General features: G+C 52.0%; 4 protein-coding genes across 9 annotated transcripts; 1 reads left to right on the plus strand and 3 right to left on the minus strand.

Moving 5' to 3' along the window:
* Positions 1–12048: 12048 nt before the first annotated feature.
* On the minus strand, positions 12049–21956 carry nab1b (NGFI-A binding protein 1b (EGR1 binding protein 1)). 3 transcript variants are annotated; one of them, XM_039757891.1, is made up of 8 exons: positions 21883–21956; positions 14189–14941; positions 13962–14095; positions 13823–13874; positions 13465–13584; positions 12688–12856; positions 12437–12574; positions 12049–12356 (listed from the first exon to the last, which is right to left on the minus strand). In XM_039757891.1, exons 2-8 carry the CDS (start codon positions 14921–14923, stop codon positions 12289–12291), a joined length of 1416 nt encoding a protein of 471 aa, XP_039613825.1. In that variant the 5' UTR covers positions 14924–14941; positions 21883–21956; the 3' UTR covers positions 12049–12288. The 3 variants fall into 3 exon arrangements, with proteins under 3 accessions (XP_039613825.1, XP_039613824.1, XP_039613826.1); XM_039757890.1 differs by lacking the exon at positions 21883–21956 and adding an exon at positions 15685–16126; XM_039757892.1 differs by lacking the exon at positions 21883–21956 and adding an exon at positions 15145–15221.
* Positions 21957–22020: 64 nt separating this feature from the next.
* Positions 22021–48546, plus strand: nemp2 (nuclear envelope integral membrane protein 2). Its single transcript, XM_039757893.1, has 9 exons — positions 22021–22157; positions 25983–26089; positions 28052–28292; positions 29822–29894; positions 29978–30071; positions 47318–47432; positions 47508–47712; positions 47920–48105; positions 48195–48546. Exons 1-9 carry the CDS (start codon positions 22070–22072, stop codon positions 48439–48441), a joined length of 1356 nt encoding a protein of 451 aa, XP_039613827.1. The 5' UTR covers positions 22021–22069; the 3' UTR covers positions 48442–48546.
* A 1747-nt stretch (positions 48547–50293) lies between these two features.
* Positions 50294–54085, minus strand: mfsd6b (major facilitator superfamily domain containing 6b). Of its 3 annotated transcripts, XM_039757889.1 has the most exons (8): positions 53689–54085; positions 51858–53248; positions 51677–51774; positions 51423–51584; positions 51238–51336; positions 50864–51144; positions 50767–50785; positions 50593–50685 (listed from the first exon to the last, which is right to left on the minus strand). In XM_039757889.1, the coding sequence occupies exons 2-8, from the start codon at positions 53228–53230 to the stop codon at positions 50675–50677; spliced, it is 2043 nt and encodes a 680-aa protein (XP_039613823.1). In that variant the 5' UTR covers positions 53231–53248; positions 53689–54085; the 3' UTR covers positions 50593–50674. The 3 variants fall into 3 exon arrangements, with proteins under 3 accessions (XP_039613821.1, XP_039613822.1, XP_039613823.1); XM_039757887.1 differs by lacking the exon at positions 50767–50785 and having other exon boundaries at positions 50294–50685; positions 53689–54074; XM_039757888.1 differs by lacking the exon at positions 50767–50785 and having other exon boundaries at positions 50294–50685; positions 53468–54074.
* A 7364-nt stretch (positions 54086–61449) lies between these two features.
* Positions 61450–65036, minus strand: inpp1 (inositol polyphosphate-1-phosphatase). Of its 2 annotated transcripts, none has more exons than XM_039757895.1 (6): positions 64951–65036; positions 63047–63267; positions 62633–62693; positions 62326–62520; positions 62071–62245; positions 61450–61971 (listed from the first exon to the last, which is right to left on the minus strand). In XM_039757895.1, exons 2-6 carry the CDS (start codon positions 63248–63250, stop codon positions 61470–61472), a joined length of 1137 nt encoding a protein of 378 aa, XP_039613829.1. In that variant the 5' UTR covers positions 63251–63267; positions 64951–65036; the 3' UTR covers positions 61450–61469. The 2 variants fall into 2 exon arrangements, with proteins under 2 accessions (XP_039613829.1, XP_039613828.1); XM_039757894.1 differs by lacking the exon at positions 64951–65036 and adding an exon at positions 64741–64927.
* Between the last annotated feature and the right edge of the window lie 3921 nt (positions 65037–68957).

Consider the following 68957-nt stretch of genomic DNA (forward strand, 5'->3'; position numbering starts at 1 on the left):
CCAAGGTTATCCCAGTTAATATTCAGATAATTAAAGCCCCCCATGACTATAATGTCCCCCTGTAAATTGATATCACTAAAGAGATGTGTGTTGAAGGCACTGTCTGCATTGGGTGGTCCTAACTTAAGACCTCTTTCCCTAATGTTTCCCAGGTCAAGCCAGACGTCCTCACTAAGATGGGCTCATCGTCCAACTGAAGAGGTCTGACATTTAAATTCTGTGTGACGTAAACACCAAGCCCCCCTCCTTTTGTGTTGTCTCTCCTTCCTAATTGTGTCCCCCTCTCTGTCACCCTCATGCCCATCTCTGTTATTTAGCCAGGTTTCTGTTATTGCTCTAATCTCAGAATTGTGCTCCTCTACATGCGACTCCCACTCACTTCCCTTATTTTTGATCCTTCTGGCATTACGTCAAATTATTTGGAATGTGTTACCCCTTCTACGTTTAAATGTTGGGTTTGAATCGACATTAGCGCTCATTTGGATTTCTACCCCGTTGTTTGCTCCTCCCTGTTCAGATCTAAACCTGGCCTGTCCTAAACTCCCTGACCCCCAGTCCTTAACTAGCCTATTCATACGCGCCCCAATACATTGGTGCCCCTCCAGTTCAGATGTAACCCGTCACGGTGGCAGATCAGGTCCCATCTGCTCCAAAAGGAGTCCCAATGCCCCCTAAGCCTGTGCCCTTCTACCCTGCACCAAGATTTGAGCCACGCATTAAGCCTTCTAATCTCCTCAGTCTCACCTGGACTGGCATGCGTGGCAAAGACAGAACTTCAAAGAAGACCACCTTGTCAGTTCCGCTCCTCAGCCTGCCACCTAACTCTTTGAATTTGGATCACAGAACTGACAGACCACCCTTATGTGTGTCATTTGTTCCAATATGGACAAAGACCACCTGATCCACCCCCACTCTAGGCCAAGAACATATCCACCCTTCCAGGGAGGTCCCCCACCTCTGCAGCCAGAAGGCAACACTCCATGTGAGACTCTCTGTCTCTGGACACACCTGTGCTTCAGTGCCCCTAATGATCGAGACCCCCACTATCATTACCTCTCTCTTTCTGGTTTTGAGGTGGTGCCCCTCATCCCTGCCTACCACCTCAGAATCATCAGAGACTCCATCAGGACATGATAACGGTCTGACTCGTCTAACTCTGGGGGTGATGCCCCTGGACAGTGGGCACGCTTCACTTTACACCATGTGACTGGGATGTGGGGGTGCACACTATCTCTCTAAAGGACACCTGGGCATTGTCTGCCAATTCTTTATGACAGCTCTGTGCCACCTGCAGTAGCTGACATGACAGGAGCTCCCTGAGCAGCAGTGGCAGTGCCAAGGGCGGGGGGTGAAGGCGTGGACTGCCAATGCCACACGCGCTGTGCATTGGTGACCCTGATGTGCAGACAGGAGAGAGTGGCACGTGGGGGCCTGTCACCCTGCTGTTGCCATACGGAGGAGGCCACTGACATAATGACACTGGCGTCCACACAGTGGAGTAACATAAGCAGCGTATTGTCACCTCGTTGTCAGCAGAACACAAGCAGCACATTCAGTGACGGGCGACGCGCTGGGTGACGTCTTGGTGAGGGGAATCCCCGCCTCGACCCTGAATATGGAGGAAGACGAGCGGCAGACGGGCGGTGAGCTCCTTTTCTCACCACACTGCTTTTCTTTTTGCTGTTTTACGGACTCGCCGATTTGTTTGATGTGTGCGGGTCGGTGCCTGGTAACGGTTTGGCCGTTTCGAGACTCTCATCTACCTGTGGAGCCGCGTATCCATTAGGCGTATCACAGCGACACACACATGGGATATTTCTGACATTTCTAGAAAACGCTTCACTTTAGAAGACAGTTTTATGCGGCAAACGAATCAATACCCTGAATGTGAAAGACGCCAGATGTACCCTTTGTGGGCATTAGAGGGCCAGCCCAGCCCAACAGACACCGGGCACAAGTTAAAAGGGTCTTCTTTATTTTCAGGAAACACAAAGCGTTTCCCACCCGCACAGCCACATGTAAATACTCGGCACGACGCTCACTTGGTGGTCTCTCTCTGCCCAGCAAGCTTCGCCCCCCTTCCTCCTGACTGGCGCTCTTCTGTGTGGTCAGACTTTTATGTTTGCCAACCCAGAACTGCTTCTGCTCTTCTGCCAACACTAGAGATGGAAACATCATGCCACACTTCTCTTCCACAGCACCCCCAGCAGCACCCACGGTACCCGACAGGGCTGAGATATCAAAGTCCAAGTCCCGTGGTGCCCTGTGGTAATCCGGGGCACCGCTGTAAACCAGGGAAGCTGCCCTCTAGCGTTTTGGGGGAGGCAGTGCCCTAAAACAGCCGCCATCCCCCATCCTTTCATCTTTTGGGGGTCCTGGCCGTCCCTCACACCTTTAAGAAACATCACAAAAGGCAGACCCCTTGTAACACTGTGAGGTGCCACCAGAAAATGTCTTAAGTGCCACTGCACTGGCTGCCCGTGTGCCTTTGAGCTGACGTTACAATCCCACCATAAAGTGGAATATCGACTGTAATATTGTGGCGTGCCCCCCTCATGTGACCTTACATCTAACTGCGGTGGTCTGCTTATTAATAGAAAGAAGTGCTGAGGTGGCCTTCTGCTGTTAGGCACTACAATCAGGACTGATTAAGACACCAGGCTGGCACCGTGGCACATCTTCAATACTAGAAGCCCACCTTTTTTTGTAATTTGGATTTTTTCGTAGCCCCCTTTTCGTTGTTCTCCTATACAAGCCTAGAATTATCATGTCCTTCATGGATTTGCCATCTTTATTAATCTGTGCTTCCTAGAAACTACTTGTAAGCATTTATGGGCGGCCGAATGCCCAGTGGGCACTGCCCGGTCTCTCAGCCCCCTTGAAGCCCAGCAGATTTTTTTTTTTTTTCTTTTTATTTCTTGTCCTCCCGGCCCCCTGAGCTTCTCGTCCTACCCCTCTGTAGAATGTGATGTTGTACGGGGGGACGCCATGTCTGTCTGTGTGTCTGTCTGCCTCTGTCTGTGTGTGTGTGTGATGTTCGTTCTTCTTCTTCTTTAATTTTAATTTTGTTTTCCTCTGACGTCTCATATCTGAATGGGCTCCAGAAGTACGACTGACGCTCTGCTTCTTGTTAAAAGTCGCGGGTTCAACTCCGCACACATTCAGCTTGCCTTTCACTCGGTGGTCTTGCAGTGTTCGGCCTCACAGGAGTGCCTGGTGGTCTCAACGCCCACTCTGCTTCTATCAGTAAGAGCTGAACGCGCAGCTCCACACGTGCAGGTCGAGTGACAAGGACGGCGTAATTCAGAAGGTCCAATCATCTCACTTGAGCACCTCAGAGTCACAAAGCCAGGGAATGGGGGACAGGGAGTTTAGGACAGGCCAGGTTTAGATCTGAACAGGGAGGAGCAAACAACGGGGTAGAAATCCAAATGAGCGCTAATGTCGATTCAAACCCAACATTTAAACGTAGAAGGAAGGAGTAACACATTCCAAATAATTTGACGTAAAAATAAGGGAAGTGAGTGGGAGTCGCATGTAGAGGAGCACAATTCTGAGATTAGAGCAATAAGAGAAACCTGGCTAAATAACAGAGATGGGCATGAGGGTGACAGAGAGGGGGGCACAATTAGGAAGGAGAGACAACACAAAAGGAGGTGGGCTTGGTGTTTACGTCACACAGAATTTAAATGTCAGACCTCTTCAGTTGGACGATGAGCCCATCTTAGTGAGGACGTCTGGCTTGACCTGGGAAACATTAGGGAAAGAGGTCTTAAGTTAGGACCACCCAATGCAGACAGTGCCTTCAACACACATCTCTTTAGTGATATCAATTTACAGGGGGACATTATAGTCATGGGGGGCTTTAATTATCTGAATATTAACTGGGATAACCTCACAGATGGAGGAGCACAAGAGCAGGAGTTCTTAGAAGTAATCAGCGACTGTTTATTAACACAGCATGTTAAAGAGCCAACACGGGGTGACGCCTGTCTGGATTTAGGATTCTGTAATAATCAGGATAGAATTGAGGGTGTAGAGGTGATTGGACCACTAGGGTCACGTGACCAGAATGTCATACAATTCTCAGTATTCTGTAAGAGTGCAGATACAAAGACTAAAATTGTGAAGTTGAACTTTGGTGGGCTAATTTTGAGCAGATGTGACAAAGTCTGAGGAGGAGAGACTGGGATAAGACAGTCGAGGAGCAGTGGAGCAGGTTTAGAAATGGAATGCAGGACAGACACAGACCTACATGTGGAATTAATAGGAAACTGAAAAAAAAAACTCTACGGTGGATTAATAAAGAGTTAAAAAAGAAGTTGAAAAGGAAAAAACAGAATAAGGCATACAAGACTAATGACTGCAAAGTGAATCATAGAGCGTATGAGAACATGAGGGCAACCATTAAGAAGGAGATCAGGGAGGCTAAAAGACAGTTGGAGAGGAATAGAGCAGATAAGGAGAGAGACGACCTTAAGAGATTCTTAATAGTAAGAGAAGAGTCAGGGAGGAAGTGAAGTTCATCAGGAATAGTAAAGGGAATTAAAAGATACAGACAGGGAGATAGCAGATGAGCTAAACTTACATCATTCTGAGGTGTTCACAAGTGAGCCAGTGGATAACCTCAGAGCAGTAACGGACTACTAAGGAGGTGCTGAGGGATTTGGAAATTAAAGAGAGAGAAGTGCTGCTCAGATTAAATAAGATGAAATCAAACAAATCACCAGGACCAGATCAGATTTATCCTCGTGTTCTTAAGGAGGCCAGTGAGTTCAGATATAAACCCTTGACGTATATTTTTAGGAAGTCACTGAGCACTGGAGAGATTCTGAAGGACAGGAAAATGGCAAATATCATCACGTTATATAAAAAGGGTGACAGGGAAGATCAGAGCAACTACAGGCCAGTAAGCTTAACGGGCATCACAGGAAAATGAATGGTAAGGATTATTAAGGAGAAGATGGAGCAACACATGACAAGGACAGGAGTTATTGGGACAGTCAGCGTGGGCTCAGATGAGGGAGGTCGTGTTTTACTAACAGGCTGGAATTCTGTGAGGAGGAAACAAAAGGAGACGAGGAGAGAGGAGGAGATGAGATTAGTGATGTGGACTTTCAGAAAGCATTTGATGAGGTGCCACATGAGAGGGTGGGCATCAAACTAAAAGAAGTGGCAGGTCAGGGTGATGTTTTTAGACACAGGAGGCAGAGGGTGACGGTGTGAGGAACCTCATCAGAACTGGCCGATGTTAAGAGTGGTGACCAGCAGGGGGCAGTGAGGGGGCCGCTGCTATTTTTAATATCTATAAATGATTTAGATAGGAATATAAGTAACAAGCTGGTGAAGTTGGCAGATGACACCAAGATAGGCGGATTAGCAGATAATTTGGAATCCGTTATATCATCACAGAAGGACTTGGACAGCAGACAGGCTTGTGCAGATTTGTGGACAATGAAGTTTAATGTCAGTAAATGTAAAGAATTACACATAGGAAGTCAAAATGTGAGGTTTGAATACACAATGGGGGTCTGAACATCGAGAGTCCACCTTAGGAGAAGGACTTAGGAGTCGTAGTGGACTCTGAGCTATCGACTGGCACGCAGTGTTCAGAAGCCATTAAGTAGGCTCACAGACTGTCAGGTTATATAGCGCCTTGACGTGTCCACTGAGGTTCTGCTCATCTTTATAACCCACTGGTGAGGCCTCATCTGGAGTCCCGTTTCCATTTTCAGTCTCCAGACTACCAAAAGGACACAGCAGCACAAGAGAAGGTCCAGAGAAGAGCGACGAGGCTGATTGAGGACTACAGGGGTTGAGTTCAGAGGGAAGATTAAAAGAGCTGAGCCTTTAGGAGATGAAGAGGTGACCTGACTGAAGTGTTTAAAATGATGAAGGCTATCAGTCCAGTGGATCGAGACGGTGACTTTAAAATGAGGTCATCAAGAACACGGGGACACAGTTGGAAACGTCACACAAACATTAGGAAGTGTTTCTTTACACAAAGAATGACAGCCACTTGGAATAAGCGACCAAGTAGTGTGGTGGACAGTAAGACGTGAGGGACTTTCAGAACTCGACTTGATGTTAATAAGTGGACAGGACTGGCGAGCTTTGTGGGCTGAATGGCGTGTCCTCGTCCAGAGTGTTCTGATGTCTTCTTATTTAATCAGCTGGTCAAAGTAGCCAGGCCAGCGGGTCACAAGTGCAGTGTCACCTGTGAGGACCGTCCCATCAGCCCCCCTGACTGCAACTCTCTGAGGGACGAAGCTGCCGTGTTCTTCTTCACTCGTCATGTGAGTCCACGACACTAAATGGGCAAAATCTAAGCAGAGGAGGAGGTGAACTCGGGGTACACGTGCCAGCCTGAGTGCCCGCTGCTGAGGTGGCTTTGACACCCAGAGTGTGCAGTGAGGCCACGTTGCTGCCATCCATGGCTTTTGTGAAGGTCCTCCTTAGTACTGTAAGTTGACATCGATGGAGTGCGGTGACCGCAGCGAGGACAGGACAGGACAGGAGAAGACCAATCGAGTAACTGAACACAAAGGCCAGGCCAGTCACGGACAACGGGGACGTTCAGGCAGCCCACCGGCCATCCCACCGCTTGACCCCAAAGCGCTCCTGAGAAGATGAAGCGCCGCCACGTTATCACAAGGGCACTAAACGGTTGAACCCCTGGCCAACTTCCCAAACATTTTTGCTTTTCCATAAATTGTGTAAATTCACAGCTGGCCAATGGGCTTCAGCGGTGGACCCCCAAGTGCTGTTAACCCCTTCCTGGGATTCCAGTCAAATTCCAGTTTTCCAGATGCCCAAAAGCACCTCCAAAAGTGTGGTGGGGGGGAGAGGGAGAAATCCCATGAAAACCCCTGACTAGACACAGAAGGGCCTCATTGAACCTTTGTGAAGTAAAAGATGGATTCTTCAATAAATAAATAAAAATGTTCTCCAATCAGAGTGAAGCGCCGTCGAGCTCAAAGGCCAACTGGCCGGATAGAAGAAGCCCACCCAAAACAAAGACGTCCTGAAACAAACCCCAATGACGAGGACAAACTCTGAGCAGACGGTCGAGAAAATCACAGAGCACAAGAACTTGGACCACCAGGGACTACGGGAGGCCCCGCCTCTTGGGAGACCACCCACAAAACACATGGGACATCACGCAGGCTTAGATACGTAAAACGTGAAGAATACTGGCAATAAATACCAACAAATCGAAAATGGAGGACAAAAACCCAAAACGAGCATCCAGACCCCGGCCAGGGGACGAACCTCAGTGAGCTAAGACAACAGACAGCCACCTCCACGGACGAGCAGTCGATGTACACAGTGGCACAGAGCTGGCACGTCACGAGCTGCGCTGCCCGTCTGAGACAGAAGGAAAGCCGGTAACGTCTACTAGAGTATGCAATGTAATGCATTTCATTCCAACAGTTGGCGCATCACACACATCATTATCTTAAAGGGGCGAGGGGGACATACGGGGGTCTTAGCATCTGGTCAAACAGGAGGAAGAATCGGGGAGGGGAAATGTGAGTCATCTGAAAAATGACAACGAGGACAAAGTGACCATGAAGTGGCCCAGTGATGGCCCATCTAAACCCCTCATCTCAGCCTCATGGACCACCTGTGGAGTTCTAGTGCCACCTGACTAACCTGAACAACGGGGGCCGTAATCACTGTGATATAGCGCCTTTCACATCCAGTCTGCTTGTCAGTTGTTTAGTGCCTGTGTATCATTTAGCACCTTTCACACTCTTTAATATAGCGCCTTTCATGTCTGCCATCTTGAATATAGCGCCTTTCATCTGTCTCTGTATCTCCTTTTACATCCCAGGATCCTGTTCATCTCTTACTTAATGGCTCTCTGTCTAATGATATAGCGCCTTTCTCACTCTGTACCTGCCTATTATATAGCGCCTTTCGCCTGTCCATCAACTGTACTCACATGCACGTCATGTAGAATGACAAGTGTGGTGATAAACGGGTTTGTTTTGCCTTCATTTTGAAACTTGTTTGTTTGTTTGTTTGTTTGTTTGTTTCTGTTTTTGCTCAAGTTAACGACATTATTATTATTTTATTTTATTTAATTTATTTATTTTTTTCCCTTATTGGTGTGTTTTCTTTTAGATTTGCTTTCTTTAATGAGTGTCTCATTTATTCCAACAGGTGGCGCTCCTTTCACACGCTCACCCGGGCTGTGACCACAAGTGACCCAGGCTGGCACAGACTTGCATGTCGCAGAAGTGCCAGCAGGGGGCGATCAAGAGAATAAGGTGGTCTCCTCTCCACGACACGCTGGCTTATGAGCACCCCGAGCCACTTGAACAGTCCACCGTGGTGTGCTAGAGGGCGCTGCGGAGCCCATGGCCACATACCGTGTAAGACCACTGCCATCGGGGTCTTTGTCACAGAGTGGCATTTTCAGCCATCAGTACAAGGGTCCGGGCAGGAAAGGAGCAGCAGGGGCGTTGGGTGAAGTTCAGTGGGGGAACCCAAGGGTCTCGTCTGTGTTCTGTTGCACAAATGGAGCAAGCGAAGCCCCTCTCGAGCACCCATGAACCTCTGCTATCGCGCCTTCCATATCAACTACGGGACCTTCCCAAAGTATTTGGCATCTTTGCCAGTCCCTTTCACTTCTATCTGTTCATTCTATTGTGTTGTATTGTAACTATCCATCTGTCGATCATATACTGTATATAGTGCCTTTCATTTCTATGGCTAATGATGGCATGCGAATGGTGACATGTCACTGGGCTCTGCACATGTCACAGTAAGGACCCAATTATGGAATAATGGCAGCATATCTTTCATATCTGTCTCTTGGTCATTTATTATATAGCGCCTTTCTGACCTTTGCACATATCATGTTCATATAACCTTCCTGCAGCAGTTGACTATCCGCCTGTTTATTTATCATATAGTGCCTTTCATATGCAGTGCCCTCCATAAATATTTCTTTTATTGAACCTTCTGATCTCTGTCATTAATGATGGCACTGCTGGGTGGCGACATGCTCGGTTTATAAACCTCTTATATGGCATCTTTTATTATATAGCGCCTTTCAAACCCATCTGCCCACCCTACTGGGTTCCTGCCCTTTGACTTCATTTTGCAGGGTGAATCACAAGTGAGGGTCGAGGCTGGCGGTGCAGGTGAACGAGCGGACGAGGTGGGAGTTGGGGGTCTCACACAGGGGTTTAGAGATCGGAGGGGAGGAAGACCCGCTACGGTGATGGAGTGGCAATGACAAGCGACCCCGTCGTCCTCCCAGGTCGCCCACCCGCAGAGTGCAGTCACTCAAGTCTGCCGGAGGACCTAAATGAGGAGGGCGCTATATGACCGCCAGCCTTGTGCTGTGAAGCTGTGCCAGGAAATCGACGAAAGTCCTGAGGGGCATCCGGAGGTGCGGTGGGCAGTGCGTCCCTAAGCTGGATTGCGCCGGGGAGCCCCCCTTTCATGTCTGTGTCTCCTCTGACACCCGCTCGCACGTTCTGCCGACATTTGCTGGCGCTGTCTTGACACCGCATGACCGCTAGAGGGAGACGCAGCCCCAGGGAGATTTTAATGAGAGGAAGCAAACCATCCAGCGATCCTGAAACACAAACGGCGCCCACGACGTCCATACCGACTGGCACAACTGCAGGGTCGTGGAGGATGGCTGGCATCCTTAGAAATGAAGGGCAGGGTTCAAGAATGCCATCAGATGGAAAAGAAATGGAGCCAGAGGGGCACCTTATCGAGCCGGACTGTGCTGGCATATTGTGCCAGTCTCATGTCAAAGCCTTCACCCTGCAGCCTTAATGGGCTCGGCTGATGTGTGTCAAGCTGTGTGGCTTGGCGCTTTGCCCATTGTCTGACCCCTTCACCCCTCAGCAGTCTGAGGCTTTGGCTTCTACCAGTCGAGTTTAATGGCTGCCAGTAGAGACGTTCTAGGAGCCTGATACCCTGTCCCAATTCTGGCCACGTGTCACTTTCCAGGGTCCTGAGCAGATGCTGTTCATTGTCACACTTTGATTTCCTTCCTTCTTTATCATTCTGCCAGGCTCAGGCTGTGCCCAAGTGAAGGTGTGGGAGCCCGAGCCTGGCAGTGGTATGCAGTCCTGCCAGAGCTCACCAGCCAACTTTGTCAGATCTCAGTGACAACACCCCATGTCCCCTTGCCTCACATCACTTGGATCGGTGCCATGCCCATCAGTCTTCATTTTGCCTGAGATGCCTGCCAGCTGAGCCCCCTGCCACACCTCAGGACTCTGAGCCAAGCTGTCGGGCACCTGATCAAGTTGAGTTGCTCTGCCAGTTGGCCTTTTGGGCGCCTGAGCCTGTCAGACTGTGGCCTTTCGTGACTTTCTTTCATGGCTCTTGGTTGTCCCCTTCATTGTCTCACAAGTGAAGGTCTGGCAGGCCTCAGCCTGGTGCCGCTTTGCCCACTGGCACTCATTCCCATCTGAGAGGTCCTGTCACGTCTCCTTGTCACATACTGCAGTACCATAGGACTGTTTGTTGGGAGCCTGATCCTGGCATGTCCCCTGATGTCACATATCAGCTCTGTACTCCAAATATGACTTGGCTGACCCTGACAGATCGATGCCCTCACCGCCCACTTGCTGTGCCAACCCACTGGAGTAGCAAGTTTGAAAAATGTGGCAAATGATAGCATGCTCCTGGTGAATGACTTGGGCTAAAAGCGTCGGCTGATACACACCGAGCTGTGAAAAGGTATTTGCCCCCATGGTGGCGTCATCTGTTTGTTTGACACTGCATGTGCCCAAGGTGCCAGCCAACTGTAATGATAAAATTAAAGGGCACCTGACCGGATGAATGACCCTTACTGTGGCTGCTTTAACTAAGCCGACCCCACTCAGTCCCCACAGTGCAGACCCCCAGCATGCAAGAAATTCCTAAAGAGACCACAAAACGAAGTCGTCAAAGACAAACACAGGCAGACCCTCAGCCCCCCGCTTTACTATGGCATCTCCCTGATCCTTCATAAAGGTCAGCTTGGTGCCCGGCTCCCAGGGCACTGCCTCTTAATTGCTAACACATACTCATAAGAGACCCCAGCAGACCCCAAATGACACACCTGAAGCAGAAGGGGGTCGTGCCAACATGGCCAGCCTGCCAAAGTCATCCAAGGGTGCAGCCCGAAATCACCCAGGAAGTCACAAAGGATCCTGAAAAGGCAGAGGGGCACACCGGGCAGAGAGAAGGACCTGCTGGTGCCCGGGCCTTACTGAACAGGGCGGTCACTGCATTCAGGTTGGCACATGGTGGTGCGAGTGGGATGGCGTGGGATGTTACGACGACGTGACATTGCTGAGACACCAGGCAGACGGTCCAGTCCTCCGTCCACAAGTCCACCTCAGGACGGCCAAAGAGAAGCGAAGTGAAAGAAGTGGACGAGGCCAGTGGAGGGCAGACAGGAGCAGCTGACCGCTAGGATGGGGGGCACTTACTTTTTCACAGTCTGATTCTGCTTGGTCACAGCATATCGGCGTCACTGGTAGCCGACCCTGGCTGTTCAGATGTCCCCCTAAGGTCACACTCGCTCACTTGATATTGGGTGCCCGCACCCCCTCCTGTCCTGTGGCTCAGCCTTTCCACCTCCCGCTACAGCCCGGAGTTTCTCCGCCCACCTGAGAGCCCCCCTTATATTTCTGTACTTTTCAACTTTGTCCCCGTCTCCGATCGAGGGTCTCTCAAGTCCCACATGCCTCGCCAGTTTCATTTTCGGTGCCCGTTTCTGATGCCCAGCCTGGCCGTATCCTGCACACTGGCCTTACCTTGTCCATGCCATGGTCCTGCAGCATCGGGTGGCACACACGAGTGCCCTGTGGACCTTCCGAGGTTTGCCGTGGGCAGCTGCTGGTTCTTTCCATTGACGTCACTGTGCCACTTTCAGAATGTGTAACCAGGCAAGCGTGTTGGCGAGACATAACACAGTGCCACCATTTCCACCGGCCCTTTGCTAAGCAGATGACTAAAGTCACAAGCAGGACTGGTGAGGCTGGAGGGCACGACCCGAAATCAGACGGCGGGAGTGCCAGCTTTGTACTCAAAAATAGAGTTTAATCCGCGAAGAGCGCATGAGCTGAATAAGAAATTAAATATATTAGTGTTTACAAAAGGGGCGCAGCGCGGGCAGGGGGCCGAGCCACGGGACCACACACTGTCACCACACCGGACACACCATCCCGGGCACACACGGCCGGCACTGTGGCGGGCGACTCTGAGGCAACGCTGGTTAAGGCTCGGCTTGTGAGGGCAGCCTGGGCACGGTGGGCGCCGTTACCGCGGCTCTTCGGGCTCCGACTTGATGCTTCTCCCCTCGGCCAGGTTCAGCACCCCTCCATTTTCTGAAACAAGACAAAGCGGGCACGGGTCAGATTCTGGCCATGGTACCAGGGGTCTTGTGGACAAGGTGTCTGCCACCCACCTGAGGCCTGCAACTTGCCATCTAAGGAGGTGCCAAACCTCGTGGCACCGCAGGAGAGCGGCTCTGCTGGCATCCTTCCCCCCAAGAGGGGGCGCTGTCGCTGGCGGCTGCTCACCCTCAGATTCAGCGGCTTTTCAGCTGTGGGCCAGAGAGCAGAGCACATACATGTGACACAGGGGGCAAAGGCGCCACCTAGGGCTAGACTGCAAGTTACTCGATTGGCAGAAGTCCACAGCTTGGACATGACCAACCTTTAAGCTCAGCTGGCAGGTCTGGGGACAGGCCGTCATCGGCAGGCTCCTCGATGCCCACCCTCGGGGGGCTCTGTGGCGGGTACCACTCATGCAAGTGCAGCCGGTCCTGGGCAGCTGTCTCCTGGAGGAGTTCCCTCTGGCGGGCCACCAGTCGGTCCAGCTGGATCTGCAGCAGAGAACAGAAGACGTCAAGGGCACGCAATGCCAGGTCAGCGCCTGAACCACTGAGGTGGGTGACAGAGGGTTGGGCTGGGGAGGGGGCGGGCGGCACAGCCCCCTAGTGGCTAAGGTGTGGGACTTGAGCCAGCGACTGAAAGTCGCTATATAGACTGGCCTAATGGGGGGCACATGTCACAGCACTGGAAATCAAACGGAGTGCAGACAGACAGGCGGGCAGAGAGACAGACAGACGGGCAGAGAGACAGACAGAGAGACAGAGCTCACTCGGCTAAGGCGCTATATAAACGTTCAGGACTGTGTGACCCACGCTAGTGGACTGAGAAAGGCGCTATATAGACTGGCCTAGTGGGGGGGGGCACACGTCACAGCACTGGAAATCAAACGGAGTGCAGACAGACAGACAGACAGACAGGCAGGTGGGCAGACAGCGAGACAGACGGGCAGAGAGACAGACAGAGAGACAGAGCTCACTCGGCTAAGGCGCTATATAAAAGTCTCAGTGGACTGAGAAAGGCGCCTTATCTGTACCCAACAAGAGCTTCAGTCCCCGAGTGTGCCATGTAGCGGGCCAATGCCCACGAGAGAAGACTGCACCTGCACATCGGGCGTGGTCGCCTCCTGTCCTCTGGACTTGGTCAGGCTCAGCTGGTCCCGGAGGGCCTCGTGTCGCTGCCTCATGGTCTGCAGGGCCTCCTGGACGTCAAAGAAAACCTCCTGGGAAGAAAGCGACAAGAAGTGGATGAGCCCCAGCTGGGCACAGCACGTGGCACAGGGGCTGGCATCGGAGGGGCTTTGCACAGGTTCAAGCATGGGACATGAGGCTCCCGAGGTCCGAGCGTCACACGGCTCATCCCATGAGTTCAGAGGCAGGCAGGCAGGCCAGCTCCGGGGGTTACAAGGGTCACAAAGGTCACACGCTTCTATTTGGCGGTCTCCAGAGGTGACACTCTACCTCGCTCTTGATCCTCTTGGGCGACAAATCGTCACTTCCTCCGCACCGGGACCTGCGCAAACACATCAGAAAAAGAGCGTTTACAAGAGTGGGAGGCCGAGCTGAGCGGGGGGGCGTATGGCGGTCCCGGGTATCTGACCTGCTGCTCCGGTACGTGTACTTGTAGGTCACCTCCCGTGACACTTGCCGGGCGAGGCCAAAGAGCTCGTCCCTGCGGGTCAGCAGCGCCGTGTCGATCGCACAGAGCTGGGCGGCCGCCTCGTTCACCGTGAGCTGCAAACAGTGGCACAGTCAGGGGAGCAGTGGCGGCCACCGGGTCCGCCCCCGCCCGCCCGCCCGTCCGCCCCGCCTTTCAACGGGACGCACCTCGTGCAGCGTCAGGTGTTTGCCGTCTTTCCTCTTGGAGTCGAAGCGCCCATAGATGGCGCTGAACTTGCGGATCTCCTCCTGCTTCTGCGGGTCGGCGTCGCTCATCTCGAAGATGTGGCCGATCATCTTGGCCAGCTTCTTGTTGCCCCGCAGCAGGTCGCGCACCTCGGCCGGGTCACTCCTCGGCAGGCTCCGCGCCATCCTCTCCACGCACTCGGACACGGACTGCACGGCAGCCACGTCCAGCGTCTCTGTGCCGTCCCGCGGCGACAGGGGTGGGCCCGGGTCTGTCGGAGACAGGCTCTGCTCGCTTTCGGCCGTGCGGTAGCCCGGCCAGAACCTGGCATCGTCGGCCGAGGCCTCCGTCCTACTCGGGCCCACGCAGGCGGCCGCCAGGCACTTGGGGACCTTGACGTGTGGCTCGCCGGCCTCTGGGAGCTTGTAGATGGGGATGCTGCTGACCGGCAAGGAGGTGAGGGGCTGGTTGAACAGCGCGGGGTTGGTCACCCAGTCCCTCAGGGCCTTCTGCAGCCTGCGCACGTGGAGGGGCTTGCTGGCCATGCCCACCAGCGCCATGATCTCCAGGAACTCGTCCTCGCCCGCCTCACACAGCTGCTGCACGTCGTCGCCGCCCTGCTGAATGAAGGCATCAAAGTAGCACAAGAGGTTGGCCCTCTGCAGGATGCGGTAGAGCTGCAGCTCCCCCAAGGTCCTCGGGAGGGAGGCCGCCATTCCCGTCACGATCGGAATCTGCTGGCAGAAAAGATGAGGAGAAAAGCGTCAGGCGCATACCAGAGTCCACCCCGGCGCACCGTAGGCGGCCCGCGACAAACACGGCTTGTTGACAGTGCGGCTGGCGTCCACGGTCATCGGGCACCAGTGGAATACCAATCTGACCTCCAGGAGACCAGCGTCTGGCAAACGGCCGCTAGATGGCGATGCTGAGCTCCTACCTGCAGGCACCTGAGGGCTTTCAGAGCGCCCACCAGGTACTAAGCTTTTAAAAAGCAGTTCACTGTGGGCATCACCCTCCAGTGCCACCCCAACGCCCTGGCGTGCAGCTCTGAGGTGCCCCCTCCTCATCCCGCCAACTCTACTCATGGGAGACCTGCGGATTTGGCCCCGCCCCTTCCCGTGTCCTCACTTAACTCTTTCCTACCCTGCTGGACACCAGACCCTAACCCTCTCCTCTCCCTACAAAGGAGCACCGGCCAGCCCCGGGGGGCACAGGAGAGAGAAAAAAAAAAAAAAACCTCTAAGGTCCAGGGCACTTTACATTTAGGGACCGCATTGTAATCATGGAAGGCGCTATATAAAATATTACCTGGCGTCCCCATCCGCGAGACCTCCTGACACCCCGAGACGGGATCACTGGCACGCTCGCCCAGCCCATATGCCTGCCCTTCGCCGGCTGCACGCGTCGATTTCGAGCGCCTTTCCGCGAGCCCCCCGAGGGCCACTAAAGACAAACGCCCCGCGCAATCCGGACCCACCTCCGGGCCGCCGAGCCGCGCCGCGCCGCTCCTTCCGCTTGTAATGTCGCCGCAGATTCCGTGAGCCCCCTCCCCGGTGGCCGACCCGGCAGGGAAGGGGCGTCGCTGGTCGGGGCCTGGACACACCAGAGAGCGGCCTCGTCTCTGCCGTGGCTCCCGCCGCTGAAGCTGCTGCTGATGCTGCTGGCCGCCGGCTCTGAGGCTCGGGATATTCCGCTCTTGCTTCAGCGCACTCGCACTCCCACGCGGCGGCGTGACGCAGATCCTGGCGTGGGAGGCGGCGGGGCGTGGGAGGCTGCAGCCCGGAATACCGAGCCAGCCGAGCCGGGATGGAGCGGGGGGCAGCGGGCGGCAGCTGGTATCACGCCGCGGTTGTGCGCCTCCCCTCCCACGCATCGCGCCGGAAAGGAAATTCTGAAATGACGACACGGAGCCTCGGAGGCGACGAGCTGGCGGGGAGGGCATACCTGCCGAGGCTTGGTGGTGGTGTGGGGGGCATCTGTGCAGGTAAGGTGCCGAGATTAGGGGCGCTCTGAGGACAACAGCCGACGGGCACCTCGCCCTACTGAACCCTCATCGTGCCCACACACACAATTCAGAGTCCGGCTGAAGGCGCCCACGCAGCTGCGCAGGGCACGCCTCTCGGAGCTGTCAGTCAGCCAAGTGCCCTCTTCAAGACGTCCTGCGTGGTGCCAGCCGGTGCCAGTGAGAGTCTCCGGACGACCCACTTTGGACAAGTACTGGCAATGCCAGCCCCTCTGTGATCTGCACCAGGCTTGCCACATGTTCTGAAGGTCGCCGGCTGTGAAAGGGTTAAGGGGCTGCGGGGGCGGATTAGGGAGGAGCCTCGCGGCAATTACTGCTGACCGTGCCGACCCACACGCCTCTCAGCCGGGATATTTTAGGATCTCACTTCCCACCCTGACCTTCATGCATCTCCCACCAGCTCAGGCGATGGTGGACCAAAAGAGACTGTGCTGCTGTGCCAGAGCCAGCGTGCCCACCTGCTGCTGAGCCTCACCAGCTGCCAGCCTGGGCACACCCTCACCTTGGAGATACTTCAATGCCACTTTTTAAAAAGCTGGGAACGCGCAATCAACAGCGAATGGAAAAATGAGGCTTCCCAGGACAATTAGTGCAGCCTCCCAAAGCGGCACATGCCAGCGGGTGTGTATCATGGTGTGTACGAGACACTGGCAGACTACAACGACAGCCATGGGCCTGCAGGATAAGATGGCCACCTGTGCGTGTCAGCTGGCCCAGCCTGATCCCGCTCTCCTCCCTTGGCCCATTTGTACCGTAAGCCCACTCACTGTGGCACCCAGGCCTGCCCTGATCTCCATGTGCACTCACACTGCCCTACCCTGCTGTCCGAGAGATGCCTGCCCGCTCGGCCTCATCCTTTGTGCCTACTTGTAGCTGCCTGCCAGTTACTTACAATTCCTCCTTCTACAAGATGCCACCCGTCTTGGCAGATGCCAGTCACTGTATGTCAGGCAAGGCAGCCTGGTCATGTACCTGCACCTGCCCAGCCAGTCTGGTCCTGCCGCAGTTCATTGCAATGCCACTCTCCGGAGACGACCTGCCCTCAGTGAGATGCTGCCCTGTTAACGTCGCCCAAGTCCACACTGAAGATCCTTCCTTGCCCACTCAGGCAGATCCTGCTGTCTCTTAGACCCCTGCAGCTCCTCTGTTCCTGCCCCATATGAACCCACCTGTCCACTCAGTCCAGTACAGCCTGGTCTTTCTGGTGCCAGGTCATTGTTTGCCAACTCCCTCCACAGCCAGATCCTGCTCTCTCAGGAGGTGCCATGTCAGCTTATCCCGATCCTCCACTCCGTGAGACGTTGGCTTTTCAGCCTCAGCCTAATTTTCATTTCCAGGAGACATCCATCCACTCTGCCCTGCCCTGCCCTGCCCTGCCCTGCCCTGTAGTCTGATTGGTCCGATTGTCACCTGCCACCTCACCTCAGCCTATGCTTTGAGTCGCCTGATTTGGTACCCAGCAAGTGACACATGGTTAGCTCGGCATGGCCAGCCTGTCGATGGTCTTCTTAATATGCAGATTTGAGCCACTGCACAGTGTGGCAAGGTGACGTGAAGTGTCAGAAAAGCCCCGGCGGCCAACCCCACCACACTTTTTTATGCTCTATCTTGAGACCACCAACTGTGACCTATGGGAGTGTCCATGGCCAGCTAGTCCTTAAGGAGTCCCACTTTCCTCTCCATGTGTTGCTGTCCTGATGGGACGACAGGTTAGGGCTGTGCTGGGCTAATAAGGACATGTGCCAAGGTGGGCTGTAGGTATCCTACTACGGGTCACGGGCAGACCCTAAGGAAGTGAGTGGACGAGTCCGCCCACAGAGTGAGCCACAGAGCATCCAGCAAAGGTTTTATAAGAGCCAAATCACAAAAGATAAAGAGTCGAAGTGACACCAGTGGCACCTGACGTGGCAGATTAGTCAGCAGATGGGCCATTTGAGGCGGGGTGAGAAAGTCGGGGTCAGCAGAGGACATTGTGACCGGCTCAGCAGTTTCGACCGTGGCATGGCTGGTGCTGCCAGGTATTTTGGTGATTTTCATACACTGCAGTCTCCAGAGGTCACTCAGAAAGGTGACACTGAGTGGCAGTTCAGCAGACAGGAACGCCTTGTTGATGTGAGACATCAGAGGAACGGGCAGAGGAACGGGCAGAGGAACGGGCAGAATAACTCAGAGAAGCACAGCCAGCTGTAATGAGCAGACAAGCATCTCCAGGCGGGTGGCCTATGACAGCAGAAGACCACCTTGCGTTCCGCTCAGGCAAGCACACAAATGCAGGGGCTGCAGCGGGCACAGCCTCACCCACTCAGGACAGTTACAGTCCGGAAAGTCGTAGCCTGGTATGAAGCACGGGGGGGATTAGAAGAAGTTCAGCGAATACCAAGTGGGGGCAAAGAAAAAACATAAAAGAGGAAGCTGGTCGAGTGACAGAGCGTGGCGGAGAAACTCAAAAGCTCAGGTTCACAAAGTCACACAGCGCCTGAAATAAAAAAGAAATGATCAGATCTGAAAGTCGCCGTGAAAAGGGGAATCGTAGCCCACCGTCTATAAGATTATTAGGGTACAAAAAAAGGGCAGGCAGTGGGGGAGAAGCACGAAAAGTCAACTTGAATCTCGACATTTCCACTTTAATCACGTAGTTTAGTTTGTCATTAAAGTAGAACGTCGTAAACGTCATCGTAACTGAAGTCGCACATTAAATGTTTTGTATTTGATCTTCTTTGTGCTCTGTGTGTCCATCACTACCTGCTTCTGTTCTTTCTCTTCCTCCGACAGGACACAAAATCCGTGACATTCGTGACATTGCAGCTCTCTGAATAACTCAAATACTGAGATGTATACGTGATGTCATTGTCATGATGATAGGAGTTACTAAACACGGGCACACGGTGGCGCAGTGACTGTTCATGTCTCACGTGAGATGTTTGCTGCGCCGTGCGTGACCTTCGATGAAATACTTCACTGCAGCAGGTCTGTCTCTCTCAGACGTGCTGACCTCCAATTCCTGGCCTTCCTTTTCTTTCTCCAAACAGCCAATCGCCACACAATCAGCTCAGTGATGAACGTTAAGCCATCTGTAAGCTGAGAACGACGATTCTTCAGATCTTTAAAGGAACATTGAAATATCTTCGTAGTACGTGTTGAATTATTCTGTCCATCTACCCTTCCAGTGTCACACCAGCAGGAATACAGCGTGAGGTAGGATCAAACCGTGAACGGAGCGCCAGATCATCGCTAGCACTGCGGCACCGTGTCCTCACATGTTTAATTAACAATACAGATTATTTAAATGAAGTTGAAGTTTTATCTATATAATATAATCAACATATTTTGCTGCATTTCATCTTAATAATGATCTCGTCATCATATGTGAATTTATAAAGTGGCTCAGCTTGTGTGATGTTCTAACTGTATCTCAAGTTTCCAGTGAGGTGATTGTACTCATAAGTCCTCACAGGTCTACGAGGAGCACTCGATGGCTGACTGAGTGCGTTTAGAGCTCTTGGGGTGAAACTGTTTGTGAACCGCGAGGTCCGTACAGGAAAGGCTCTGAAGTGTTTGACATACGAGAGCAGTTCAAATAGACTGTGTGCATGGCTGAGGCGGCGTGTGCTTGATGCTGTATCCTGATAATTCTCTTTGTGATCAGCTGTTGTGATTCCCACTCAGATACAGTGATATAAATACTCCGAGTGGTGCAATGAGACTAATATGGAGAAAGACAATTCACTGTGACAACACCTAAGGGCAGCAGCTGAAAGAAGAAGAAGAAGGTGCAGTGAGAGTAACAACACTAAAGCAGTTCTGGTATTTAGAATAGTTTGCCCAATCTGTGTGTTACTGGTTAATCACAATCAAATACATTTAATTAATAAACAATATGCGGTTAATTTGAGTGTATTTATAAAGCCACGACAAGGATGAGGATCTAAGAAAAGAAAGATAAACCACACAGGAACAGTAACACTGCTTTGACGCTGGGCGCCGCCAGTTTGCAAAACCGAGTGCAGAACTTGTGTATGCCAGGGTATGAGCTACCGTGGCGATGTGCGTGGCTTTATGCCAAGTTTAGGTTTTATACATCGCGATTTGAACGTGGACACGGGCGTATGCAACATGTTTGTGTGTACGCACCGTTTATACATGAGGTCCCAGGCATGTGATGGTGTGGTGCTGTGGAGGATGGCACACTTTGGACCCATTAATGCCAATCAATCATCAACTGAATGCCATGACCTTTCTCAGTGTGTTCTTCTAATGGCTATGTGATAATGTGCCATGTCACAAAGCAAAAGTCGTCTCAAACCGGATTTGTGAACATGACAAGGACTTCTACTTTAATGACAAGGAGTTCAACAGAGCATCTTTGAGATGTGCTACAAAAGGCACATAAATGGGCAGCTGACAGACTGGCACAAACTGGGATGGGATGGCATGAAATCAACACGGACCAGAAACTCAAAGGTAGAGCTGAGAGGCCCTGCCCAGCGGTGGCACCGTGCATTTGCTCAGTGAGCACGTTTGTAGAGCCCAGTTCTAATCATTGGCTCCTTGTAATGTGGTCCCTGGGCTGAGAGGGCACCCCCATGGCACACACTATGCCAGTGATAAAGACACCAGCTCAACTACAGAGCTGGGCATACAAACGCTTCATGAATGTGTTAGCAAGTGTGCCCGAGCTCACCAGGTTTAAAAATAAACCCATCTTGTTTATCCTGCTGATTCCCTGAATTGGTCAGCTCAAGATGCCCTGATTGCCCTCCTCATTTACTTCTGTAAAGCGTAACGCCAGCACGATGACTGTGCTGTGGTGCCCCTCTGCCCACCTACCTTAACTGAGAACAAACCACAGTGTCCAGTAGGGGCTGGGTGGTCTCGTGGCCTTGGGACCCCCAGTAGATTTTGGGTTTTTTACTTTATTCTTTGTTACTTAGTGTTGCCTAATCTCATTTTTAGATCTTGTAAAGCACTTTGAACTTCACCATTTGTATGAAAACGAGCTACAGAAAGAAATGCTGTTGTGAAACAAAGGAACGGCGACATACTGCCGGAGGTTTTCACAAATCAGAGATCGCCAGACGAGCAGGTTTTACTCATTTCAGTTGTCCGTAATGCTTGTCTGCCTATCAACTTAAATAACTGGAATTATAGTTTAAAAGTTCTAAAACAAGGATGTCCATTGCACCGTTTAACTTTCTCAGTGCCGCTACCTGTTATTAGAAGCAATGGAGTAAAATCGATGATCCTTTACATATGAAGTCTTACAAGACCTAATAAAACACCCTGAATGACTTTAAACGTCTTGTGATTTTTAAGAGTTTGAACATTTGCTATCTGCACAGTAACCAAGCAAACGCCCCAGCCATTCCTCGCCCCTTCACATTTCTGGACACCTAACTGGCTCCGATTTTGAAACTCCCTTCTCTCGCAGGATCCACTGGGGACACCTGGCCAGTCTACCTCGCCATTTAAACCTCCGATTGATGAATGGAGCAGGGATTTGTCAAACGTCTAAATGTTCTTAACCTTAATGCATCAACTAACAAATTCACTACAGGCAACGAAGAAGCACCAGAGTTAACCTGCTATGTACTTTTGTTTTGGTCGAAGATAAAACTTTACCAGAAATTGCATCAAAGACAACAGCAAACTCACATGCGGTTAGCGGGACGCGCCGAGTCTTCACCAGAGCAGCTCAGCGGCACTGCGCGCCTGCCTTCTACTGTGACGCATGCGCAAGAGCGGCGGGCAGCGCACATGCTCACTGGGGAGGCGCGTGACGACGTCATTTCCTGTAACCAAGGAAGCGGTCGTTCGCCATGGTTTGAATGCCGCGGGAGACATGGTGGTGGTCGCAGTCCGGTGGGCCGCCGCTGGGTTGATGTTGTGGGTGGCGGCGACGAGCTCTGTATCCGGCTACCCGGTCACAGGTAGGTGCTGTCGCCTGTCCGAAGGGGATGGCGGGCCGTCGCGGCATTTCCGGATTCTTGTGCCCGCTCTCGGGCTGAACTGTCACTCTGCTCTGTTAAAAAAAAAAAGCGACGCTCGTGTTTAAAGTGCGGGAGAGCTGAGGGGCAGCAGCCTGCCGGGGTGGCACCCTTTCTCCCCACTTGCTGTGCCTGCCGACCGGCCGGCCGGCGGCAGGTGCCTTCAGTTTCTGGTGTGTTAGCCTCGCTGAAGCCGGGCGGGAGTGGATTGTGCTTGAAACTGGGTGAGGACGGTTAGGCAGCTCACCGAGTGTCACATTTGTAAACCAAGCCGACGCCTCGTGAAGGTGGGCTCTCTGATTTTGAACTGCAGAGGTGGTCTCGTCCGGCTGGTTTGACAGGCAGCAAGAGATGAGTTGTCGCAACGCTCCATAAGAGGCTTTTAGGCAAACGTCTGTGTCGCCATTGCACCTTTAAAAACAACCAACCTGCTGCCATGGAGAAACCTTCCGGGAGCATCAGATTGTACTTTGGCAGACGAGGGCTGAACGCCAACGATGTGATGTCGCAGGCGCGCGCTGCACGTGATCTCCGTTGTTCAGCGTTCTGATGATCGTCGGTGTGAACTTTTAAGAACTGCCATCTCTGTTCATGAAAATATCAACTGCAAAATATGCAGTCCAAGTAAACGACGTGTCGCACTGTAGACAGAGAAGATGACGGAGAGCCGCAGGAGATGCCGATTTCAGGACTCGGAGCTCCACAATCAACACATCTCCCTACAGACACCAGTAAAATCAGGGAGAAGGCTGCACACCATCACCTTCTGACTGAATAGCTAAAGAAGTTTATCCTTACTGCCTAATTGGCACGGTGGCGCAGTGATAGCGCTGCTGCCTCGCAGTAAGGAGACCAGGGTTCACGTCTTGGGTGCTCCCAGTGTGGAGTTTGCATGTTCTCCCTGAGGCTGATGGTGTCCTCCCACGATCCAAAGACGTGCATGTCTGGTGAAGTGACGATCCGGAGCGTGAGTGTGTGTGCTCTGTGATGGACGGCCCTCCTGTCCGGGGGTTTGTTCCTGCCTCACGCGCTATGCCAGCTGGGATAGGCTCCAGCAGACCCCCATGACCCTGTTCTAGCTAAGAGGGTTAGAAAATGACAGACTGTCTATTTGGAAATGCAAACGTGACACAGTAAGAGATCTTGAAATATCAGTTGTCACTGCAGTTCTCCATTATAATTGCCCAGACGGTGGAACATCTGTTACATACCCTGATGTTTTTATTGCATTTTGAAAGTTCAGATACAGCGTAACTATGTAAGGACACTTGGTTACATTGTAATTCTATAAAGTGTGGAATAAAAATGACAACTGAGTAATTAACTATAGCGTTACTTTGTATTACACAGTAAGTATGGAGTAATAACTCGTAGTTACACTGTGCTTATACAGGTAATTACATAGTAGTTACAGTGTAATTATGGACACTTAATGTAAAGCGTTACCCGAATGAATAACTAAGTTTCAGTAACCTTCTGCTACTGAGCTTCTGAATGGATAAGCACAGTTTTAGCTTTTTATTTTCTCCCAGCGTCAAGTCTTTAGTTCGGTTTCTTTTACTCTCGCCCCGAAACCCCAGTGGATGGTTTAAAATGCACGGACTGGACCAATTGGGGGCGACTGTTTTAGAAAGAAGCTCTGTGAGTGGAGCCTTTACAGTGCAGGGTTTCACCGCAGTTCGCCTCACACTTTTTAACGGGTTGTCCCCTGGCGTGTGTTGTCATTTGAGAGTCACGTCTGGCTTTGCGATACCCAATGGGTGCTGACGCTTTAGTGTTAGTGACGGAGGGCCAGCGGTCTGCTTTCTGTTTCAGAGAGAGAGAAACTTGAACATTCTAAAAGGACGTCACAGGGTCATCGCCGCAGACACAAGGGGCTCGAATACACACATAACAAGAATAATCAACACCGAGATCAACCAAGTCATGGAGTGTCAAATGACTAGAAATTCACATGCTTATCAGTTACAATGCCACGGGCCAGGACGTCGGGCACTGGCACACTGTGTTGCCTGTTAAGATGTCTGCTGGAGCAGCCCAGTACCAGTCAGCACACAGAAGGGCACAAGACCACCCACCTTCTTATAGAGCCCGATGGCACAGCTATCTCGGTTCGTTTCTAAATGTGCTTCTCTGTTTAGCCAGAACCTCATACAGGGGGTGACAGTCTTGTCCAGGATCGTCGGCAGCTCCAGGAGTGACCGTCTCTTCCACCACATCCCCCCGTGAGTCCAGCCTTTTTAATGAGTTAATTGAGTCTGCTGGCATCGTTGGCACGAAGACCTTTTGCTCAGACCACTACAAACTTCTACGAGTGGCCTGCATACACCAAACAGCCTCCGATACGAACTGAGGGCAGACCAGGGGTGACCCTCGTGAAGTCTACCATTGTCTGCTTTGTCTTTCTGGTGCTGAGCTGCAGGCGGTTGAGTTGGCACCTCCACTACTGTGTGCCCTGCTATTCATTCTCCTGCTCACCGCAGAAACGCCCGGCTCTGGTCGTGTCAGCAGATGATGCGATTCAGGATCTTCTGTGTCTGTCAAGTGCTCGGGGTTGTCTGTCCGCCAGCCCCTCACACACCCCGTGCCTTTGAAGGCCGATCTCGGTCTCAATTGGCACACACAGCACAGCCCAAGATTTGCACGTCCAGCACACAGCAGTCCTCCTCACCTGGCAGGATGCGCGGTTGACATGAAAACTACAGCCGAGCGAGGACGCCGCTTGTCAGGCACAAAGACAGCAGAGAGATGCGGGTGCGACGCAGCTCAGACTTCATATTGAAACACGACGTCGAGCCGAGAGGAGGAGCGCCACACACGCCCGCCATTGACAGCGAAGCACATTCCACACGGCAGTGACGGCCACCTGTTCAAGGTAACACTCCGCTCACAACACAAAGGCATATAAACTCCATTTGACTACACGAAAACAACCCAAATCCGTGACTGGGGGTCTTCATCGGCCACGGCGAGACAGCAAGGAACTGCCACACGTACCAGTGAAGTGAAAGGTCAGCCTGAGCTAACGAGGCTAAACGCCTTCGGCGTATCAACTGCTCCATGTGCTTTACAGTCGGCTGCTATGGTGCTGCACCCAGGAGGACTCGCGCTGACGTGGGGTGACCTCGCTTGTGTGGACGAAGCACTAAGACAGACAGGTTTGTGGCCTGAAAATACAGACGGCTGTGCTTCTGCGCTTCCATACATCCTCGCGCCCAAACCTTACAGACAAGCCGAAGGAGAACGCGGACCACCTGCACAGACATCTGTCCCTTTGCTGCAGGGGTCGCCCCTTTGACAGGAAAGGACAGGACGGGGTTTAACGGTTCGCTGCACTCTGGCGTTGCTCTGCCTTTGTGTTTTCCATGCGATTTATCTTTTTGTCAGTTAAAGGTTTCTTGTGTTTGGGACTTCATTTTCAATTGCCTTTTATTTGGGGACCGGAGGGGCACATACACCCCGTCAGTGGCTCCTTTTCTTTGCCACCCACTGATTGACCCCCAGCACGTGGTGCCTGCGTGTTCGGAGTTCATAATCGGGCTGATCATTGGATCTGTTTAATTCAGGACCGGCCGGGGGTCCTCATGTTCAGCCAGTTCTCGTGTCTGAAGGCGCCAGTGCTGCTCGTCGGCTACACGGGTCTTCAGCCCCACGGACTGCTCTGCCAGTTAAGCAAGTCCGCTCGCTGTCCAGGACACAATGGCTGTATGGTGTTGAGACTTCCACAAACGATATCCTCACCCTGATGTTCTCCTTTCACTTCTCAAGGCTGCACCGACCTCCGAGTGAACAAACCTGTCGCCGAGAGTGGAGAGAAATGCTTCTGCCTCGACTCTGCGCCCCCGGGCTGGGCAGACCTCTGGTCGACCTTTCAGGTAAGCCGGGCACAAGTTGTTCACCTTGTTGGTCTTTCACTACACAGGTCGGTGGCAACAAAACTAACCGGCCAAGCGACCGGGAATCTCTCTGTCTTAGGGTTTTAGTGAAATGCACGTCTGTTTTACGTTGACCAGTTCATGGCATGCACATCTGCAGATAAAGAAAAGCACATCTGTTACAGAGTGCAGCACACCCAGTCACCCCTGCCAAGCTGTACTGCGATGAGAAATCTCAAAGACGAGTCCAACTTTGTGGTCGTATTCAAGTACAAAGTACGTAGGAAACGATGCAAAGCAGCGATAGCAGCACACAAAGACCTGGCATGAGTCACACCTTGAAAGCGACAGCACCGTGCCACTCATTTACAGACGAGGTCCATATAATCGAGTAAACATAAGCCTGTGGACTGTTACAGGACAAGAGTACAACATGAGTCGTCACAAGCGCTGCGAGCGAAGTCCCACTTCTCGTTTACAAGAGCCCATCAAAGCCATCCTCTGCCAGTCAGAAGTGCAGCGAACAAGAGACCGATCTCGAGCGCCGCGCAGATCAGAGGGAGGTGGGCAGCTGGGGGTTACACTTGGAAGTGAGGTTTAATGCCACGCTGGAGTGGCGTCTCCAGATGCCACTTGATTAATGGACAGACCTTGCTGGGCTCCATTTGCGTTAATCAGTTAGTTTCCCAGTAGTTTGTTCTCCTGTCCGTTTAAACAAATCTGTCTGTCTGTGTTTTTATGATGTAATTAGCCGTTTGTAAGGTTTGTATTGGCCGTTTCCCTGAGATCCGTGTCCAAGCGCTCGCTGCGGAGCACCACACACAAATACACTGAACTGAATTTAGTGCCAGAAGTCAAGGCGCCTGCTGAATTGCTGGTGGCATTTCAAAGATACCAGGCAGCTGAACCGGTGCCAAGGTAGCTCCGTCGCAGAGTTTTCTTCAGGTCAGGGCATTGGTGGCAACATTCAAAGTCCTTTCACTTGGTGAAACACTTAAAAACACAAATGGTCTGAGGCTGATATGCTATCTGTCCAGATATCGACGTGTGCAGACTTTGAGCACGCAGTAATGATAAAGAGATGCCACGAGACCTCTGGCAGCACGAGTGACGGCAGCTGACACCCATACTGGAACTGTGGTAGGCAGCCCTGGGAAACGTGGTGGGTGGACAAAGAAGGTGCACTGCGACACGTCTGTGTAACTAAATATCGAGATGTGAAAATACAAAAAGAGCAGGAATCCAAAGTGAGCGACTCGCCACATGACAACGCATTTGCTTTGTAAGTAACGGAACCTCGCAGCGCAACTCTAGGCTTAGAAATCGTCTTGTTGAAACGGCCATGGAGTCCTCAAAGTAGAATTTTAAATGTATGTGTTGCCGACTGCAGCCTGTGATTACGGGCTCAGTGGGCGACTAGACGGTGACTTGCAGAGTGTCCTTTAAGGCCGCACCTGTCAAAAGCCGTCTACTTGGCGGCCCCTTGACTGATTTTGACATCACCGATGAACCTCTCAATAATTCAAGCCTATCAACAGAGACCACACTTACAAAAACTCCCTGGACAGAGGAAGACTGGCATTAGCTCTGCCCAGTGAAGGAGGCTGACAGCCTTGTAACACAGTGTCACACACACGTGCATGGGGGGCCGTCTAAGGGCTTAGCGGAGGACAAGAAGCAGAAGCAGAGGCAGGGGTTGATGAACTCCACTAATGCCTTTTCTCCCTCTTCCACAGACCACCAGAAGAGAAGCTCCGCCCACTCCCGTTCACAGACCGCGCCATCCTGCAGACGTCACTTCCGCCTAAAACCCGCCCGCTCCGTTCTGGACTCACTCCTTCGTGACGTCTCACTTCTTGCTTTTTTTTTTTTTTTGTGATAATGTAACGAGTGGACCCCCAAACCTTTCTAATTGTTTTTGTGTCTTCTACAATAGCAGCTTTTGTTTGTGCTTTTCTTCAGGTAACTGCGCAGTCAAATGAGGACGATAACCTAAAGATTCTGCTTCCTGTTGAAGATGCCGATTGCAGATACCCGGAGACATTTGCTGTCTTTGTACAGTGCATTAGATGGCATTACTTGCCACCTCCCAGGCCAAACCACACAGTGTCCCGGAGTGTCGCCTTTATCGATGAGCCAGCCTGCTTCAAAGTCCTCCCTTTTAAACTACGATCCAGCTACACTGTGCTCATCCATGGCAGAAGTGAGTCAAGAATGTCGTTGAGCTGACGGGCCGTTTGTGGTGAGCATCCAGCTGCTCCACCTTTACACTTGACCCCGGCGGGCACTTTGTGGCTCTTAGCCTTTTATTTGAGCCCAGAATGTGACAAACAGTTTGATTTCAGTCAAGTACAGTGGCATGCAAAAGTTTGGGCCCCCTTACTTAAAACGTCAATTACTATGAACAGTTAAGTGAGCAGAAGATGAACTGATCACCAAAAGGTGACGTGTTTCTTTAGGATTTGAATTAAGGTGCAAAATACAAAAAAAAAAAAATGCAAAGGGCAAAAGTTTGGACCCCTGACATGGTCAGTAAGACCCCTTTGGTGAGCATCACAGCTTGTAAGCACTTTTTGTCTTTTGTTTCTCTTTTTTCGCCCATTGGTCTGTCATTCTGTGAGATTCCTGGGCCGTCTTTGCCCGGCCTGCTCTCTTCAGATCTCTCCACCGATTTTCAATGATGTTTAGGTCTGGGGCTCTGAGGGCGCCCCTGAGGTTTTCCATTGTAGATTTTGAGGTGTGTTTCGGGTCATTATCTTGTCGTAGGACCCATCCTCTTTTTAACTTCAACTTTGTTTTTACAGACGGTGTGATGTTTGCTTCCAGAATTTGCTGGTATTTATTTGAATTCATTCTTCCCACTACCAACGACACGTTCCCTGTGCCACTGGCTGCAACACAAGCCCAAAGCCTCATCGATCCACCGCCATGCTTCATAGTTGGAGACGTGTCCTTTCCCTGGAATTCAGCCCCCTTTGTTCTCCAAACACACTTTTACATGTTGTGGCCAAGAGGTTGTAGTTGGACTTCATCAGCCCAAAACGCGTGAGGCTCATTCAGATGTCCAACTTCAGGCGCTGAATTTTGTGGTTAGGACGCCGACCCTACCATGAAGGTCTTGTTTGTTCAGGTGTCGCTGCACAGTAGAACAGAGGACCACCACTCTAGAGTCTGCTAAATCTTCCTGAAGGTTGGTTTAGTTGCCTTTCTACCAATCCAATGAGCAGATCTCCCAGAAAGTTTTCTTGGTCTTCCAGACCTCCGCTTGACCTCCATTATTCCTGTTAATGGCCATTTCCTAATAACATGCTTAGAGGAGCCCATGGCTGCTGATCGTTGGTTTGAGGAGTCTTGAGAATTCATACAGCTTTACACTTTCACCACCTAACAATGACTGGGAACAAGCCATAGTCCTAACGAGTGAATGAAGATCTGAGACCTCAGATATCTTGGGGTGCCCAAACTTCGGCATGGGGCTCCTTTCCTGTTTTCATTGTACAAAATAAAAACAATGCACTAATCGAGCATAAAATCCAGAAAGGAAATGTGTCCTCTTTACCTGATGAGGTCGTCACTTAACTATTCACAGTAACAGACGTTTTAAGCAAGGGGGGCCCAGACTTTTGCTCGCCACTGCAGATCTCCAGTGCAGTAGTAAGAACAGTAGATGGGTGTGGTGCCACCTCTTTGCCCTCTCCTTGACCCCTGACCCGTGGCTGTGTTGTCTTTCAGAGCTTGACGTGAGTCACTTTGCGACATTTGCAGCTGGAGTGTTCCTGTTGTTCCGCGCGGGGGACCTGTGCAGGTAGGTGGCGCTCTCTTTGTTAGACGAGGAACTGCACTTTGGTAATTGTACTGATTGGCTTGCACATGAATGGGTTTTGGCAGGAGTGCGGCGCTCTGTTATCTTACTGGGATCTGCTTGGGTGTTCTGTCGCCAGCCGCTTTCCTACTGCTTGTGTTCAGGAGCAGAATACCGGCGGTAAGTAACCACTTCTTTATTCCTGTTGGTCGCTGCGTCTCTTTGCTTTGCTATACACAGCAGCAGGGCGCATCACTTGTTTTCCTCTCCTCCATCTCTCAACGCTTGTCATATAACATTTTAATGAAAGTCTTCAGACCCCCCCTCACTTTTGTCACATTTGGTTTTTTGTCAGCACCCCAGAATGACCAAGCAAAACAGGATTTTAGAAATGTTTGCAACATATTACAAATAAACTGAAATTTCACATTGACACAAGTTAGTATTTAGACCCTTCATTCAGTTCTTGGATTTGAGGTGACGAGTGTCACTCACCTGGGGCCTCGTGCATAACGTCGTGTGTAGAATTCACACTAAAACATGGCGTACAGACAAAAGCAGAAATGTGTGTACGCAAAAAAAAAATCCAGATGCATAAATCTGTGTGAACGCCAACTTCCACGTTCTTCTGCTCCATAAATCCCGGTCAGTGTGAAAAGTAACGCACATGCACGTGCCTGCTGCCCGCTCGTCTCCTCCCAGAATGACGCCTCTTTGAATATGCAAATCAATATAAATAGCCCTTAAGCTCAGCTTCTGTGAAAATGCAACGGCAAAAGCACGAGGGAAAATAGAAGAATTTCAGCAAATACCAAGTGGAGGCAAAGGAAAAACGTAGTATTTGTTGGTTTAAACAGTGGAATAAACAACAAAAGGAAGTTGATCGAGTGACAGAGCGTGTCGGAGAAACTCAAAATCTCAAGCTGACAGTCGCACAGTGCCCAAAATAAAAAAAAAAAAAGAAGTTGTCAGATATCAAAGAAAAGGGGAGTCGTAGCCCACCGTCTGAGTGTCATGAAAGATTATTAGGGTACAGAGAAAAAAAAAATAGGCACACAGTGTGCAACAAAACTCAAAATGCCAACTTTAATCTCGAAATTTCAATTTTAATCACGTAGTTTATTTTGTCATTAAAGTAGAACATCATAAACTTCATCATAACTAAAGTCGCACGTCAAATGCTTTGTTTTGTATGTGATCGTCAATGTGCTCTGTGTGTGTCAATCACTACGTGCTTCTTAAACCGGCTTTCTCTTCCTCCGACATGACACAGAATCCATGACATTCATGACATTACAGCTCTCTGAATAATTAAAATACTGAGATGTATACGTGGTATCATTGTCATGATGATAGGAGTTAAAACATGTTATTAAAAATGGGGACACGGTGGCGCAGTGATAGTGACGAGTTGGCGCCCCGTCCAGTGTTTGTTCATGTCTCACGTGAGATGCTTGCTGCGCGGTGCACGACCTTCGATGAAATACTTTACTGCAGCAGGTCTGTCTCTCTCTCTCAGACGTACAAACCTCCAATTCCTGTCCTTCCCTTTCTTTCTCCAAATACCCAATCGCCACACAATCAGCTCTGTAATGGACGTTAAGCCATCTGTAAGCTGAGAACGACAATTCTTCAAAACTTTTAAGGAACATTGAAATATCTTCGTAGTACGTGTTGAATTATTCCATCCATCTATCCTTCCAGTGTCGCACCAGCAAGAATACAGCGTGAGGCAGGAACAAACTGTGAAGGGAGCGCCAGATCATCGCTAGCACTGCGGCACCATGTCCTCAGATGTTTAATTATCAACAATACAGATTATTTAAATGAAGTTAGTTTTATCTGTATAATATAATCAACATATTTTGCTGCATTTCATCTTAATGATCTCGTCATCATATGTGAATTTATAAAGTGGCTCAGCTTGTGTGATATTCCAACTGTATCTCAAGTTTCCAGTGAGGTGATTGTACTCATAAGTCCTCACAGGTCTACGAGGAGCACTCGATGGCTGACTGAGTGCGTTTAGAGCTCTTGGGGTGAAACTGTTTGTGAACCGCGAGGTCCGTACAGGAAAGGCTCTGAAGTGTTTGACATACGAGAGCAGTTCAAATAGACTGTGTGCATGGCTGAGGCGGCGTGTGCTTGATGCTGTATCCTGATCATTCTCTTTGTGATCAGCTGCTCCGAGTGGTGCAATGAGACTAACAGGGAGAAAGATGATCTGCTGTGACAACTCCTAAGGGCAGCAGCTGAAAGAAGAAGAAGAAGGTGCAGTGAGAGTAACAACGCTAAAGCAGTTCTGGTATTTAGAATAGTTTGGCCAATCTGTGGACCATTACATTGTTACAGGTTAATCACAATCAGATGCATTCAACTAATAAACAATATGCGGTTAATTTCAGTGTATTTATAAAGCCGCGTCAGGAATGTGGATCTAAAAAAGAAAGGGTAACCACACAAGAACAAAAGCACTGCTTTGACGCTGGGTGCCACCAGTTTCCAAAACCGAGCAGAGAACTTGTGTACGCCAGGGATTGAGTTGGTGTGAAAATGTGCGTGGCTTTACGCCAAGTTTAGGTTTTATACATCGAGATTTGAGTGTGGAAACGGGAGTGCACAACATGTTTGTGTATACGCACTGTTTATACCTGAGGCCTCTGGAGTTGGCGATTTTCTGCCCTTCCTCTCAGCAGATCCTCTCAAACTCTTTCAGGTTGGATGGAGACCACCAGTGGACAGCTGTCTTCAGGTGTCTACAGAAATGTTTGATTAGGTTCAAGTCTGGACTCATCTCGAGGACACTGACAGAGTTGTCCCTGTGCCACTCCTTGGCTTTGTGACACGTAGGCCAAGCCTCCTTAAGGATCTCGCTCTGCTTGGCTCTGTTCACTTGCCCTCAGTCCTGACTCGTCTCCCAGTCCCTGATGCTCGATCCTTGGGGTGGTGTGGTGCAGGACATGAGCAGTGCCTGCTTTCCTCCAGACAATTCAGGTTTGGTTTTATCAGACCAAAAATGTTGTTTTTCACCGTCTGAGAGTCCTTTAGGTGTGTTTATATGCGCACACGTAACCCAGTTGAACAAGTCATCCTCTGGAGTTCTCCTTTGGCAAAACACTGTGATGTCATTAAACTGTGCAAAATAAATAAAGAGTTAAACGTCGTCATTGGCCGCCATGGAAGTGAAACCAAACGCGAGGCCTGCGCTCACGTGTGTGTGTTTTGTAGGTACGGGTAGTCCTTCTTGTGCTCTGAAGTAAGCTGGCATTTCACACCCTGAACCTGAGCGCCCGATGATTCGCAGCATGAACACTGAGCCCTGCACCGCCATTTCAACATTTCTGTAGCCAGATCCAAACTAAACCTTATTAACACCTGACCCTTTGTTCTTAATATTTCTCTGTTTAGCGGATTGCACACAGCACACTATTTTCTCCGCACAGGGCTGATAAACTGGTTTGTGTGGGTCTCGCTTTACACTCGGCTCTGCTGTGATAAGAACGGCAGTACTTTTACTTCAATCAAATGAGTCGAGTGTTGTTTTGGGTACTCGTCACTTTAAAGAGTACTCTGACTACGTGTCGCGCACTCCTTTTAACACGCCACCCCGACATTGTGCTGCTGGGGTTCAGCCAGCTCATCGGCAAACATTTATCACTTTCTGAAATATCAAGATGGATTATTTCAACCATAAGAAGGAAAAATGTGATCACCTCTATGGACGCCGAAAGGGAGTGCAAAGCTAAGCACATACACAGAGTAGAGTCCTTAAGTGGGACCTGGCTCAGGGTTTACATGGCCGGGTTATTGGTAGAGTAGTCTACGTCTGTTCACCTGGCTTCACTAACTGGAATACGAGTTCATGTGGCATTTTAGACAGCGTCTGTCAGTGACTGACCGGCTTACTAAACCCACCGAGTGCCGATCCGCAGAGCGGGCTGCACCGGCGCCCAGGCTCAAGTGGCCCAGCTGAGGCCCTCCATACCTGTTGGCTGTTTTTAAGAATTTTGCTGAAATCCTCTTTAATTTGTCACTTGATGAGGGAAACGAGAATTGAAATGCTTTTAGCCCCAGGCTGCAGCAGAACCGAATATGAACAAAGGGCAGGGTCTGAAGACTTTGGGAATGCGCTGCGTAGTGTTACAAGAGTCGGCATGGCGAGAAGTCGAGCAAAGTGACCCTGCTATTGGCGAACGAAAAAGATTACAATATGCCAGCTTTCCAGGCGAGATGAGTTACCTCAAACTGGCATGTTGTAATCTTTTTAGTTCGCCAACAACAGGGGTCACTTTGCTTGACTTCTTACTACATTCATAATGGTTATGTACAGCACCCTGGCACTCCAGACATACATCAATCTGTGGGATATTGCTTTGGTTTACTGCACGTCTAGACAACTCTTTGTTTTTTGTAAGTACATTACGTACAGTTGTGTATCCTGGAGGAGCCAATCACGAGGGTAGAACTGGCAGCGACTGGAATTGACAAGAAGAAAAAAACACAGGCCTGAACTGTGATGGCAGCAGCTGGCATCCTTTAGATAGATAGATAGATAGTGTGAATGGCACTATATAATACGATGGATAGATACAGTGGTGTGAAAAACTATTTGCCCCCTTCCTGATTTCTTCTTCTTTTGCATGTTTGTCACACAAAGTGTTTCTGATCATCAAACACATTTAACCAATTAGTCAAATATAACACAAGTAAACACAAAATGCAGTTTTTAAATGATGGTTTTATTATTTAGGGAGAAAAAAAATCCAAACCTACGTGGCCCTCTGTGAAAAAGTAATTGCCCCCTGAACCTAATAACTGGTTGGGCACCCTTAGCAGCAATAACTGCAATCAAGCGTTTGTGATAACTTGCAATGAGTCTTTTACTGCGCTCTGGAGGAATTTTGGCCCACTCATCTTTGCAGAATTGTTGTAATTCAGCTTTATTTGAGGGTTTTCTAGCATGAAGCGCCTTTTGAAGGTCATGCAGGTCATAGCATCTCAATTGGATTCAGGTCAGGACTTTGACTAGGCCACTCCAAAGTCTTCATTTTGAGGTGGATTTGCTGGTGTGTTTTGGGTCATTGTCCTGTCGCAGCACCCAAGATCACTTCAGCTTGAGTTGACGAACAGATGGCCGGACATTCTCCTTCAGGATGTTTTTGGTAGACAGTAGAATTCATGGTTCCATCTATCACAGCAAGCCTTCCAGGTCCTGAAGCAGCAAAATAACCCCAGACCATCACACTACCACCACCATATTTTACTGTTGGTATGATGTTCTTTTTCTGAAATGCTGTGTTCCTTTTACGCCAGATGTAACGGGACATTTGCCTTCCAAAAAGTTCAACTTTTGTCTCATCAGTCCACAAGGTATTTTCCCAAAAGTCTTGGCAATCATTGAGATGTTTCTTAGCAAAACTGAGACGAGCCCTAATGTTCTTTTTGCTTACCAGTGGTTTGCGTCTTGGAAATCTGCCATGCAGGCCGTTTTTGCCCAGTCTCTTTCTTATGGTGGAGTCGTGAACACTGACCTTAATTGAGGCAAGTGAGGCCTGCAGTTCTTTAGACGTTGTCCTGGGGTCTTTTGTGACCTCTCGGATGAGTCGTCTCTGCGCTCTTGGGGTCATTTTGGTGGCGGCCACTCCTGGGAAGGTTCACCACTGTTCCATGTTTTTGCCATTTGTGGATAATGGCTCTCACTGTGGTTCACTGGAGTCCCAAAGCTTTAGAAATGGCTTTATAACCTTTAGCAGACTGATAGATCTCAATGACTTCTGTTCTCATTTGTATTTCTTTGGATCTTGGCATGATGTCTAGCTTTTGAGGTGCTTTTGGTCTACTTCTCTGTGTCAGGCAGCTCCTGTCGAAGTGATTTCTTGACTGAAACAGGTGTGGCAGTAATCAGGAAATTGAACTCAGGTGTGATACACCACAGTTAGGTGATTTTTGAACAAGGGGGCAATTACTTTTTCACACAGGGCTATGTAGGTTTGGATTTTTTTTCTCCCTAAATAATAAAAACCATCATTTTAAAACTGCATTTTGTGTTTACTTGTGTTATATTTGACTAATGGTTAAATGTGTTTGATGATCAGAAACATTTTGTGTGACAAACATGCAAAAGAATAAGAAATCAGGAAGGGGGCAAATAGTTTTTCACACCACTGTAGATAGATACTTTATTAATTCCCCTACTCCAGCAGCAGCATACTGATAATAACAATATTAAATTAAAGAGTGATAATAATGCAGGTATAACAGACAATACCTTTAATGTAAAATGTTAGCCTTTACCCCCCGAGTCGCACAGTGTGGGGTCTCCTCAGTCTGTCTCTGAAGCTGCTCCTCTGTCTGGAGATGATCCTGTTCAGTGGATTCTCCATGACTGACAGGAGTCTGCTCAGCGCCCGTCGCTCTGCCACGGATGTCAAACTGTCCAGCTCTGTGCCTACAATACAGCCTGCCTTCCTCACCAGTTTGTCCCTCTTATTTATGCTGCCTCCTCAGCACACCACCATGTAGAAGAAGGCACTCACCACAACTGTTTGATAGAACATCTGCAGCATCTTATTTCAGATGTTGAAGGACGCCAGCCTTCTAATGATGTATAGTCAGCTCTGTCCTCTCTTACACAGATCATCAGTATTGGCAGTCCAGTCCAGTTTATCATCCAGCTGCACTCCCAGGTATTTATAGGTCTGCACCTTCTGCACAGTCACCTCTGATGATCACGGGGTCCATGAGGGGCCTGGTCCTCCTAAAATCCACCACCAGCTCCTTGGTCTTGCTGGTGTTCAGGTGTAGGTGGTTTGAGTCGCACCATTTAACAAAGTCCTTGATTAGGTTCCTGTACTCCTCCTCCTGCCCACTCCTGATGCAGCCCACCATAGCAGTGTCGTCAGTGAACTTTTGCACGTGGCAGGACTCCGAGTTGTATTGGAAGTCTGATGTATGTTGGCTGAACAGGTCCAGAGAAAGTCCAGTCCCCTGCGGCGCTCCTGTGCTGCTGACCACAATGTCAGACCTGCAGTTCCTGAGACGCACATACTGAGGTCTGTCTGTAAGATAGTCCACCATCCATGGCACCAGGTATGAATCTACTGCCATCTCTGTCAGCTTGTCTCTAAGGAGCAGAGGTTGGATGGAGTTGAAGGCGCTAGAGAAGTCCAGACACATAATTCTTACAGCACCACTGCCTCTGTCCAGGTGGGAGAGGGATCGGTGTAGCGTGTAGATGATGGCATCCTCCACTCCCACCTTCTCCTGGTATGCGAACTGCAGAGGGTCAAGGGCGCGGTGGACCTGTGGCCTCAGGTGGTGAAGCAGCAGCCGCTCCATGGCCTTCAATCACAGGTGACGTCAGAGTGACAGGCCGGAAGTCATTCAGCTCACTAGGACGTGATAGCTTTAGGACTGGGGTGATGCAAGATGTTTTCCAAAGCCTTAGGACTCTCCCCTGTTCCAGGCTCAGGTTGAAGATGTGCTGTAGAGTTCCAGCGCACAGGCCTTCAGCAGTCGTGGTGATACTCCATCTGGACCCGCTGCTTTGCTGGCATGAAGTCTCCTCAGCTCTCTGCTCACGTGGGCTGCTGTAATTGTGGGTGGTGATGTCTCACCTATGCTGGTATCAGCAGAAGGATGGCTGGAGGGTGCAGTACTCTGAGGTGGGTTAGGGTGGTCAAACCTGTTAAAGAAGTTGTTCATCTGGTTTGCTCTCTCCACGTCTCTCTCGATGGCGGCACCCCGCTTCGAGCTGCAGCCAGTGATGATCTTCATCCCATCCCACACTTCCTTCATGCTGTTATTCTGTAACTTCTGCTCCAGTTTTCTCCTGTACTGTTCCTTGGCCGACCTGAGCTGGACTCGGAGTTCCTTCTGCACGCACTTGAGCTCATGCTGATCACCATCTTTAAAAGCCCTTTTCTTCCTTGATTTCACTTGTAATCCATGGCTTGCTGTTAGCATAGCAGCGTACTGTTCTTACTGGAACTCCAATGTCCATCCAGAAGCTGATGTAGTCAGTAGTGCAGTCAACAACCTCCTCAATGTTCTCACTATGTGACCCCTCAGGATATCCCAGTCTCTCAGAGCCTCAGAGGACCACTTCCTGAATGACGTGTGGTTGTCGGTCGCTCCGTCACTCTTGGTTTGTAGTGAGGCTGAAGCAGAACCAGGTTATCATCAGCGGGTGGCACTGTGTGTGTCTTTAACGTTGGCATACAGTAGGTTGATAGTCCTATTTCCTCGGGTGTTACAATCCACATACTGGGAGAAGGCAGGTAATGTTTAGTCCAGCGTCACTTGGTTAAAGTCTCCAGCGATTAGCACAAGCGCCTCGGGGTGCTGCGTTTGTAATTTAGCAACAGCGGAGTGGATGATGTCACCCGCTATCTCCGCGTTTGCCCGAGGAGGGATGTAAACAATAATAACAATGACGTGTCCAAACTCTCTGGGCAAGTAATAGGGACGCAGACGTACGGCCAACAGTTTGATGTCCCAGCAGCAAGTGGAGATTTTAACGTTTACATGTCCAGGGTTGCACCATCTTGTGTTCCTTTCCACTTCCCGCTGGTATTTGCGTCTCTGTCCGCTCTAACTGTGCTAAACCCGGGTAGCTCCATGTTAGCATCTGGGATGTTAGTTGTTAGCCACGTTTCACAGAAACGCATTTTTCACCAGTGCAGCCAGTGCATCAATCTTATTTGGTGGTGAGTTCACATTTCCCAGGATCACAGAAGGCACCGACGGTTTGTAGCGCCACTTTCTCGCTAGCCTCTTAGCCTTTGGCTTAGCGCCGGCTCTGCTGCCACGATACCGCCTTCTTACCTCGTCAGGTAAATCGGGAACCACACCGGCACGGGGCCTTTGTTCTCAGCGCTTGAAGTTGACTACTTGAATAGACGAGTCTTGGCGTGTAAAAATCCATGTCAAGTAGTAAAAAGTGTCCCGGGAACGAGTCCACATAAGAGAAGATGGTAGGAGTGATCAGTGAAATACAGAAAAAGGTCGAAAGATAAAGTCATAGACGGAGCTGCTGGAGTGGCTGCCACTCGCGCCGGCGCCTGAGTCACAAGTTTACTGTCGACTTGTTGGCTCCTGCCTTTGTGTGGCATCCTCTGGGTTTGTGTGTGAAGCGGTGGTGTGACACCACTAGTAAGAGACGTTAGTGTGAAGCATTGGAACAACAGTATTAATGGTCACTCCATCCATAACTGATGCGACTTCCAGCCCACTGCTTGTTTTGACAGTGGATTCAGACCCCCAAAGCCCCCCACACACGGCTCTATGCGTCCTCTCACCCCACTGTGCTGACCTTCAGTATTGATTAAATAAATCCACAGTACCTTCTGGGGATTCCCTCGTTCTGCTAGGAGACTTCAATGCTCACGTGGGTGATGACAGTGAGACCTGGAAGGGCGTGATTGGGAGGAATGGCCCCCCGATCTGAACCCGAGCGGTGTTTTGTTATTGGACTTCTGTGCTCGTCACCGATTGTCCATAACGAACACCAAGTTCAAGCATAAGGGTGTTCATATGTGCACTTGGCACCAGGACACCCTAGGCCTCAGTTCAATGATCGACTTTGTGGTCGTGTCGTCGGACCACTCGGGTGAAGAGAGGGGCGGAGCTGTCAACTGATCACCACCTGGTGGTGAGTTGGCCGATGGTGGGGAAGATGCGGTCAGACCTGGTAGGCCCAAGCGTGTTGTGAGGGTCTGCTGGGAGCGGCTGGCAGAGTCCCTGTCAGAAGTAGCTTCAACTCCCACCTCCGGCAGAACTTCAACCCGTCCCGAGGGAGGTGGGGACATTGAGTCGAATGGGCCATGTTCCGTGCCTCTATTGTTGAGGTGGCTGACGGAGCTGTGGCTGTAAGGTGGTGGTGCCTGTCGTGGCGGCAATCCCGAACCCGTTGGTGGACACGGCGGTGAGGGATGCCGTCAAGCTGAATGAAGGAGTCCTATAGGACCTTTTTGTCCTGTGGGTCTCTGGAGGCAGCTGATAGGTACCGGCAGGCCAAGCGAGCAGCGGCCGGTTGTTGCTGAGGCAAAACTTCGGGCATGGGAGGAGTTTGGAGAGGCCATGGAGAGCGACTTTGGACGGCCGAGGAGATTCTGGTCCACCGTCCGGCGTCTCAGGAGGGAAGCAGTGCAGTGTCAACACCGTATATGGTGGGGATGGTGCGCTGCTGACCTCGACTTCGGGCGTTGTGGGTGGGGGAGTACTTGAAGACCTCCTCAATCCCACTAACATGCCTTCCAATGAGGAAGCAGAGCCTGGGGACTCTGAGGTGGGCTCTCCCATCTCTGGGACTGAAGTCACCGAGGTGGTCAAAAACTCCTTGGTGGCAGGGCCCGGGGTGGATGAGATCGCCGGAGTTCCTTAAGGCTCTGGATGTTGTAGGACTGTCTTGGTTGACACGTCTCTGCAACATCGCATGGACATCGGGACAGTGCCTCTGGATTGGCAGACCGGGGTGGTGGTCCCCTCTTTAAAAGGGGACGGAGGGTGTGTTCCAACTATAGAGGGATCACACTCCTCAGCCTCCCTGGAAAAGTCTATTCGGGGTTCTGGAGAGGGGTCCGTCGGATAGTCAACCTCGGATTCAGGAGGAACAGTGTGGTTTTAGTCCTGGTGCGAACAGTGGACCAGCTCTTCACCCTTAGCAGAGTCCTGGAGGGTGCATGGGAGTTTGCCCGACCGGTCTACATGTGTTTTGTGGACTTGGAAAAGGCATTGACCGTGTCCCTCGGGAATCCTGTGGGGGTGCTCGGGAGTATGGGGTACGGACCCCTGATAAGAGCTGTTAGGTCTCTGTACAACCGGTGTCAGAGCTTGGTCCGCATTGCCGGCAGTAAGTCGAGACCGTTTCCAGTGAGAGTTGGAATCAGACAGGGCTGCACTTTGTCACCATTCTGTTCATAACTTTTATGGACAGAATTTCTAGGCGCAGCCAGGGTGTTGAAGGGGTCGGTTTGGTGGACTCAGGATTGGGTCACTGCTTTTGCAGATGATGTTGTCCTGTTTGCTTCATCAGGCCGTGATCTTCAGCTCTCTCTGGATCGGTTTGCAGCTGAGTGTGAAGCGGCTGGGATGAGAATCAGCACCTCCAAATCCGGGACCATGGTCCTCAGCCGGAAAAGGGTGGAGTGCCCTCTTAGGATTCTCGGGGTCTTGTTTATGAGTGAGGGAAGAATGGAGCGTGAGATCGACAGGCGGATCGGTGCGGCGTCCACAGTGATGCGAGCTCTGCATCGGTCTGTCGTGGTGAAAAAGGAGCTGAGCCGTAAGGCAAAACTCTCAATTTACCAGTCGATCTACGCTCCTACCCTCACCTGTGGTCATGAGCTATGGGTAGTGACCGAAAGAACGAGATCGCGAATACAAGCGGCTGAAATGAGTTTCCTCCGCAGGGTGTCTGGGCTTTCCCTTAAAGATGGGGTGAGAAGCTCAGAGTAGAGCCGCTGCTCCTCCGCATCGAGACGAGTCAGATGAGGTGGCTTGGGCATCTGATCAGGATGCCTCCTGGACGCCTCCCTGGCGAGGTGTTCTGGGCACATCCAACTGAGAGGAGGCCCCGGGGAAGACCCAGGACACGCTGGAGGGACTATGTCTCTCCGCTGACCTGGGAACGCCTTGGGATTCTCCCGGAAGAGCTGGAAGAAGTGGCGGGGAGAGGAAGTCTGGGCCTCTCTGCTCAAGCTGCTGCCCCCGCGACCCGACCTCGGATAAGCGGAAGAGGATGGATGGATGGATCCACAGTATGGCTGTCGATTGAATACATCTAAATAATAAGATAGGAATGTTCATCATAATAATAATAATAATAATGAGTTTTTATTTAAATATCGTCAGACACCTTTAACTATTCCGGGTGCTTTATCTGCTTTTGCTCTTCTTCATATTCATATTTGTACCTTTTGCTTGCAGACATATGCAAAGAACGAAGTGCTTTTGAATTGTGACAGTCGCCTTAGTGGGCCCTCAGCCGAATGTGACACCTGAACACGTGGGCCCTTCACCAAACTGGGGGTCCCTACACAACGGGGTGTTGTGACGATATCAGCGTCTCGTAGGAATGCTTTTTTGCTTTAGTGAAGGCACATTAAGGCCTGATTATTTCTTATAATTAATAATTCCATTAATACAGCGCACTTCCGACATGTGTAGATGGTGGGGGGCCACTTCAGCCACCTGGGTGACGCAATGGCAGCCATTCTTGTGCCAGTACGCTCTCCACACATTAGAGTGAGTGGTAATTAGCCAGTTAGAGACCGGGGCTGAGCAGAGGGTCCAGAATGGACGAGGTCATGGTGGGCAGTTTAGCCAGGACATCAAGAAACACTTGGCTCTTTTCAAAGGATGCCCAGGGGTCCTTTCTGCACCAGCATTTATAGCCCATTGTCCCCATCGCTGCACTGGGACATTGGGATCCACGCACAGACCACAAGGCGAGTGCCCCCTGCTGGCCTCACCAACTTTTCTTCCAGCAGCAACCCAAGCTCTTCCTCGGTGGTCTCCTGGCTGTTGTCCCGTTGTGCTCGCGTGTGTCTTTGCTCGTCACTCCTCCTTTCGACCTGCCTGCTGGTGAAGTGCATGTGCGGCTGCTCCCCAGATGGTGCGTCCTTAGCTTCCCGCCGTATTTACGTCCTTTTCTTTTTAAGTGGGATGCTCTTTCTTTAAAAGTTGACATGTTACTTACTAAAGAGGTCCACCATAATTGAGTCACATGAGAGGGGTACAGAATTGACCCTCACAAGTGACAAGCTCTACCTTAGCCTCGAAGGTCCTCTCATCAAAGCCGTTATCAGCTGGGCAGAAGTTCACAGAACAGGTGAGTCCCAAACTCTTCCTGAACACACTGAGGGACAGAGGTGGGCAGCTTGTTCTGCCAGCCAGGAGCTACACGTGACAAGCCTCTGGGTTGAGATTTGATACCACGCAGATGTGGCTTCAGCAGGAGGAGCACAGGCCCTCCCGAGTGTCTCCAGATACAGAGGTGCTGACCCATCAACTGCCCAGTAGGTGAGCATCAAAGACTTTGAGCGTAATGTGCCCTGCCACTGGGGGGTCAGCGTGGTGACTTGTATTCAGCCAGCGGGGCGAGCACAAGACTTGGCGCTGCGTTGCTGGATCAGTCGGCTGTGCCCGCTAGCACATACGGGCCAGTAAGGAGCTGCAGTAGTCCAGACGTGACAAGACCAGCGCCTGCACCAGGGGGTCCTGCTGCTGACTCCATTAGATACGATGTTCAGAGAGAATCTGCACGAGTAAGAGGCGGTCAGTGACGTACGTGTACGGCTTAGCAGGCCCGCGCTGAACAAAGGTGGGATGGGAGATAACGAGGTGGTCCGGCTTTGCAAGGATGAGCTGGAGATGTTGAGAAGTCAGTGAGACAAGCTGAGCTTCTAGTGGAGACTGTGTGGTCCTCCGGAAGGAGCAACAAGTAAAGCCGAGTGTCTTCTGCTTAGCACTGCTAGGAGACTCCATGGGATGCAGTGAGGCGCGGGCGATGCTTCTTTTAATTACCCACCTAACAGTGCAGATCAGGGAGTTCTTTATGCCAGTAGGGGGCACACACGGTCTACTGCTGCGGTTTACAGCCCAGTCTCTCAGCCGGGCCTTCATTTCATTTTAGAAATCCATTGTGGGATTCGGCCATTAAATTCAAATTACAAAGATGGCGCATGGGAATAATTCAGTTGAGTTCACGTAATGCTAGGATGGCACCGATTGAAAGGTGAATTATAAGCGTAGTAGAGAAACAGTATGGTCTGTGCGGCTGAAACGTGAAGTGAAGGCTGTGAGGAAGACGTGGCCTACGTGATGTCACCCATTAGAGCGTGGACCTTCGTTTGGAAGGACTGGAGTGCCGCCTCTGTGGCTGAAGGTTGCCAATCGAATCCCAGCAGGACTGCTACCCCTTAACCTGACCCTGCGCTCTGCCCCTAGAGAGAGTTACCCCTCGGAGATTAATACAGCGTACCGTAGGCGCAGTACATGTCACCCTTGTCACATGGTGGCCATGTGGGCATACAGACAAGAGTTTGACCGTACTCTCTATGTGGGACAGTAAGGACCCAATAACAGCGTCATGGTCATGTCGGCCCACCTGACGTGACGTTGTTAACGCCTGACGGACGCTCAGTTTGTCGTATTGTCTTCCCAGTCATAGTAAGAACCTCCATGGCCGCGTGACAGCCTTGAACCCGAGGACCTTTGCTGGGTGCTGAGGGACTCGCCTTTGAGGGGTCTGAAGGGTCTCAAGCTGACCTGCAAAGACCTGAACAGACGAAAAGAGCTTTGAGCTTATCCAGTTTCCCACCAGCTCTAACGTTTCCAGATGTTTTTGGAAATTCAGCTTTTTATTTTCAGCAGGAACGTCGGAGCTGTGCGGAGTGCGGGACACAACACAGGAAACGAGTCCAACGAAAGGGCCAGAAAACAAAACCAAAAATGGACTTGCGTGCGGCAAACTGGCAGCAGTGCTGATGTCTTTGGCACGCCATCGCTGCTCTGTGATGTGTGGCTGAAGATTCAAACCTGGAGCCACCTGCAGTGTCCCTGCCCTGCCCTGCCCTGCCCTGCCCGTGACGGTGTGGCCGAGGACGAGAGGCTGCTAGCTGTGACCGGATGCGCCCCACCCTCCTCTCCTTCCGCCCGGCTTAACGGCTCTGCTCTGTCAGGCATCACAAGCGGAGAGCCGCGGCACCTTTGGCTTTGTCACTTTTACTCATTCTGGTCAGCGCTCAGCTTGGGGTGTCATTTGCTGTGAGGTGATTGGCTCTGAGTTTGTCACCCTCGCTCTGTGGATTTGTCTTAAGCCAGTTGATTTTTATTCTTGTTCTTATTTGGATGACTTCAGCAGGTCTAACACGTGACGCACGTGGCGTCGTAATCCGCGAGGAGGACCAGCCGTCAGCTTTATGCCCTTTGAAGCTCCCTTAGCTGCCGCGCCGTTCACGCCCATTATTAAATTCTAAGGCCTCAGGGTTGGGTGACATTTGCATAAGCAGGGACCATGACAAATGTCCAATAAAGAATACAAGGTGACAGACACAGGTGAGGAGGAGGACCGGCCAGAACACACCAAACCCCTTAGCCAGGACCCCCAGTCCACCCTAAACCCGCACACCCCCTTTAGGCCTACGCTCTTCACAAATTGTCCTTTAAAATCCGAGTATCGATTACACCGATGACTAAATTATTACAAATCACCGAGTCTCATCCGCAGACCACCCACTGTCCAGTAAATGTGACCGGCCCACCGACGAGCTGAAGTGACAGGTGACTGGACAGGCCTTATTCACGAAAATGAAGGGTCTCGGCAGCTGGGGTCGTCGCCGTCGTTTAGCCTTCCTCAGTAGCCGTGGCGAGTCCGGGATCCCACTTGGCGTTTTCATAACATCACTGAAGGCGTGCCCGGGTGTAACAGCTGATGTGCCAGTGACCAGAGCACTGCCACCCCCCGGCTTTTTACCTTCTGTCAGGCATGCAAATCTCCGCTGCTTTCTCTTCTCCACTGGCATCTCTTCAAAAACGGGACAGGCCACCTACCCCCTGACAGGTGTCACTTGAGGACAGGTGGCAGGAAGCCTAGCAGGCTGGTGCGTGGCACCGTGATGTAGGTCCTGGAGTCGTGCGAGGCACACACGTGACTCTTTTGTGCCCCCTAAGCTGGCGTAACATTCTACGACTTATCGTTGGGCCAATTGTTACACTGGACATCTCCATGACGACTTCACAAGCCCAGCCCCTTCTATGACCACCAGTGACATGGCAGCTGAAGGAGCCGGTGGTTGTGGAAAGGATTTCCAGGTATGGCGAGTTTGCCCCTTTTTTTTGTTTGTTCCCGTTTTCTATTCTCTTGTGGTCCATAAAACATGAGACATCAGACAGACGAGCCTCTCCTCAGTTTGCGGGGGTCCAAAGCACCTTATAGCCTCATTGCGTGCCCTCTGTTGCTGGCTGAGCACTCATTGGCTGTCACCCCTCGCACACTCAGAGCCCACCGCTGTCACGTAACACTCGGGTCGAGTTGCTGGCTACGCGATCGGAGGTCACAGGAGCACAACGATGACACAAGTGAAGTCTGCGACTGAAGATCTCAGGGCCTTTAGGTGGGACTGCCAGGCAGGCTGTCCTCATGTGTGCCAGTAACTAAAGTCTTGGAATGCCTGGCCTGGGAATTTCATGAAGTGCAAGATGGGGAAGGATTGAGAATTCTAAGGTAGCCCGAGTTCCAAAGTAAGCAGGCCTTCTGCATTAGGACTGAACATCGGGCGTGTCTGACGTCCGCCCTAAACCAAGAAATGAAACCAACTCGCTGTGCCAGGCATGTCGCCCTGTCAGTTACCTGCACTGCCCCAGTAGTCCGACGCGCCCCCCTTTCTCGTGTCCTGTGCCACATCCTCCAAGTTTACTGGGCCCGCCGCCTCTTTAAGCCCACTTCCTGGGGGCCATCGGTGGCAGCCTTGCACTCGCTCTGAGGATGCCAGTTTAGAAATCCCAGCATATCTAATTTGTTAGTAAGCTTTACAGGGTCCTATTTCCTACATAGTGGTCCCCCATAGGCACCCTGGGGACCGCAGCACATCTCCTGGGGGTGCCCCTGCCTGCAGCCCCAACCACAAACCATTCTGTGCCCAAAAGTGTCAGTTTTTGGACTGGCATTGGGGCCCAGTCATACGCCCCTTTAAAGTGCCAGTTACCCACTACCCCTTCTAGTCATTGTAAGAATGCCACTGCAGTCCACCAGTAGGTGCCCACCCTCACTCCATTCTTTTCAAACATTGAAGTTTAAATGGTTTAAGCTCAAGCCTTGGCACTAGTGGTGGGCGATGGCACGGGAGGTACTGAGTCTGTGGGGCATTCCTTTGTTGTCAGGTCTGTGGGTGTGAGAGGTTGGCGATGCCCAGGTTGGCATTGCTTTTCTTCCTCCCCCTCTCTAAGCTGCTCCCTTATGGTGTTGATCTGTTGTGCCTTTTCTGTTGCTGAGTGGCTGATTGTAAAAGACCCCAAACCTGTGGGTGCCCCCCCGAGGGTGTTGTGTTGCTTGTGCCCAATTCTGCCTATCGATGAGGCTCTTTGTCGTGTCCTCTCACTGCCCAGCCGACTGGGCATTGGGATGTCGGGTCCTGCATGGGGCACCGCGCACTCCTAAGCCCACCACGATGGACCCCATTGATGAAGCAGACGTCACCAGGCGTGGCGCGCTCCCAGTTCGCTACTTGCATTGTACTGGGGTGGACGTTGGTGGGCAGCACCTCCCGGGGTCTCTGAAGTCACCTGAGGCGGGATGCCGTGTGGGCCCCATTTCAAGGGGATTTGTCCGTTTTACGGTGCTCTAAGGTGGTCCGACTGGTGGTTGGTGGGCCTGCTGCACTCCACACTTGGCTGTCATTTTTTTGCGCTCCCTTTCTTTCCAGAGAGGCCTTCTCGTCCTGCTGCTCTTCCTGAGTTCATGTGCGTCGTATCTGGTGGTCCAGCAGATCGTCTCCCGGTGGGATGCCATTCAGACGACGTACCGGAAGTACATGACTGGTAAGGAGCTCGTCAACGGGCCGCAGCTGAAGGTGGGCACCTCCTCTAATCCGCCCTCCTCTGTTTCTCTTGCAGTGTACCTGCTCTGTTCGGGTCTCCTCAGCCTCGCTGTTTGCTACGCCAGGGGGCCGATCAGCAGCCCGCAGGTCCTGAACGGGCTGACGTGGGCTCTGCGGTCCGTAGCCGTTGCCTTGCTGTACTGTGGCTTCACCCATCCCACCGCCGGCAATGCCATCGTCTTGAGCGCCCTCGTCATCGCGGTCCTGCCGCTGGCTTGCAGGTGAGCCGTGTCATTTGCTTTCAGCCCTGGGAACCGTTGGACTGGTTTAACAGGAAAGGGTGGCGCTGCAGTGGCAGGGTGTGTGCGCGGAGGGCGTTTCCTGAAACGAGAACAATGCAAGTAGTGCCCTCCCAGGAATGACAGGCCTGACCGGATGCCACGGCCGCTGCAGTGCTGGTCGGCTCCAACTGTCCTTCTCCTTCACAGGACTTTCAAGTCGGCGTTGACGCAACGGAAGCCATCAAAAGCCCACTTCAGATTCCTGAGCGAGGAGGAGTACAGGGAGCAGGGAGTGGCAGAGACCAGGGCGGCACTGCAGGGGCTCAGGGAGCACAGCCGCAGCCCCCCGTTTCCCATGTGGGAGGTGGTGCACAGACTGCAGTCCCCCAAGAGGTGGGTGACTGACGCATGTGGGTGGGTGGGTCGGTCTTGGGTGGGGGTGGCGCCGCTGCTCTCTGACTGTGCCCACCTTCTCGTTGCAGGTTTGCAGCTTTCGTGCGGGGCGCCCCTCATGTAACCCCAGAGGAGAGGCAGGCCTATGACCAGCACTATGGCGCAGGAGGGGCTTATTATGAGCCCCTGATACCCCGGAGCGAAAACGGGATGACCTCCGCGGCTCTGCAGGGCGGTCGAGGGGACGAGGATGACGACGATGACATGGAGTACTCTGAACCTCAGGCTCTCATGCCAGCCAAGGAGGAGGAGGAGGAGGAGGAGGACCTTTTTTAGTTCCGTTTTTAATGGGGTCTCGTATCCTCTGCATTTCTTCGGAGTGGTCGAGGACGAGCTCGGGTGAAGTTTTTAAGGATTTTATAGTAAACTGGTTTTAAAGAGCGAGTGAGCCTGCGTGATTTGTGAAGAGTGCGCCCTTGGGGTTACAAAAAACCTGAAGTTCAGTGCGCCCCTTTTAATTTATTAGCACATCACAGGGTCTAAAATGTGGTTGACTGTCACCTCCGCCACCAGCGAGCTTCTGCTAGACCAAGTCACTCAGTCAGGGGTCCATCTCGGGGTGAACACACATCTCCAGTCCGCCTAACCCTGTGGAAGGGCTGGCAGAGTCCTGCTTTGGATGTCTGGCCACTCTCGTAGAGCTCAAGCGACTTTGTCTCTTTCCTGGCACAGAGCGGACCGTTGGGCACCATTAGGCCGAGGTCGGGCCACTCCAGATGTTTGACGTGAGCCTGCGTTGGTGTTTGCGTCGAGTCGACGTGCTGCTGCTTGGGTGTTTCCCACAATGCACCAGACCACCCCAGTGTGCAGTGCTGGCACCGCCAGACTTGACAGCTGGCACGGTGTCGCCTTTACTCCTCCATCCCAGCCTGACCCTCACACTTTGATTAGCTGCAGACCTGAGTTGGGCCTGAAGGCGTCCATCTTGAGAGGCTGGTGTAGGACCCGCTAGCCAGCGACACTGGTGTCCCACCAACTTCCACTTCACGGCAGAGCGGTCTCGGATTTGATCAGACCCTCTGGACCACCTGCCTGGCAGCTAAGGGAGACAGTTGGGGTCTCCTTCCAGACCTTGGCGCAGTGCCACAGAACTTGTGCTCGTGAGTGATGACCCGGGACCCTAAAGTAGTAGACCCCATTCCTGCCCCCCCCCACGTCTGTGCTGAGCTCCTTGGACTTTCCCACCATGCTTTGTGTTGGTCAAAGTGAGTGTTGCCAGGCAGGCGGGGGGCACCAAACCCGAGCACATTCCAGGACCGTTGGCACCACCTCCCTAGTCATCAAGGTGGGTGTGAGGATATTTTTGACCCCATGATGGTTCCAGAAACCCACAATGAATTCAAGTTCCTGTGCGCTTTTGGATTTTTTTTGTAATAAAGACCCAAGTCGTCCAGTCATTCACTGGCACAGAAGAACAGTAGCGCCCTGACCAACACATCTGCTACACGAGTGGATGGGCACCTTCACCACCACCATCACCCTATGGTGCCTTTCTGCTGTGAACCCGCTCTTTACCAGTAGGCGTCCCTCCAAGCATTTTGTTTAAAGTTGGCACCGAGGTGGGTGACTCCCCCCTCTGTACCAGCTGGCCTATTCCCAGACTCTCTCACTCCTGCCACGTCCACTTCTTCTCTAAGTAGCACAAGTCGCGTCCCTTTGGTCCGAGTTTACTGTCCATGGGTGTCATGAAGCCACCAGGTCAGCTGTAGACAGACGGTGGCCAACGGTGACGAAACATGAGATGCCATGGCATCACTGGCATGAACTGCAGCAGGCGTGGGCCTCAGGTTTGAGGAGTTTGTTTCTGCCATGTTGGGGCCAAACTCTGCTTCTCCATTTCTTATATTGGCTGCCACACTGGCGAGGGGGCACAATTCAGCGTGAAGTGAGAGGAAGGGTGCTGCTGACCGTCACCCGGGAATTCACAAATGTCAAGGTGGACCAATGAGGGCACTGCCCGTCCACACCACCGAGTAATGAAGAATGCGGCCCACCAGCACCTCTGCTGTCCTTTACCGGCGTGATGCAAAGTGCCCACCTGGAGTGCATGTGGGTGAATGCAAAGCTATTAAAATGTGAAGCTAAACCCGACGGCAGGCCGACTGACTGGCACCACAATCAACAGGACTTGACTTCTCAGATTTAATTTGAAGCTTAAAACTATAAAGTAAAGGAGCGGGCAACAGAAGCGGTCCGACGTCTGCACTGGCGCGTCCGCGCCCGTCTTCTCCCTTTGGAAACACTTCCACCAACAGTAAGAGATAAAAAGGCACATGACATCGGGAGAAGGCGGGGCTCGCGTCTCGGGGCTCCGTGCCCCCCTGGGCTGGCAGCAGAGTTCTCTTCAGGGGCTGCCGCCACATCTCAAGTGCCCGAGGTGCTGGGTGGTGTCCCTGGGGCACGACTGGAAGCGGCATCTCCCGGCACCGGCGTGGCATCTGGGTGGCTTTGTCCAGGGCCGTCGTCCCGAACCTCGGGGTCTTCCTGTCTGGGTGCTGGCACCTCCGCCTCACTTGTTCGCTGTAGGAGACAGTACAGAGGAGTGAGTCGGGGTCGGGCATTGTGGCACCGAGTGCTCAGAGCCTGGCTGCAGCAGCTCACCTTTCTGCCGAGAGCCAGGCTGGCATGGAAAAGAAAGAAAGAGAGGAGGTTACAAAGAGGTCAGAGGGAGAAAGGCACCTGCTGGAATGGGGCTCACCTGGGGGGGCTGCTGCTCGTTGGCGCGGCTGCGCTTGAGCACTTTTATCATCTCCTTCACCTGGCAGAGGGAGAAGGTGATGCTGACCCACGGCGCCGAGGAGACGACCCAAGCCGGCCTGTTGACGTCCTCCTGCTCCTCCTGGTGCCGGGTCTTCTTCTGGGGGAGCTTGGCCTCTGCCCGGGGCAGCTCTGCACTGCTCACCTGGGGGACGAGGTCAATGGTGGCAATGGGAACTGGACTAGACGGGACCGGAATGTTCTCTGCCAGCATCTTGTCCTCTTTTGCCCCACAAAGGAAAGAAGAAACGCACATGAGGACAAATGAAGGAGAAAAGCCGCAACGTCACCCACGCCAGCCCAGAGGCCAATCACCTTCGTCCTCCTTGTCACCTGACAGCCACTGGATAAGAGCAAAGATCAAGAGGATGACCAGCGACGCCATACCGATTCCCCGGAATGTTCTGGCAGCATCTGGAACCAAGACAACGGACAAGTTAGCACGATGCCCTCCGCCCCCTTCTGGGGGCGGGTGTCCTGCCAGCTTCACCCAGCCTTACCAAAATAGTTGACAAAGACGCCGCCCACCATGGCGCCACAGCCTCGGCCAAGGCCAAGGTGCAGTCCCTGCAAGATGCCCTGTGCAGATGTCCTTAAGGCGGGTGGCACTGCCGCGCTCAGATAGGAGATGCAAGCGGCCCAGACCGATGCGTGAGTCACACCTGGGGGGAGACAGAGAGACACATGCAGAGCTTCTGTTGCCCCCCTGACCCTGGCAGTGCCACGGAGGCCCCACCCAAGCCCCACCACTCACCCTGCAGCACTTCCATGGGCAAGACGATCCAGGCATTCTCCAGGTAGGATATGTAGAGGTAGCGTGCCGTGTTGCATGCCAGCCCAATGTACAGCACCCTGCCACGAGAGACAGCCTGGTGGTTACCTTGATGAGCGGGCGCCTAAAGACACCCCAGCCGCCTCCCGGTGGGTGGGCTTACCTGATGTGACCAACGAGTTCTATGAACTTGTGGCTGAAGAAGTACGCGGCCAGCTCCGACACGTGGCTCAGGACCGAGCAGACGCCAAACAGCGTGGTGGTCCCTTTCAAGTCCTCCAGGTGCCAGAAGAGAAAGGTGAAGACGAAGCCGTAGCCAAAGCCCATGAACCAGGCCACGAAGAGGACGCTGCCGTACTGGACGCTACACAACAGCCGGACCAGGTCTCGGAACTGGAACTGGCCACCTGCCGGGGCCTCCCCATCGGGCACATTACGGGCGACCTGGGGCATCTCCTGGGCCTCCTTGAGCTCCTCTTCCGACTTATAGTGGCTGGGGTGGAAGCGGAACTGCGTGGCCACAATCAGCGCCACCGTCATCAGGACGCCAAAGGCGATGAAGGCGATGCGGTAGTCCTTGTAGTCGGGCACCAGGCAGCCAGCTCCCTCCACCAGGGGCCGCACGTGGGTGTGATCGATCCCGATGCCCACCGACAGCATGGCCAGCCCCCAGCCCAGAGAGCCCCACATGCGCTGCAGCCCGTAGCGGTCGCGGTGCTTGCCCAGGTACTGCAGGGTAACCGTGTCCACGATGGTCAGAGCCGGGGCGCTGAAGAACTCTCCGATGATGATCACCAGCAGGATGAGCAAGAAGATGGTCTCCACCTGCTCGCTGTCAGACTCAATCTTGTAGTCACTCGGGGGCCTGGTGACGGGCGCAGTGGTGCTGGCGCCGGTGACATTGCCCGACACGCTCCTCAACGAGCGCCGGAGTGGCAGCGGCAGGTCAAAGGCAACGTCTCTCTGCAGGCGACCGTGACTGCCATTGGGCGCAATGGGAGGGGCGGTGGTGCTCGACGTCAGGTTGGCGGGACTCGTGGTGGGATTCTTTAGGACGCACATCATGGTGGCCGGCTTCACAAAGCCAATCCCGGAGTTGAAAAGGATCCAGCAGAGAACGGAAAAGAGCAGGACCACCTTCCCCTTGCGGAACCTGTCGGCCACCACCCCCCAGAAGGGGGCGCTGCAGAACTCAATGAAGTACCTGATGCCCACCAGCAGGCCACTCTGACTGGGCAACATGCCCAGCTGCTTATAGTACACAGACAGCAAGGGGTGCAGGGAGCCGTAAGCCGAAAAGAAGAAGAAATAGAAGACCTTGGAGACGAGGAGGTCGTTGTTGATGTTCAAGCAGCGCCTCTCCAGCCAGTCCATGTCCCCGTCTGACGACTCCGGCGTGGCCGGCGTCGGGGGTGCTGCTGGGGGCTCGGGGGTCTGCTGCAGTGACAGCGTGTTAAAAGGCTCTGCCAGGACATACTTCCTCTTCTGGTCCTCCTCGTCGTCAGACAGGATAGCCACACGGTCATCGCTGGCCATGTTGGCGGGATGGAAATGCTGCAAGAGAGAGACACGGACAGGGTGAGGGGGCACGCTCTTACTGCCCGCCGCCAGCCGAGGTGCTACCACCCTGAGCAGCCTGGTGCCAGGCCTGCCATCAACGGATGGCACTAGCTCCTACCGCCCGCCCGCCGGCCCTGGCTCGCCAGCTCTCCTGTGCCCAGGCCCTCTGCTGCCACCGCCAGTGCCAGCCCTCATCCGTGCCACTTAACTTACCGGAGGCTACGCTGGACTCGCTCTTCTTCCTGCTGTTGGCCGCGGTTTCCTGCCAACTTTTAGGCGGCGGCTCGGCGGACTACCGGCGTCTCCGTTTGCGGAAGCGCAGCGGCGGGTGGAGCCTCGGCTCGGAGTGTCGGCCCGGAGACGCGTAGACAAGCAGCGGCTGGTGCGGATGGAGCGATCGGAGGACGGAAGGAGCGGCGGCAGCGTTGGCTCACCTGCTTGGGCTCAGCGGGATTTACTTCGCGGTCGAGGCAGCCACCTGTCCATGGCGAGCAGCCGCGGCCGGAACGCCGAATGTCCGTCAGAGGCTCTTCCTGGTGACGTCAGCGCTCACCTGCTGCTGCTGCTGCTGCTGTTGATGCTGCTGCTGCTGGGCGGGAGGCGAGCGAGCGAGCGAGCGAGTGTGTGTGTGTGTGTAGGCGCCGGCGCGGCTTCGGTCACGTGGGGCGAAACCCGGTAGCGAGTCGCGAGCTCCTGCACAAGTGGCCCCGCCCCGCTCCCGCGGACACACGCCGCGCGCTCCCTGGACGGCCCACGAGGCCGCGACTCTCCTCTTGTAAGTCGAGCCGGGTTGCCGAGTCCTCGGGTCTCAGTCAGGGATGAACGGGCATCAAAAGCACGACCACCGCGGTCCTCCTGCCCCCCACCCCTCTCCCCGCCTCTCACCGAACAGGGGGGTCAGCCCATTCCGTGTCGCCCTCATGCGAATTGTTTCGGTTTTTCTCAATAAGGTGATGCAGAGCGAGATGGCCGGACATTTGCACCCGCGTCTTTCCCAATCTGAAAGGAAGAAGGGAAGGCCTGAGGAATTCTGACCTGCGGGGTCTGCAAGCCTTTGGGAAAATTAGTTTTGGAATGAGACCATGAAATCAGTGCCCGCTAGACAGAAGACTGAGCGGAGTGGGCATGGCGGCCCCCCAGGACTGTTGGAGACCCCTGTGTTCCATCCTTTTATGTCTGGCAGCTAAGTAACCGAATGAAGCCAAGAAGCAAGTTGATGATAATTCAGGCAAGAGAGGAGCAGACATGAAGGAAGTGGCTGAATGACAGACAACCATTGCGGACCACCGGGGTCTGAGTCAGATGATGTCCTCGTTTAGCTTCGGCTCATGTCAGCTCCACTCGGCCTGTCTGCCAGTTGGCGCCCTTGTCACCTACAGTGTGACACAGTCGAGCTCATTGGCCACGCCAGGCTGAACAAGTCAGACCTGAGACGTCGCCTCATCTAGCGCCGGATGTCAACGCTGCGCTCCAAGACCCTCAGCTTCCCCACCGCCTGACAAATCGTCCATCAAGTTGAGTGCTGACCCCACTGCGGCCCCTCGCTCACAAGTCGCTGAGTGCTCTCGAGGCCCTGCTTGTTTTATGAAGATGTGTCCTCAGTTTGTCCCCCATTTGTGTCACACACATCCCAGTTGTTTGTTTCATTTGGTTAAGGGGTACAATGACAGCTTTGGGGGTCCGGTGAGGTCACACTGAGGACACTGCCTGGCCCGCTCGTTTCATGTCAAGTGTGCCGTCCCAAAGGCCAGTCCCTCCTTGGCCATAATGGGGAGTCAGAGAACGTCACAGCAGAGATTGGGGACAAGCCACCATCTGGATAAACTCACCTGTGACAGTGGCATAGCCATTGGCTTTGGGCCCAGAGGACTGGGAGTGTGGAGCCAGCTGGTGGATGAGGAACTGGTCTGTAAGCCACATGGCCAAATGCCCCGGGTGATCATTGTTGTCACCCCTAATGGGCAGGGACATGGAGGGGCCGGCCGTGCTGTCCCTTCGAGTTGCAGGCCCCTTACTTGCTGGTCTCCATAACAAAGCCAACAGTAGATGATGGACACCTCAGGGCCACTCGCTCTGTGGTCACTCAGTGGTCAGTACAGTGGCCTGGTGACCTGAGGGTAGGCTGTCCCTGTGAGCACACATGGAGTCTCTAAAGAGGCCAAAGGAGACTTGTGAGGACCCCGTGAGGTGGCATCTTTGTGCCATTTGAGCCCCTGTGCATGAGTGACCCCTCAGGGTGGTGAAGGTGGCTGTTTGTGTGTCATATGCAGTATGTCCTGGGCAAATGGTGGCTGTGTGCCACTGGAGTGCCCTAACAGATGATTTTTTAAGTCTTAATATCTTGGCATAGCAGGTCGGGTTCACATGCCAGTGCTCACACTATAAAACAAGAACTTTGGAGAAGGCACAAAGGTGCCATTCATCTGCTCAAAGTCACGGAGCGCCCGCACAGAAATGTCGTGTAAGAACGTGTCCACGTTCAAATCGCGATGTATAAAACCTACACTTGGCGTAAAGCCACGCACATCTCCATGGTACCTCATACCCTGGCATACATGAGTTCTGCGTTTGATTTGCAGACTGGCGGCACCCAGCGTCAAAGCAGTGCTGCTGTTCCTATGTGGCTTATCTTTCTGTTTTAGATCCTCATTCCTGATGTGGCTTTATAAATACGCTGAAATTAACCGCATGTTGTTTATTAGTGTAATGATCTGATTGTGATTCACGAGTAACAATATAACGGGCACAGAATGGGCAAACTATTCTAAATACCAGAACTGCTTTAGCGTTGTTACTCTCACTGCACCTTCTTCTTCTTCTTTCAGCTGCTGCCCTTAGGAGTTGCCACAGTGGATCATCTTTCTCCATGTTAGTCTCATTGCACCACTCGGAGTATTTATATCACTGTATCCGAGTGTGGAATCACAGATTAGAAAGAGAATGATCAGGATACAGCATCAAGCACACGCCGCCTCAGACATGCACACAGTCTATTTGAACTGCTCTCGTATGTCAAACACCTCAGAGCCTTTCCTGTACGGACCTCGCGGTTCACAAACAGTTTCACCCCAAGAGCTCTAAACGCACTCAGTCAGCCATCGAGTGCTCCTCGTAGACCTGTGAGGACTTATGAGTACAATCACCTCACTGGAAACTTGAGATACAGTTAGAACATCACACAACCTGAGCCACTTTATAAATTCACATATGATGACGAGATCATTATTAAGATGAAATGCAGCAAAATATGTTGATTATATTATATAGATAAAACTTCAACTTCATTTAAATAATCTGTATTGTTAATTAAACATGTGAGGACACGGTGCCGCAGTGCTAGCGATGATCTGGCGCTCTGTTCACAGTTTGATCCTACCTCACGCGGTATATTTACTGAGGCTGGCACGACGCTGGAAGGATAGACGGTTAGAATAATTTAACACGTACTATGAAAATATTTCAATGTTCCTCAAAAGATCTGAAGAATCGTCGTTCTCAGCTTACAGATGGCTTAACGTCCATTAGGCCTTGTTCACACGGGCGTTAGGTTTTTGGATAAACGAACTTGCTCTGAACGTCCTAGACGTTTATGTCTAACGCCAGCCTGCAGCCCAAGTTGTAGTTTGTGTGTTAACCTGTGAGGCAGCGTCGGGAACTGGATATGAAAGCCCTTGTCGTTTTATTTGAGGAGCCTCCTTTCAATATGGACCATTTCACTATGTTAGATATTAATCTTCTTGTTTTAAAAATACTCGTAATACTGGCGACGTAGGGAGAGAAAAATCGCCGCCGCTACCTCTGACTGCACAACGTCGGGTTAAAGGAAGTTTTTTTGTGCTTTATGAAGAAATGCAAAAATTTCCACGCAAGTTTTTAAATTACTGTCGGATGTCGGTTTGCACTTTTGATTGTCTGCTGCAGCTGGCGCAATGCCACATTGCCCGCCGATCAACCGATATGCGACTTGGTGTTAGCCGCTAAGAGAGACTACTTGTCACGTTGAGGGAAGGAAACAGTCGAGTGTGCGCTGACACCGGGGTTATGCACTGAAATGCCAACCCTACAGAATTGTGATCAAATATTATATTAGAACATAAATTAATAGGTTCGTGGCTTACAAATTACATGAGACAATAAAATAAAATAAGCAATATGAAAATATATATGTTGTATATGAAAACATAAAAATATTCATATTTTTTCATATACAACATGTAAACTTTTATATTGTTTATTTTATAATAAAATGACTTTCGTCGAATTTTTCATCATAAACAATATTTATTTTTATTATATATAAATATTTATTTGCATATTCATGATATATCCGGTCCTCCGAAGCGTAAAATAAACGCACAGAAAACGAACTAGCAGCGGTTTCCTTGCGTTCGTTGGTTTTGAACGCCAAGAAGAAGCTGCATGCAACGTTTTTTTGATGGCGTATAAACGCGCTGCCGTCACCAAAGCCCGTGTGAACACTCTCATTGACTCCTACGTGTAGAAAACACTCGGCGCTTGATCCGCGCACGGACGCTTCTGAGCATAAAAACGCTCGATTTTAACGCCCGTGTAAACAAGGCCTTACAGAGCTGACTGTGTGGCGATTGGCTGTTTGGAGAAAGAAAAGGAAGGCCAGGAATTGGAGGTCAGTACGTCAGAGAGAGAGACAGACCTGCTACGATAAAGTAATCGAAGGTCACACACGGCGCAGCAAACATCTCACGTGAGACATGAACAGTCACTGCGCCACCGTGTGCCCGTGTTTAGTAACTCCTATCATCATGACAATGACATCACGTATACATCAGTATTTGAGTTATTCAGAGAGCTGTAATGTCACGAATGTCACGGATTTTGTGTCCTGTCGGAGGAAGAGAGAGAACAGAAGCACATAGTGATGGACACACAGAGCACAAAGAAGATCAAATACGTGTATAGCGCCGTGCGTAGAACTCACACTATGACATGACGTAAGCACAAAAGCCAAAATGTGTGTACGCACAGAAAAGTCCAGATGCAGGAATCTCTACGTACTCCAACTTCCGTGTTCTTCCGCTCCATAAATCCCGGTCAGTGTGAAAAGTAACACACGTGCACCGCCGGCTGCCCCGCCCCGACTCCTCCCAGAATGACACCTCTTTGAATATGCAAATCAATATAACGAGCCCTTGAGCTCAGCGTTCTGTGAAAAGACAAAGACAAAAGCACTTGGGGGAGAATAGAAGAAGTTCAGCGAATACCAAGTGGGGGCAAAGAAAAAACATAAAAGAGGAATAAACAACAAGAGGAAGCTGGTCGAGTGACAGAGCGTGGCGGAGAAACTCAAAATCTCAGGTTCACAAAGTCACACAGCGCCTGAAATAAAAAAGAAATGATCAGATCTGAAAGTCGCCGTGAAAAGGGGAGTCGTAGCCCACCGTCTATAAGATTATTAGGGTACAAAAAAAAGGGCAGGCAGTGGGGGAAAAGCACGAAAAGTCAACTTGAATCTCGACATTTCCACGTTAATCACGTAGTTTAGTTTGTCATTAAAGTAGAACGTCGTAAACGTCATCGTAACTGAAGTCGCACATTAAATGTTTCGTATTTGATCTTCTTTGTGCTCTGTGTGTCCATCACTACCTGCTTCTGTTCTCTCTCTTCCTCCAACAGGACACAAAATCCGTGACATTCGTGACATTGCAGCTCTCTGAGTAATTAAAATACTGAGATGTATACGTGATGTCATTGTCATGATGATAGGAGTTACTAAACACGGGCACACGGGCACACGGTGGCGCAGTGACTGTTCATGTCTCACGTGAGATGTTTGCTGCGCCGTGCGTGACCTTCGATGAAATACTTCACTGCAGCAGGTCTGTCTCTCTCAGACGTGCTGACCTCCAATTCCTGGCCTTCCTTTTCTTTCTCCAAACAGCCAATCGCCACACAATCAGCTCAGTGATGAACGTTAAGCCATCTGTAAGCTGAGAACGACGATTCTTCAGATCTTTAAAGGAACATTGAAATATCTTCATGGTGGTAGCGCTGCTGCCTCACAGTTAGGTGGCCCAGGTTTGCTTCCCGGGTCCTCCCTGGGTTTCCTCCCACAGTCCAAAGACATGCAGGATGGTGGATTGGCGATTCGAAATTGGCCCTAGTGTGTGCTTGGCGTGTGGGTGTGTTGGCACCCTGCCTGGGATTGGTTCCTGCCTTGTGCCCTGTGTTGGCTGGGATTGGCTCCAGCAGACCCCCATGACCCTGTGTTTGGATTCAGCAGGTTGGAAAATGGATGGATGGATGGATGAAATATCTTCGTAGTACGTGTTGAATTATTCTATCCGTCTATCCTTCCAGCGTCGTGCCAGCCTCAGTAAATATACAGCGCGAGGTAGGATCAAACCGTGAACGGAGCGCCAGATCATCGCTAGCACTGCGGCACCGTGCCCTCACATGTTTAATTAACAATACAGATTATTTAAATGAAGTTGAAGTTTTATCTGTATAATATAATCAACATATTTTGCTGCATTTCATCTTAATAATGATCTCGTCATCATATGTGAATTTATAAAGTGGCTCAGCTTGTGTGATATTCTAACTGTATCTCAAGTGTCCAGTGAGGTGATTGTACTCATAAGTCCTCACAGGTCTACGAGGAGCACTCGATGGCTGACTGAGTGCGTTTAGAGCTCTTGGGGTGAAACTGTTTGTGAACTGCGAGGTCCGTACAGGAAAGGCTCTGAAGTGTTTGACATACGAGAGCAGTTCAAATAGACTGTGTGCATGGCTGAGGCGGCGTGTGCTTGATGCTGTATCCTGATCATTCTCTTTCCGATCAGCTGCTCTGATTCCCACTCCGATACAGTGATATAAATACTCCGAGTGGTGCAATGAGACTAATATGGAGAAAGACAATTCACTGTGGCAACACCTAAGGGCAGCAGCTGAAAGAAGAAGAAGAAGGTGCAGTGAGAGTAACAACACTAAAGCAGTTCTGGTATTTAGAATAGTTTGCCCATTCTGTGCCCGTTATATTGTTACTCGTGAATCACAATCAGATCATTACACTAATAAACAACATGCGGTTAATTTCAGCGTATTTATAAAGCCACATCAGGAATGAGGATCTAAAACAGAAAGATAAGCCACATAGGAACAGCAGCACTGCTTTGACGCTGGGTGCCGCCAGTCTGCAAATCAAATGCAGAACTCACGTACGCCAGGGTATGAGTTGGCATGAAAATGTGCATGGCTTTACGCCAAGTTTAGGCTTTATACCTCGCGATGTGAATGTGGAAGCGGGCATACACAACATAATAATCATAATAATAATTCATTACAACATTTCTGTCCATACACACCACTTCTACATGAAGCCCCTGGTCACCACTGCTCTGCTCCAAAGCTGCTCATGTGGCGCCCCCCTCAGGTGTGTTGCCAGGTGCCATTGGTTTAGCTTTGTGCTTTACCACCTGCCAGTTGTCACCCCCAGCGAGCACCCCCCCTATTTTGAGTCTTTTCCTCCTGCCTACTCTGTGCCACTGAAACACACCCAAGTGGGCATCATAGAAGGCCAGTGGCCCCGATGCTTGTGTGAAGCCCCCAGCCTTCATCAGTGGAGGCACACCTGGTGCCAGCGGTGGGATCTGAACCTGGGACTATCCGGCCTCAACACCAGCACCTGATCCCTTCACAGTGAGCCTCAGGGTGGTCAGCAGCGATGTGGGTGACATTTGCGCTGCCACCACCACTGTGTGTCCATTACTTGGGGGGTTGAGTTGGGACCACCCTGTGTGCTCTCAGTGGAAACTTTCTGGCATGAAAGCTGAACTCAGTGGGCACAAGCAGCCCAGGGCATGAGACAGGGACTTGAACCCACCATGTCAGTGCCCACTACTTCCCCCATTTCTATTGTCCACCCTCCTCTGCCCCCACGTTATTTCAGTTCCATTTTTTTTTATGCTGTCACTTATTTGACTGTCACCGCCTGACTTACTTTGACTTGCCATGTTGGCCAATGGAGGCCCAGGAACTGGGATGCCAAGTGGCACTGACAGGCTGCCACTCAGTTACCCCAGCAGTTGCATGCCAACTCATTCCCAGCATGCTCTGCTCCCCCAGCCTCATGTCAATTATAACCTGTGCCCAGCCGCAAGTGGGCAGCACACCCTGCCCACACCCTGAGTCACAAAGCCACACATGACTGGCCCTCGGACACTGAGCCCCACTTTACTCAACAAGGCAGACTGGACAGAACACATAAGACACGTTCCAGGTGGGCACGAGACCGGAAGGCCACCAGGCCACCCGTATTGGCCCATCTGTCCACACCGTGGGCACCTGCCACTGGGGCATTATAAAGCAGCTCAGGACACTGGTCAGAGGTGCCCTCTCTCCTCTGCCGAAGGCTCTCCTTCAGGTCCACCATGCCACCACCCAGCGAGCAGAGGATGGCATGAGGACCACAGCAGTCCCACTTGAAGGTGGTGTCCTCAGAAAAGACGTAGACGTCCACCAGGCCGCGGATGACACAGAGACACTTGTAGCCGGCCCCCGCGGCGTAGTGGATGTCCCCTCCACAGGCACTGCCCAGCTGCTCCCGGACACTTGGCGCCTCGCCCGAGCTCAGAACTGCCGACAGATGGGTGCTGTCCACCAAGGGGTCAGGGGTGGTCTGCAGCGAGTTCAGCTTCACGTCCTCAAATGAGAGACCCCAAAAGTACTGGCCAGTCCATCTGCAAAGGTAAAGAGGACATCGGCGTCACGGCACCAAACTGACAGGCCTCCCGCACTTCACCCACAGGTGGCGGCAGGCGATCTCAGTGCCACCTCACCTCTTGGTGTTTGGGTCCTGGGCAGCGAATGGCTGGTTGACCACGCCCATGACGGGCATTCCCGAGTGAAGCAGGTAGGCGCCAATCAGGACGGTCACACACTGCAGGCCCTGGCTGTGCACCCCACCGTGGGCCACCGAGTCCCCGATGCCTTTGATGTACTGGAGGGTGGAGTCTGGAAGACAAAGTTTAAGTAGGCACAGTCACCAGGTGCCCACCCGGGGCCTCCACCTCCCCGTGGCACAAGGCACTTACCAATGGGATCCACCCAGACTCCCAGCGTACTCGGTGGGATCTCAGCGTGCCCAGTGTCCAGCTCCAGCTCGCCAGCACTCTGGTGGGCAGCCCTGGCGAGGGCACTGGCCGCCTCCTCGTTGCCATCCAGCACAAGTGACAGGAGTTTGGCCGTCTCCTTCTCCGTCTCGCAGATCTTCACGCAGATCTTCTGTCCTGCGGAGACACGCACCAGAGGTTTGTGACCAGCGGTGACCACCATGTCCAGTGGCTACCCGGTCACCTGGGCCTTCCCCTCCAGATAAGGATGAGCGGTCAGCAGGCTTACCAAGGCCGTTTGTGAACTCGTTGGACTCCTCGCCGAAGATGTGCCCTTTGAGGACAGGAAACTGAAAAGAGGAAGACAAGGGTCAAAGGGCAGAGTCGGCCAACATCAGTGAGCAGACCCCTCTTGGGACACCGTGGGCATGCAGAGGGACCACCCACAGCGTAGTAACAAGCCTGATCATCTGTGGTCACCTCCTGTTCTTAATGCTATAGCGACCAAACACTCCCTCCTGTGGTGACCACATGGGGACTCGGGAGGACAGAGAGGTGTCACTTTCTCCACTGGACCCCCGAGGACAGCACCGGGCCTCTGTGGTCAGTTAGGAGCCCAGACAGTGTCTGTTTGGGCTCCGCCAGTCCAACTGTAACATTAGTGCCCACCACAGACCGCGCTCGCCTAAGCGGCTCCACCCACCTGGTGCCCGACGTCGTGCTTTATGACCTCCTGGACGAGGACATCTGCCAGGGTCTTGAAGTCCGTGACGAACTTCTTGTTCTTGTCCTCCTCCTTCTTCTCCTCAATGAGCAGCTGGAAGAGCAGCGCCTCCTGCCTGCAGGCCCGCGCGATGTTGGCCGCCTTCTCAGAGGCCCGCACCAGGGCAGCGAGCACATCGGACATCCTGCCAGCTTCGGGTCCTGCACACATGGGGGGGCGAGAAGAGAGAGAGAGAGAGAGAGACGGCCCACATGGCCGAGTTAAGGTGGGGTGCCCGGTCCAGCTCCTGGCGTAGCGCGGCTCCTGGGCACCGGAACTGAAATGTTAAAAGCTGAGTGCGCCATCAGGGGGCGCTCTCTGTACTCCCACACCGCAGGCCACGTGAAGGTCGACGGAGGGGCCTCAAGTGCAGAGAACACCACGAGAAAAGCATGTGGCACGCCAGGGTGCCCGTCACTTGATAAGTAGGCATGCCGAGGGCCCAGTGCCGCCCACACACCTGTCACTGGCAGCACACGCAGTAGTCACACGTGTGACACAAACACACCCCGCCTTACCGATGGCCGCCTCTCCTTGACGTCCTTGTCACCCTACATGGCATTTCACTGTACACATTCGCTCACTCCCAGAATTCCCTGGGCTCTTTACACTGGCCTGCCACTCGCCAGCTGACCTTTTGTTTGTCTAAGTGTCCCTTACTCGTGCAGGCCTCGTATCCCGGGAGTGACTGATGGCCACATCTCTTTTATGTTTTTAGTACTGTGACACTTCGCCATACAGGCCACTCCTGAGCGGTGACAATTTGCTTGCTCCCAAAGTTGTCCTGGGCTTGTGGCACTGGCCTGTCACCTGCTAGCTGAATGTGGCCTTTTGTTTTTCTACAGTGAAAGGTGCCATATAAACAGACTGCCCTCTGAGCCCTGGCACCTCATGCTCTTGTTACCTCTCGTGTCCTCGGGCTCAGCCTGGCCCGGCTGGCGGTGCCCTGCTCCTGCTTCTCCCGAGATGGCACCCTGCAGTGACACGTTCATCAATGACATTTTGCCCTGTAGCTTCAGCACATTAATCTCACTTACAACCCAGGAAGGGGAAAGGGGTGGCACTGATGCCACCTTGGCATACCAGGCACTCAAATGGCAAAGCACACAGCAATACCTTCATAAGCCTAAGACCACCACCTCACTGGCACTTCCCCGGGGTGAGGCTTTCCTTTTCGCCAGAGGCAGCAAGCCAGCCGCGTGCCCACCGTCATGTCCCCTCTGCGGGTTGGAGGTGTTCATCTGTCCTCTCTCTGAACAGGAGATTCAGAGCGGAGGACACTGGCACACTCATTCAAGCGGGTGGCAGCATGCAGGCCAGTCTATGCCCTTCTCCACTCTATGGCGAGAATGTGGGACCACCTTAAGACACTTCATAGGGCAAGGAACTAAAAACCGACCTGGTTCAGTTGTACCCATGTGTGTGCCCAGGGGAACCCAGCAGCTCTCAATTACAACAAGCACTTTACACCGAGAAGCCCCCTCGACCCTCAGGCTCAATCGGGATAGCGATAACGGTGAGGAGGATGAAGATGATGGCTGCCTCCTGTTTTCTCCCGACCTTTGTTTCTGTTTCTGAAAGTGGCCACACAATACCGGAGGGGACGCCGAAACTTTTGTAACGCAGACCCTCACCTGAGCTACGAGGCGCCATCGCGCTGCCTCCCCGGGGCACATTCCTGCCAGCCTCCCCGGGGCTATACGCGACTGCGCCTGCGCCTTTCAAACGAGAGCCCGACGAGCCGAGCAGAGGACGGCAAAAAAACGAAGCCACAGAGAGCGGCGCTGCCCCCACCGTCCGTCCCTCCCTGCGACCCCGAATTCCGAGCCCGGCCAGCGACTTACCTCAGCGAGTGGCCCTCCGTGCGAGTGGCGCTCCGCTTGACGGCGGGGCCTTTCCGGGTGTCCCCGCTACTGCGCTGCCATTGGCTGGCACTGCTGTCGCGAGCCATTCAGCGCCAAGGGGCGGGGCCTTTGGTGCGACTCCCCCTAAACGTCATCAGAATGATGGACAGGCGACTTTCACGAGCGGCGCAGAGCGAAGGGTAGAAGGACGGCGGCGGGCATCTCGTGAAGACGATCACGTAAAGCAAACGAAACGGCGATGATGTTGGGCGAAACTCAGCTGCAGGTCCTCTCGGCGGGCGGACACACTAGACTGGCACCCTGGTCAGCTTCTCACAGGTAGGCACAGTCACTCTGCAGCAAACACCGACTTGATGCTGAGTTTGGTTTCCTGTCTGATTTTTTTGACGATTTGAATTCATATTGCAGGCGAAATCCGACACCAGTTGGCAGATGCCCACCCTGAACGCGCCTCACATGTGCAAACAAATAGAAAGAAACCTGTGAGACTGACGCAACCTCACAGACCACCATGGACTCCCTTATGCCACCTGGATGGGCTCCACCCAACATACAAAGCAGGTTCAGAAAATGGATGGTTTGCAGACCTCAGAGACAAAAACCTTCTCCGCTGTTGTTGAATGGGTGAGCTGATGGATGATAACGTGTTCAGAGAGCGTCGTACGTGAGAATAGAGGATAGGATGGGAGATGACAGTCAGGGGGGATGCCAGCTCAAATGTGGCATGTAGACGTTCTGTTCTGCTGCTCTGCTTCCTGCGATTCAGGGGTATCTGTGGCCTGTGCCCGCATGTTCTCTTCATCAGGATGAGCAGGGTGGCACTGCCACAGGTTCGGGAGGCGCACACCATCGGGCCATCAAAAACATGAACGTCCCCAACGCTCGGCCTCATGTGACGTTTGCTGTGCCTGACCTGCACAGGACAAGAGATTTCTAAACCCACAGAAGGAGACGACGAGCATCAAGTGTGTGTGGGGGGGTCAGCCGAGCCCTGCCATCCAGATTGATAAACTGGGCACAAATATGAACTGTGAAATGTTATCATGGCAGAGAGCCACCTCAGTCTACCAAGTGGTCCAAAGCAAGCTGTGAACCTCAGAGAGGCCATTAGTGCGTCACCGTGAGGGTCACTTCGTAGGTGGCTCTGGTCAGGACGTCACACTCTCTCTTTGGTCAATCAGTGAGAAATAATCAGACTTCATGGTGATGACCACTCATTTACTGGGCCAGCTTCTCAATGTGTTTTGGACTGTTGGGCAGACCAGAAAGAAAAAATAACAGACATAGAAATATATTAAAAAATGAAAAAGTGTACTAAAAAGTAACAAATTAGTCTCTCATCCATCTCGCTATATCCTAACTGCAGGGTCACAGGGTCTGCTGGAGCCAATCCCAGCCAACGCAGGGCGCAAGGCAGGAAACAAACCCGTGGCAGGGCGCCAGCCCACCGGCGGGCACACAACTAATGTCTGAAGCTTCGAGAGGTGCTTTAATTGGGTAATACAGACGTCAAGCCACATCCTGATATCTGTGCGTGGGAGAGGCGCTATATAAATGAAATGTGTTCTTATTATCGTGAAGTGCCCGATCGCACGAGAGGTAACGTTGTGTGGCGCCGCCCAGTGTGACGTCCTGCCCTGCCAAGTCAAACTTGAAGCTCATCACTCGCTTTGTGAGGTCCCCTAATTCAGCCCCACGGTTTGGTTCGGTTTACTCGCGTCTTGTCCAAGTTATTTATTTCACGTCAAAGTACAAACGTTCTGTTTATGGAGAAACGGCCTGTGAGGGCGCCGAGTACAATGGCGGGTTTACGAAGGCCGACGCGGATGGCGGGATGGCAGCGACAGGCTCACTTTTTCAGGCAGCAGTTTGCATTTGCTTGTAGATTTTGAATATTAATTTGTACCTGATGCCTTTTCCTGAACTATCAAAGAGCCGTAGAATTCTCCTTTTCTTTACAATGAACAATGACAAGAATGCTGTAAACTTTGTAACCTTCCTTTTTAGCAACTCAACTTCTACCCAAACACCACCTCCGTACATCTTGGCCAAAGCGCCAGACAGTTCAAACAGAAACTATTAAGACGATATTGGAATAAAACACAAAATCGAATAATAAAGCGAACGTTATAACAGAAACGCAGGCTTCTCTCCACAACACTCGTCGTCCATCAGATCATCAATGAAACCAAATGGACTCCAAGCAGCAGGCTTGTCACCGTTGTGAGGGACGGCTGGCAGCTCATCCTGGTCAACACGTCCTGGCCGCTAGATGGCGTCTTCCCTGCAGCATGGAGGTGCCCCAGATTCCTGCAGGGCATCATGGGAGATGGAGTTTGACTTCACAGCCCTGCTGGGTGCCGTGGGTGCCATCAGGCGACGCTGCACGGAGACTCCGGGATTTTTATTTTCCCAGTAGCCCAGATGTATTCCCAAGTCACAGGGATGGAAAAACTGAAGTACGTCCGGGCTGAAGAAAAATGAAAGTCTTCACGTGGACTGAAGGACTGTGACGATGCTGCCATCTGCTGTCCGGCTGTCCTTGAGCCCAACACCGTCAGTAATGTCACCGATGATGTAGACAGTGAGGGGATGAGGTACAAAAGTGCCAAAGAATTAGTTATTAAAACTGACAGCCAAACAAAGAAAGAAAGTGCAGCGCCTTCAAAACAGCACTCAGAGCCGATGTCTTCTCTCCTGGCATCTCTCCTGTTCCACCCGTCGGGCACCGCAGCAGGCGAGACGACATCGGGCTCTGAAATGATTTCTGCGTTGGCTTTAAGAAGACGCACTGCACTTTCTTTCTGTTTGGCATTCAGTTTTAATAAAAGCACTTTTGTACCTCATCCCCTTACTGTCTACATCATCGGTGACATTACTGACGGTGTTGGGCTCAAGGACACCCGGACAGCAGATGGCAGCACGGACTCGAACCCGCATCGTCAGGAGGACAGGAGCACTTCCGGGTCAAGGACTATTTAAAGGACTAAACCAGTGCTGGGAGGACAGGAGGGTTGATTGGATTATTGATGACTGATTTATTGTTTATGGGGGTGGCACAACATCAAAAAGAAGAAATTCCAATATTTCTGAGTGCTGGACGTTCATCTGCGGGGTTTGAGGAGCGACAGCGCCCTCTAGTGTCACACCGTCTACTGACGATCAGCACTGCTGTCCGCTCTAAAGGATCTCCATTTCAACGTTGGCGCTGGGCACGATGTCCTCAAGCGCTGTGTGGAATTCTGGGTAAGAACTACAAGCGCGTGGCACTCCCAGCGTAGCTCCACAGGTGAGGGCAGCAGGCCTTCTGTTGAGCCCACTTTCAGCCTTACAGCTCACCAAATGTCACTTTGTCACATAACGCTGGCGGTGGCTGCTCCCTTTGTCACACTCTTTGACTCCTACACACACTCGGCTCCTTTCAGCTGAGCCGATGCCATGGGTGTGCAGAAGTGATCTGCTGTATATTGTGGCTCTTGGGCGTCATCCTCGTAAAACGTCCTCTTCATCACCTTCCTCCATTGTGTCCTGTAGTTTAGAAACGGCGCCGTCAGAATATCCGCATCAGCAGGGTCGATTCCTTGGATGCCAGCTGATATAAAAGCCTTTGACAGTTTAGCTGGCACGACCCCAGGGTCACCCGGGCACTGCCGTTCAGTCTCACAGAGCTCCTTCACGCTGATCCAGCCAACCTCCTTAGACTCTCAGGATATTAAATATTGGATGGCACAAAATTTCTTGCAATTAAACCAAAATAAAACAGAAGTTGTACTTGTTGGTCCTACGCCATCTGCAGTTGAAGCTGGCATGCAGTTAGCACCTTTGGCAGCAACGATTCATAATGACGTCAGAAAGGTCGGTGCCATCTTTGAGTCGTCACTAAGTTTTGAAATCTCCATGGCAGTCAAGTCCTGTTTTTACCAACTGAGGCAAATTTCTAAACTCAAATCCTGCCACCCACAGAAGGACTTGGAGAGGTTGGCATT

Source organism: Polypterus senegalus, chromosome 6 (genome assembly GCF_016835505.1).
Source record: "Polypterus senegalus isolate Bchr_013 chromosome 6, ASM1683550v1, whole genome shotgun sequence".
Lineage (NCBI taxonomy): Eukaryota > Metazoa > Chordata > Cladistia > Polypteriformes > Polypteridae > Polypterus > Polypterus senegalus.

What these genes read in the sequence shown, in the direction of transcription:
- mfsd6b (XM_039757887.1), bottom strand. Translation starts at nt 53,230, where the DNA reads ATGGCCAGCGATGACCGTGTGGCTATCCTGTCTGACGACGAGGAGGAC. An exon ending in CGTCTTTGTCAACTATTTTG is followed by an intron (nt 51,337 to 51,422) that starts GTAAGGCTGGGT and finishes TCTTGGTTCCAG; the next exon opens with ATGCTGCCAGAACATTCCGG. An exon ending in AGGTGACAAGGAGGACGAAG is followed by an intron (nt 51,145 to 51,237) that starts GTGATTGGCCTC and finishes GTGGGGCAAAAG; the next exon opens with AGGACAAGATGCTGGCAGAG.
- inpp1 (XM_039757894.1), bottom strand. An exon ending in AGTCTGGGTGGATCCCATTG is followed by an intron (nt 62,246 to 62,325) that starts GTAAGTGCCTTG and finishes TTTGTCTTCCAG; the next exon opens with ACTCCACCCTCCAGTACATC. An exon ending in CAGGACCCAAACACCAAGAG is followed by an intron (nt 61,972 to 62,070) that starts GTGAGGTGGCAC and finishes TTACCTTTGCAG; the next exon opens with ATGGACTGGCCAGTACTTTT.
- nab1b (XM_039757890.1), bottom strand. Translation starts at nt 16,080, where the DNA reads ATGCGTGGGAGGGGAGGCGCACAACCGCGGCGTGATACCAGCTGCCGC. An exon ending in TACACGTACCGGAGCAGCAG is followed by an intron (nt 13,875 to 13,961) that starts GTCAGATACCCG and finishes GTGTTTGCGCAG; the next exon opens with GTCCCGGTGCGGAGGAAGTG. An exon ending in CCAAGAGGATCAAGAGCGAG is followed by an intron (nt 13,585 to 13,822) that starts GTAGAGTGTCAC and finishes CTTTCTTCCCAG; the next exon opens with GAGGTTTTCTTTGACGTCCA.
- nemp2 (XM_039757893.1), top strand. Translation starts at nt 22,070, where the DNA reads ATGGTGGTGGTCGCAGTCCGGTGGGCCGCCGCTGGGTTGATGTTGTGG. An exon ending in ACCTCTGGTCGACCTTTCAG is followed by an intron (nt 26,090 to 28,051) that starts GTAAGCCGGGCA and finishes GCTTTTCTTCAG; the next exon opens with GTAACTGCGCAGTCAAATGA. An exon ending in AGACTGCAGTCCCCCAAGAG is followed by an intron (nt 48,106 to 48,194) that starts GTGGGTGACTGA and finishes TTCTCGTTGCAG; the next exon opens with GTTTGCAGCTTTCGTGCGGG.